The sequence below is a fragment of the Oncorhynchus tshawytscha genome, linkage group LG10, assembly GCF_018296145.1.
Source record: "Oncorhynchus tshawytscha isolate Ot180627B linkage group LG10, Otsh_v2.0, whole genome shotgun sequence".
NCBI lineage: Eukaryota > Metazoa > Chordata > Actinopteri > Salmoniformes > Salmonidae > Oncorhynchus > Oncorhynchus tshawytscha.
Window position 1 is genome coordinate 76039641 of NC_056438.1, and position 64042 is coordinate 76103682.

Sequence of the window (64042 nt, forward strand, 5' to 3'; positions counted from 1 at the left end):
AGGGAATCTCGTATTTTTTTCACCCAACTTTTAACCTAACTCCAATGACAGGATGAACATTATGGTTGATTTCACGTTGAATTCACGTTAGTTGACAACTCAACCAAATGTAAATCAAAACTAAACGTTAATCTGATGTCTGTGCACAGTGGGAAGTCAGTCAGTAGGCTATCCCAACCTGGTCTCATAGATTAGACGTAACATAGTAAACATTGATCCGGGATATTCAAATTTGTATGATATAATACATTTGGTATGATTATATAAAACAGATGGTTACTTAAGGCAAAAACAAAAGTAGGGTGGTTGGTCGGGGTGGATGGTTGAGCATATAACGTGAATGTCTAGTTAACTGGTTGGTCGGGGTGGATGGTTGGGCATATAACGTGAATGTCTAGTTAACTGGTTGGTTGGGGTGGATGGTTGGGCATATAACGTGAATGTCTAGTTAACTGGTTGGTTGGGGTGGATGAGTGGGCGTATAATGCGAAAGTCTGCAACCGAAAGTTTACGAGTACAACTCATGGACAACTTTAGCATTTTAGCTCTTTAGAAACTTTTCAGCTACTTACTACATTTTAGCTACTCTGTAACTGCTTAGCATGTTAGCTAATCCTTCCCCCAAACCTAACTCTAACTTAAACCCTTTAACCCTTCAACCCTTCCCCATCCACTAACTCCTAAACTTCACCCTAACCTTAAACCTAACCCCTAACCCCTAGCCTAGCTAACGTTAGCCAGCTAGCTAAAGTTAGCCACCTATCTAGAATTCATAAAATATCATACATTTTGCAAATTCATAACTTAAAGTATGTTTAGCAAATGTATAACATTTTGTACAGTTTGCAAATTTGTAACATATAGTACAAATTGTAATTTGTAACATATCATACAAAATGGGTGAGGAACATCCACAAATTAATACATAACATACGAAACATAACATATTGTATCATACTAAATTGAGATTCCGGTTTCACATACAGAATAGTATGAAATGCTCTGAGACCAGGTTGGCTACTCTGTATCCACCATGAGATATAACAATTGCACTCAACAAGCCTACTGTCCCTATGCATAAAGAGATACTATTTGGTAAACTATATAATAAACACATGTGGAATGCTGTAAATTGTTCCAAATAAATTCAATGACATTCAATATCAATTTCTCTGATTGGCTACAACATCTTATACCTTTTCTTCAGAGGATCCATCTTCCTTTTTAACAATTTGTTAAGCCTAATCACAGAATGACAAACTTCTCAATGAATCTGTCTGTCATTGTGAACGACATTGGTAGGCTACTACATCTCTAAATGCTGACATGACATCTCTAAATTTGACCATCTCTCAACCCTCTGTCTGTACACTTGAATAAACATCTCTATTTCAGAGCATGGCCATGGGGTGGCAGTGTGCATCTGTGTTTGAGACACCTGTCAGGCTGTCATGGTTAATATTGACGTATAATCAAATCAAATCAAATTCTATTGGCCGTATACAGGTGTATAGCAGATGTTGTTGCGGGTATAGCAAAATGCTTGTGTTTCTAGCTCCGACGGTGAAGTAATATCTAACAAGTAATATCTAACAATTTCACAACATATACCCAATACACACAAATCTAAAGTAAAGGAATATAATTAAGTATATATAAATATATGGACGAGCAATGTCAGAACAGCATAGACTAAGATACAATAGAATATAATAGAATACAGTCTATACATATGAGATGAGTAATGCAAAATATGTAACCACTATTAAAGTGACAAGTGTTCCATTTATTCAAGTGGCCAGTGATTTCAAGTCTATGTATATAGGGCAGCAGCCTCTAATGTGCTAGTGATGACTATTTAACAGTCTGGTGGACTTGAGATAGAAGTGTTCAGTCTCTCTGTCCCAGCTTTGATGCACCTGTACTGGCCGAGCCTTCTGGACGATAGCGGGGTGAATAGGCCGTTGTTGTCCTTGATGATCTTTTTGGCCTTCCTGTGACATTGGGTGCTGTAGGTGTCCTGTAAGTGTCCAAATCAAATCAATGAAGTATTTATTGTTCATTCTGATTGACACATAGCCTATATATTCACAATAGTAGTACACTTGGGGTGTGTGGACACATTTTAATGGGAACAATATTTTTGATATGGTACCTCAGATATACAGTATCACTCATATGACATTTGGTTATTGGCCATCTGGCAACTTGGCGAGACCAGAAGAAGGCTGTGCGAAAACCGTGTGTAAATTGTATTTTGTAGGGTAGCCTACTGGCCAGTATAGTGTGCTTTCTGTCAAAATGAACTGGCATATAACAACAATGCGAAAAAAAACACTCAGCAGTAAGAACGTTTGTTGTTGGTTCAAACAATTGACTGGAACATACTGTATATGGGTCACAAGGAGAGAGAAGTGCTGGCAAGTGTGTCTAGCGGATAGTTGGGACTTAATAAATGTAGCCACGCTCCAAATAGGGCAAAAGCTCAACGTCTGTGTCTCTGTCTGGTGGCTATGATTAGTCAGGAACCCGATACCTGGTGGGACGTTCTAGAATAGAGCTAGGGAACGCCCCGCTCACCGAGCCAGTATAAGACCGGCGGCGCCTTGCAACGGGTTTGGCACAGATTTCCCCTCTCGAGCAGGACAGATACAAAGTATAGACAGTAAGTATATATGCTATATTGAGTCTTTACTTGTGTGTCTGAAGTGAAAAAAACTAGTGAACAAAAAAAAGTATTAAACAAAAGAAAGTAAACAAATCACAACAAACTGTTGCCACAAAGGTTGAACAATAGCCTATCTGTTTTAAATTAAATAGTGTTTTTTTTTTTAATAAAAGGATTTTAAATATTTTTTGTTGTTGTTGCTCTTCGGGTTGCTTTCATATTAAAACACCTGTTAGTTAGACTTCCCCTTGTGATGCTGGCCGAATAAAAACTAATTGTTGTACGCTTTGAATATATCTGATTCCATAAATCTAGGTATCCCAGGGCTCCTCAGAATCTTTGATTCTTGTGCGATTAAACGAAGATGAAGGTCTATAATGGTTATACCACAAGAAACCCACGAAGGAATACACCTGTTTTCCTTCCCGTTACTGTGACACCAGAAGCCATATCATGCGGAGTATACATCTAATTGATAAACCCGGAGGGTATGACGGGGTCACCATAACATTACTACAGATCACATCACGGGGAGACAAACTTCAAGGTGAGACAAAACAACAAAAGACCGATATATTCCTTGAGAAAGATCGTATACTGTAGCCTACAAACGTCATGTTTTCGGTCAATGCTCCACGGTCTGTTATTGCTTGTACGGTCACTCAGTGCCAAGTTCTGCCTTAGAGTGTTTTTCCATTTTGTCATGAACTGAAGCACGCCCATATTCATGTTGTAGTGGTCTATGTAGGCTAATGAAGAGGTGTCTGCAGGTGAACTTATATTCTTCAGGTTCCAAAGTGAAAGAACGACATTTGAGGAATAGGCTATATGTAATATGCTAGCCGTTGTCTATTCACCTAAAAATGTTTACTTGTAACCCTCGGATGGCTTCTCTTAAGTGAATGACCAGACGCACATGTTTAACGTTTTTTATTCAGGCCAAAAAAATATCTATTTTGATTTTGAGAAAAATATATATGCTAATACTACCACTGCCCCTATCTAAAATTGACTTTGCAAGTGGACAGTTTTCAGCTCACACTGATGGCATTTGAAAGCCAACACTAACGTTGACAGCGACATGACAGGTTTTCAGTAAGACATGTAAGGCCTATCACTTCTATATTAGGCTACATACCAAGGTCAGTGGGACGATTTGGATTCATTTGGTTTCACGGTTTCATCTGGCAATAGGGTGTACCTTTAATTGACTCAGAACGTGACCAGACCAGTGGAGGCTGCTGAGGGGACAACGGCTCATAATAATGGCTGGAATGGTATCAAACAACCTTGTCATTCCACAAATTTCGCTCCAGCCATTACCACGAGCCCTTCCTCCCCAATTAAGGCGCCAGCAACCTCGCGTGGACCAGACGTCATAAAATGATATTCCAGGCAATGAACTTTACCTCTAGTTGTAACTAATATGTTGCTTTGTCAGGGGGGGGCGTTTTATGATGGCGTGTCCTTGCTTTGATAACCTACATGTGGGAACTAATCCTCGTGATACTCTGTTGTGACACAGATAGTGTGATGGCTATTATTATTCATATAAACACTTAGGCCTATGTATCACCTTTTAAGTCTAACATTAATTATTAACGTTTATGTATAGTTTTTACAGTTATTAATAACACATTCATATATAGTTAATAATGGATCTATTGAAATGGCCTTTCAAGCACTGTAGTAGGCCTGTGTAACAGTATAACTGTCGTCCGTTCCCTCACCCCCTGCACACACAGACAACTGACACCCACGAAGCATCGGTACCCATCGCTCAGCGGCCCTGGCAGAGCAAAGGTGGAACAACTACTTCAAGGTCTCAGAGCGAGTGACATCACCGATCGAAACGCTATTAGCGCGCACCACCGCTAACTAGCTAGCCGTTTCACATCGGTTACACCTGACTGTAGTTGTTCGGTAGCCATGCACATTTCTATGTTTCTTTAATCATACCATAATACAGCACCAATAATACGATGACAAGTGCCAAGACTATTGCTGTATTACATACAGGTTGTTTTATTGCTTTGGTGAAAATTTCACAGGTATGTGGTACATTTTCACAACTTAGTACAAAACTCAAAACAGATCATCAAAAGGACAGTTGTTTGAAAACTCTTAAGCACATTTTCAATTGACTAATTACAACATACAAAATCACACAAGTCACTTTTTCACCAAACGGGGAAAACAACAGTCCACACATTTTTGGTATGTGACCTCAGCGGGAATTGAACCCACAACTCTAGTGTTGCTAGTGCCATGCTCTAATGAACTGGGCCACGTACAGGACCACTACAATACTACACTGTAAAATACAATACACAATGACTGTACAGGTGGAAGATGTTCTGATTGCCATCCCCATGGGTGTACCAACCTCCCTCAGGGCACGGATGAGGCATGCAATGAATTCAATCCAGACCTATGTCAGGCTGGAATACGACACATTCCAAAAGGTTTTTCCCAGGTGCATGACCAGTTGGTATATTTACTGTGATTTCGATGAGAACCTATGGCCAAATGCTCAAGACAGGCTTGATGTAAACTAATGCCAGATAAAAAAATGTGTTGCTTTCTTCGCTTTCATTTGATTGCATTGTGAAAGATGTCTTCAGTGATCACACCTTTGATAGAAATGTTGGACATGATGGACATTTGATGTTCAGTCAATTTTAATGGGTTGCGCAAGTGTATTGCCTAATGTGAAAACAGTTTAATGTACTGTAGTTTACACTACTGCCGCATACTACATTCAAAGGGTAATTTTGAAACATGCATCTTAAATGTTTTGCTATTGGATAAACGGGTTGTTAAATTAACTAAATTGAGGAGATATCATTATGTTGTGTTAAGGTGATTAAACCAATGTGCTCATTATATTTCACAGTAAACGTATATTTTGGATCAATGGTTGTGTGGTGAGAGATGTCTACAAACAAAATCAATGCACAATGAAAGGTTTTGAATGTTAGACTGGCTGCATAATTACAAATGTTACCAGTTTGGAGTTTTGTACTAAGAGTTTTGAAAATACTACCAAAGTGATTTAAACAACAACAAAAAAAACAGTATTTATCATCCTACACAAGTCTAGGAAAGTGTTTGGGAAATTTAGGAAGTAAAATATCTCTCTCTCTCTCTCTCTGTAACGGTTTTCTTTAGGTGAAGTAGAGGCGGACCAAAATGCAGCGTGGTTGTTATTCTTTGTACTTTAATAAAGAAACTGTACACAAATAAACTAACAAAACAACAAACGTGCGAAAACCTAAAACTGTCCTATCTGGTGCAAAACACAGAGACAGGAACAATCACCCACAAACACACAGTGAAACCCAGGCTACCTAAATATGGTTCTCAGAGACAATGACTAACACCTGCCTCTGATTGAGAACCATATCAGGCCAGACATAGAAATAGACAAACAAGACATCCAACATAGAATGCCCACTCAGATCACACCCTGACCAACCAAAACATAGAAACATACAAAGCAAACTATGGTCAGGGTGTGACACTCTCTCTCTCTATAGATATATATATATATATAAAAACTACAGACGATGTCCGCGCCCCCGTGGAAATCTACTTAGCATAATACAAATAAGCTAGAGTGGTGTTTGTCAGACCAAAATTGCCTATAGAGTCTGAACGGTTTGGCCTACAAACTATTATAACCCCTCTATGGAAAGATGAGACTCATGAACAGGATGGTGGTTTCCGTTTTGCTCTACGCCCCCCTGTAGCGTCCGAACATTTACACACTGATATGACCTCTCTGTGTAAAGGTGAGATTCTCACAAACTCGTACGTGTCATTTTTGCTCTCGGATGCCCACAGGCCTCACAAGACTCGTATTAAGGTCTCCCGGTGCCACTTTAAAAAATGACAGGAAGTACAGTATATATGGAGAGTGTTTGGTGGCAAAAACTAGGGGTTAAATACATGTACAGATTTTCTTATATATCTCAGATATAGGACAGACACTTCAGAACAAATTTACTTTCGATTTTTTTGGGGGGGGCTGTCTTTTGTTCCATGTAGTGAATCTGTTGTTCAATGCGTTTGCATGGGCTAATAGCAGAAAGGCCAAACATATTTTTTAAATAAAATTATTTGTAAAAAAAAAAAAAAGTGATACTTCAAGGGGTCTTGGAATTCAAAATCAAATAGCTAAATGGTCCTTGGTATGACTTTCTTAAAACAATTCCATAGAGCTTATTAGAATGTGTGTGTGTGTGTGTGTGTGTGTGTGTGTGTGTGTGTGTGTGTGTGAGAACAGGTTGCACAGCGACTTACTCCTTTTACCTTAGTGAAGTTGATCCCGTTGGATGCCATCAATTTAACTGTCAAAAAGTGTGCCAAATATCCCCCGTGCATTGCTCAAGATCAGGTTCTATGGAAAGGGCCAACTCATAACTAATGTCCTTTGCCCTTTCCAGCCTTGATTATCTAACAGCACAGTGGTAAATTAAACAGAACTGGTTATGTCCTAAATCAGGGGTCTCCAACTTTTTCTACCATAAGACCTACTTTTTAATTATGAAACATTTTGAGCTACTGCAAATTTTTCCTATCTTGGTTTTATTCGGTTCTGGTGTGGGATTTAAAAAAAAAAGTTTTTCACTCTTAAAATTACAAGTATTCATAAAGAAACAATTAAATTGGATGCTATAAGTCAGTGTCAATGCTTAAATCACATCAGAATAAAAAACAATTAGGGTAAAAAAAAATCAATGTGGATTTTTTGGGGTTAGTAGCTCAGAGCTTGAGGTGTCTGATACTTGTGAGATTAGTTCATGACAGTTTTGGGAGGTACACATAAAAAATACATTTACCTTCATAAATGTTTGGCGAGCTCCTGAGAGCTACTGGTAGTTGGCCTGCGAGCTACTGGTAGTTGGCCTGAGAGCTACTGGTAGTTGGCCTGAGAGCTACTGGTAGTTGGCCTGAGAGCTACTGGTAGTTGGCCTGAGAGCTACTGGTAGTTGGCCTGCTACTGGTAGTTGGCCTAGAGCTACTGGTAGTTGGCCTGAGCTACTGGTAGTTGGAGAGCTACTGGTAGTTGGCCTGAGAGCTACTGGTAGTTGGCCTGAGAGCTACTGGAGAGCTACTGGTAGTTGGCCTGAGAGCTACTGGTAGTTGGCCTGTGAGCTACTGGTAGTTGGCCTGAGAGCTACTGGTAGTTGGCCTGAGCTACTGGTAGTTGGCCTGGCCTGGTAGTTGGCCTGAGAGCTACTGGTAGTTGGCCTGAGCTACTGCTAGTTGGCCTGGTAGTTGGCCTGAGAGCTACTGGTAGTTGGCCTGAGAGCTACTGGTAGTTGGCCTGTGAGCTACTGGTAGTTGGAGAGCTACTGGTAGTTGGCCTGAGCTACTGGTAGCTACTGGTAGTTGGCCTACTGGTAGTTGGCCTGAGAGCTACTGGTAGTTGGCCTTGAGCTACTAGTTGGCCTGTGAGCTACTGGTAGTTGGCTGTGAGCTACTGGTAGTTGGCCTGGCCTGTGAGCTACTGGTAGTTGGCCTGTGAGCTACTGGTAGTTGGCCTGGCTACTGGTAGTTGGCCTGTGAGCTACTGGTAGTTGGCCTGTGAGCTACTGGTAGTGGCCTGGCCTGTGAGCTACTGGTAGTTGGCCTGTGAGCTACTGGTAGTTGGCCTGTGAGCTACTGGTAGTTGGCCTGAGAGCTACTGGTAGTTGGCTACTGGTAGTTGGCCTGCGAGCTACTGGTAGTTGGCCTGTGAGCTACTGGTAGTTGGCCTGCAAGCTACTGGTAGTTGGCCTGCAAGCTACTGGCTTGCGAGCTACTGGTAGTTGGCCTGAGAGCTACTGGTAGTTGGCCTGAGAGCTACTGGTAGTTGGCCTGAGAGCTACTGGTAGTTGGCCTGAGAGCTACTGGTAGTTGGCCTGTGAGCTACTGGTAGTTGGCCTGCGAGCTACTGGTAGTTGGCCTGCGAGCTACTGGTAGTTGGCCTGTGGAGCTACTGGTAGTTGGCCTGCAAGCTACTGGTAGTTGGCCTGCAAGCTACTGGTAGTTGGCTGGTAGTTGGCGAGCTACTGGTAGTTGGCCTGCTACTGGTAGCTAGCTACTGGTAGTTGGCCTGCAAGCTAGCTACTGGTAGTTGGCCTGAGAGCTACTGGTAGTTGGCCTGAGAGCTACTGGTACTGGTAGTTGCCCTGTGAGCTACTGGTAGTTGGCATGTGAGCTACTGGTAGTTGGCCTGAGAGCTACTGGTAGTTGGCCTGAGAGCTACTGGTAGTTGGCCTGTGAGCTACTGGTAGTTGGCCTGTGAGCTACTGGTAGCTAGCTATTGGAGACCCCTGGCCTAAGGTCACACAATGTTGCCTCAATTTTGGGATATCTAACTTTGTTACTAGGCAACTGTGCATCGGAGGTAGTGTCTGGTGAATGACATTTGGGTTCATCAGGTTATGCTTGTCAAAAGTATTCCATGTATTTAAATTCAATCAAAGTGTTGTATTGTATTTATGAAGCCCTTTTTACATCAGCAGTTGTCACAAATTGCTTTAAAGTAACCCAGCCTACACACAAAACAGCAGTAGCATCATCAAAAATGCTCACATGTCTTTGGAGTTGGTAATTGGGTTGTTGGGTAGTTAGGTACTAGGGTAGTGGGTGGTAGGGAAGCAGGGTAGTAGAGTAGTTGGGAAGTAGGGCAGTTGGGTAGGACGGTAGTAGGGTAGTTGGGTAGGAGGGTAGCTGGGTAGGAGGGTAGTTGAGTAGGAGGGTAGTAGAGTAGTTGGGAAGTAGGGTAGTTGGGTAGTTAGGTAGTAGGGTAGTTGGGTAGGAGGGCAGTTGGGTAGGAGTGTAGTACGGTAGTTGGGTAGGAGGGTAGCTGGGTAGCAGGGCAGTTGGGTAGTTAGGTAGTAGGGTAGTTAGGTAGTAGGGTAGTTGGGTAGGAGGGTAGCTGAGTAGCAGGGTAGTTGGGTAGCAGGGTAGTTGGGTAGCTGGTTAGCAGGGTAGTTGAGTAGCTGGGTAGCAGGGTAGTTGGGTACAGGGTAGTAGGGTAACAGGGTAGTTGGGTAGCTGGGTAGCAGGGTAGAAGGGTAGCAGGGTAGTCGGGTAACAGGGTAGCTGGGTAGGAGGGTAGCTGGGTAGTTGAGTATCTGGGTAGCAGGGTAGTAGGGTAGCAGGGTAGTTGGGTAGCTGGGTAGCAGGGTAGCTGGGTAGGAGGGTAGCTAGGTAGCAGGGTAGCTGGGTAGCAGGGTAGTTGGGTAGCTGGGTAGCAGGCTAGCTGGGTAGGAGGGTAGCTGGGTGGTTGAGTAGCATGGTAGCAGGGTAGTAGGGTAGCAGGGTAGTTGGGTGGTAGTCTAGTAGGGTCGTAGCGTAGTTGGGTGGTAGTCTAGTAGGGTAGTAGGGTGGTAGTGTAGTAGGGAAGTTGGGTAGTAGGGTAGTAGGGTCATAGCGTAGTTGGGTAGTAGGGGACTGAGTCACTTGGGGGGGAAAGAGTGTGACAGCCTTACAGGCCGGCTCCCCTCCTTCCAACCCAAATATGGAAGAACAGGCTTTACTCTATGGTTATGTCCCGGTTACCATGGAGCCGCCGTGTGACGTGGGAGCACATGGATCGCATGCCTCTCTGGTTCTCACCTTTCCCCTGTTGCCTCCGCCTCCGTCCGCCTGGAGAGCCTGATTGGCTGGTGCAGGAGATAGGGCCGTGAGACAGGCAGGAGGGCACGTAGAGATCATAACCCCTCCCCCCGGAACCTCTCTGTACAAGGCCTAATAATACTCCCCTGACACCCAAGGCATCTGGCCTAAATATAACACACACACACACACACACACACACACACACACACACACACACCAGCAGGCTGCCACCAGCCACCCTCAGCTTGTCCTCGTCAGGCACCCAAAAAATTCCCAGTTATGTGTCACAAGACAAAAGGCCCAGCTCCCCGCACCCACTGGTCACCACCCCGCACCAGCTGGTCACCACCCCACACCAGCTGGTCACCACCCAGCACCAGCTGGTCACCACCCACACCTGCTGGTCACCACCCTCACCAGTTGGTCACCACCCACACCTGCTCTTCACCACCCACACCCGCTGGTCACCACCCACACCAGCTGGTCACCACCCACACCAGCTGGTCACCACCCACACCTGCGGGTCACCACCCACACCCGCTGGTCACCACCCACACCAGCTGGTCACCACCCACACCAGCTGGTCACCACCCACACCCGCTGGTCACCACCCACACCAGCGGGTCACCACCCACACCCGCTCGTTACCACCCACACCAGCTGGACACCACCCACACCCGCTTGTTACCACCAACACCAGCGGGTCACCACCCACACCCGCTGGGCACCACCCACACCCGCTGCCCACCACCCACACCCGCTGGTCACCACCCACACCAGCGGGTCACCACCCACACCCGCTCGTTACCACCCACACCAGCTGGTCACCACCCACACCCGCTCGTCACCACCCACACCAGCGGGTCACCACCCACACCCGCTGGTCACCACCCACACCCGCTGCCCACCACCCACACCTGCTGGTCACCACCCACACCCGCTGCCCACCACCCACACCCGCTGGTCACCACCCACACCCGCTGGTCACCACCCACACCCGCTGCCCACCACCCACACCCGCTGGTCACCACCCACACCCGCTGCCCACCACCCACACCCGCTGGTCACCACCCACACCCGCTGCCCACCACCCACACCCGCTGGTTCGCACCCACACCCGCTGCCCACCACCCACACCCACTGGTCACCACCCACACCCGCTGGTCACCACCCACACCCGCTGCCCACCACCCACACCCGCTGGTCACCACCCACACCCGCTGCTCACCACCCACACCCGCTGGTCACCACCCACACCCGCTGCCCACCACCCACACCCGCTGGTCACCACCCACAGACTGCTGGGTTGGCTGTTCACACCGTATTGTAGTTATTGAAATTCCAGGTCATGGTTGACAAGCTATAAGGATGAAATTACACTGTCATTACCAGTATCATGGATAAAAACATAACCCCACTGTCTTGGTAGTTGATGTCATATTGTAAATAGATTAGAGATCATTGACCAGCCGATGTCCGTCAGACAATAATTTATCTGATGCTTTTTATCCCAAGCGACTTGCACTTAAAAACATATTCAGTACGATTCAAACCCAGAACCCTGGGTACAAGAACTGCAACCAAATGAGCTAACAGAACCACCGACATGGCTGTTTGGTGCGTTGCAACACGCAAGGGCCTTTATGAGGGAATGAACTGTAGATGACAGATGTGATGGGCTTTGAATGAGGAAATACAAATACAACCAATGGTTTGTTTTGACTGCCTCCCCTCATTAATGGGATGGAGCACTGTTGTTAAATGTTAAACACAATCAAATATGCATTGCACAAAAGAATAACCTTTTAAAAATGTCTTGGAGGGAACAATTTACGGTGGCTTCAATTTAACTTCAAAAGAGCTGTTAACTATTTCCATGGAATGGAAAACCTCATAATCATCGAGAAGCCTTTTCCACTGATAAATATGTCCCAGATATCTCTGCATTGATATGGCCGTTTACGTAGGTCGGCACAGTGTCAGTATGAAGTAGTTACTACTACATCACAGTAGGGCTAGTTTTGTTGTTGATTTTGTTGTTGTTGTTTATGTTTGTGGAGAGTTTTTGGTTCAATGTTCAAAATTCATCAGGAATAAATTCTGTTCTGGTTTCTTTCCCTTTTCCTGAATGCTAAAGCTTCGACAGTTCAGGGTGGTATCAGACGACAGTTCAGGGTGGTATCAGACGACAGTTCAGGGTGGTATCAGACAACAGTTCAGGGTGGTATCAGACGACAGTTCAGGGTGGTATCAGACGACAGTTCAGGGTGGTATCAGACGACAGTTCAGGGTGGTATCAGACGACAGTTCAGGGTGGTATCAGACGACAGTTCAGGGTGGTATCAGAGCAGCTGATGTAAAATGATGTAAAAACAAAACAAAAAAACAGAGACTAAGCATTTGTGTTGATCTTGAATCTGTCTTCAGTGTACAAAATGATATGAGGATGTAACAGCTGTATATGTTTCTGTGGGTATTAATGTAATACTTTTCTAAATGCTCTCACTGTAATATAGCTGCGTCTACTGGATACTAGTCTTGTGTTGCCACATTTCCTCGTTTAGAAGGCTGTATATTGAAAGTTCATTGGATTGGGAATAACCACAGAACACAGTAGATGGATTCATAGGTCTCTTTATGTTGTAGACACAATCTTTCCTCTCAGTGTGGTAAGATATTTTTTTAACCATGAAAACACAGGAAGCACATAGACCTGTTCTTCATGTGTTTCAACACTGGGCAGTCCAGTTGGTAAATCATCTTAGAAAAGGTTACATTTGATTATACAAAATACAATGCTTCTGCCGTTCAGTTTTTTTTTAAATAAGTTAGGCCTTAAACTATTTACATATCCATATTAATTTCAGGCAGTAGTATGGTACTGATGTTGCACTTCCCCCAACATGATTATTTACAGGTTTATACACAAGTCTTTGGACTTCCTGCTGTGGAAGAGAGAGATGTAACAATTATTAACAAGCAATACATTAATGCCGATTTATATGTGTAGACGTAAGTGATCCAATATATGTATTTGTTTACCTATAAGTTGTTGAGCAGGGTGTTTTGTATGTTTTCATACACTTGGTTGTAGATCTCCTCTTTAGGTTTCAAGCCATCAAGGTACTCTGAGGGGTGAAAATGCCTCAAATTTAGTCATTATAAACCATAGTAAAAATAGTGGAAAAGTTAAATACACACATATATTATAATAATTGATCATAATAAACATGATATGAACTCTGCAGTAGTGTCCAGTACATACCTATACCATGGTAGTTTTCTTCCATCTCTTTCCTGTGTTTCAGGTACATGGGCCAGACATGGCCTTCAAACAGACCAGGGGGGTCAGGGACTGTGTAGTTCCTTGTACTTCTCCTCCTCTTGCACTCCTCTTTTGGAATGGCAATGTAGTAGCTTTTGTCATAGACATCAACAATAGGCCTGCAGGAAACAAAACAAACGGTGGTCAGAACAAGGTGTGAGTGTTGAAAACTCAACTTTCATCGATAAAGTCAATAGTAGTGTATAGTAAGATAGGTTTGAATGTTATTGTCCTCGAAGGGAAGACAGAGAGAGAGAGTCTAACTACAGACTAACTTCAGGCAAAATGTTGTTGTCTTTAACATGTCAATGTAAATGTTGTAGGAAAACAACATACTTGTAGTTATAGAGCAGAAACCCTTCCACGATGAGGATGTGGATACCGTTGTCAGGGTCTGAGTCCTCTGCTTCAGGTGTGACGCAGATGCCGTGGGAGCGGGCGAACTTGACTGGGTTCTCTTGCCATCCCTCCACAGTGTTAACCATGGCCTCCATATCCAGGGATGTGATCACTAGAGAACAGGGAATAGACAGAACAATACGCTTCACCACCAGGGAACTAAACAGCACAGCAGCCAATGTGCTTCAAAACACAACAGTCAGCTCTAGTAACTGGCGTAGCATTCACAGAATTTTTGTAAAAATTGAATTTAAAATTGCAGGTAAATTGTTGTCTATTACAAAAGTATCAGAGGAACTTTTGAAGATGTCAATTAAAGGGAAAGAGTACATTACTCGTAGTGTTTGTTTTCATTCCTACAGCGAATCCAACTCTTACCATCCCACTGCCTAAAGCCGTCCTCCCCGACTTCTATCTGATCGGGTTTCTGAAATAACAGTCACCAAGAAAACATTGCTGCAACCTCAAGGTGATGATGACAGAGTAGTAACCAGTCAGTGCTGATCACACCTGGATATGAGCTAAGTTAACGACGCCAGCGTCTCCACTAAGGCTAACAGCTAAAGGCTAACCTGCACCCTCAGTGCACCGTAAATAATGCCTTGTAAGGGCCAGGGATGGGATCAGGAAGTAAATTCCATTTCCAATTCTAAATTCCAATTCTAAATTCCAATTCTAAATTCCAATTCTAAATTCCGAAATCCAACTCCAATTCCTGAATTGACTGAATTGAAATGGAATTGACCCCAACCATGCTGCTGGCACATGGCCTAACTGCTCAACATGTGGGCAGGGCACTGTAGTCGTACTGGAGAGGGTACACGGTGTCAGCCGTTGACAGCCAGCGATATTCATCCACTGACATTTAAATAAAAATAAACCCTTTTTTTAAAAATGATCCTTAATTTGCAATAAGTTGTTGGCATTGACAACACAGAGTATACAGATCATTATGGGGTGAATGAAAATGTTCAAAGTCCAATGAACATTAATAACTGTCATGCAGTAAAACAATTGTTGCATTACATGAAAAGTGAATGCAATGTTTGAACTTCAAATGATGTAAACATTTCAACATTTTCATTGGTTCTTCAGGAGACAATGTTAAGCACATTATATCAGGTGGAATATGGTAGCTCTGTCTGGTCATCCTTTACTGACTTGCCACCAGTAGGTGGAGATATTAAGTGTTCAAGGCCAATTTTTATTTTATTTGTAACTCCAATTAAATAGGCTACTGTAGGCTATACAATCTGTTCGTTTTCGATCCTTAAAAACGGATGGTAAAACAAGTGAACACGATGTTATGACTTTAAAATAATGATATGAATCAAATGAAAGTGGTTACTCAAACAGCAAGCTTTCTGGGCTGAGAGACATAAACGTGATGAAGCATCTTACCTTAAAAAAGTCATCCTGATGTATCACACAACAGTTGGGCAACGCCTGGATCAATTTATTGGTTAGCGTGGTTTTCCCACCGTTGGTCACGCTAGACAGAATAATTAAAAAACACAATGAACATCATTTTCTATAAATTATCTCCGGTCCACTTGATCTTGTGTGGACCATTAATTTCGGCTACAGAAATACGTTTGGTATTATCAGTATTAGAAACGTTGAATTATGTTCTTACCGTCATAACAAATAGTAAAATAGTAAACTTGTTTTTAATATGAATATTCATTAGATATGACTTACCCGCCAATTCCTATAATGAATTTCATGATGATATCTTGATCTTGGTCCGTAGCAGTAACTACTCTACGTCGGTGTTAGACGAAGGAAAGGAACCCCTATAGAAACATTAACTTTCAAAAGAAAAGTCCTTTAAACTTAATTTTTTTCTCTTATTGCTAGAATGTCCCCTCCCTTTACTACTTCATTGATAGAGCATCTCTGCCTAGCATATAAAGGATTCACCACAGCGTCACTATTCATGTCACACCTCGTGGCTCAACTCAGTCCAATCAGTCCGTTTTACTGTAGCCAATTAGCTTCTACTGTACTCCGGAACTATGTCCAATTGGAGTGCGGTGCTACTGTGCTAGATTTGTATAGCTCCGATTTTTCCACCTGTTACTTGAACTCAGTCAGCATAGCGGTCACACACACATGCGCGCGCACACACACACACCACGTCTGAAAACCTAGACCACCCCTTCCATAGCATGTCAAACCTTTGCCAGCCGATACTGGAGCTATGTCAGGCATCATTGGCTTCCTAGAAGACAACAGAATAAATAGCTTGACTCTAAGCTGTGAAACACAATGATAATTCTCTCCAGGCAAATCACCATGCTTTAACTGATGATAGGGACAAGAACGAGATTATGGAGATTAGATATACATACATCATATAAACTCAGCAAAAAAAGAAACGTCCTCTCACTGTCAACTGCATTTACTTTAAGCAAACTTAACATTTGTAAATATTTGTATGAAGATAACAAGATTCAACAACTGAGACATAAACTGAACAAGTTCCACAGACATGTGACAAACAGAAATAGAATAATGTGTCCATGAACAAAGGGGGGGTCGAAATCAAAAGTAACAGTAAGTATCTGGTGTGGCCACCAGCTGCATTGCAGTGCGTCTCTTCCTCATGTACTGCACCAGATTTGCCAGTTCTTGCTGTGAGATGTTGCCTCACTCTTCCACCAAGGCACCTGCAAGTTTCTGGACATTTCTGGGGGGAATGGCCCTAGCCCTCACCCTCCGATCCAACAGGTACCAGACGTGCTCAATGGGATTGAGATCCGGGCTCGTCGCTGGCCATGGCAGAACACTGACATTCCTGTCTTGCAGGAAATCATGCACAGAACGAGCAGTATGGCTGGTGGCATTGTCATGCTGGAGGGTCATGTCAGGATGAGCCTGCAGGAAGGGTACCACATGAGGGAGGAGGATGTCTTCCCTGTAATGCACAGCGTTGAGATTGCCTGCATTGACAACAAGCTCAGTCCGATGATACTGTGACACACCGCCCCAGACCATGACGGACCCTCCACCTCCAAATCGATCCCGCTCCAGAGTACAGGCCTCGGTGTAACGCTCATTCCTTCGACGATAAATGCGAATCCGACCATCACCCCTGGTGAGACAAAACCATGACTCGTCAGTGAAGAGCACTTTTTGCCAGTCCTGTCTGGTGCAGCGACGGTGGGTTTGTGCCCATATGCAACATTGTTGCCGGTGATGTCTGGTGAGGACCTGCCTTACAACAGGCCTACCAGCCCTCAGTCCAGCCTCTCTCAGCCTATTGCGGACAGTCTGAGCACTGATGGAGGGATTGTGCGTTCCTGGTGTAACTCTGGCAGTTGTTGTTGCCATCCTGTACCTGTCCCGCAGGTGTGATGTTCAGATGTACCGATCTGTGCAGGTGTTGTTACACGTGGTCTGCCACTGCGAGGACGATCAGCTGTCCGTCCTGTCTCCCTGTAGCGCTGTCAAGGCATCTCACAGTACGGACATTGCAATTTACTGCAGTCCTCATGCCTCCTTGCAGCATGTCTAAGGCACGTTTACGCAGATGAGTAGGGACCCTGGGCATTTTTTTTTGTGTTTTTCAGAGTCAGTAGAAAGGCCTCTTTGGTGTCCTAAGTTTTCATAACTGTGACCTTAATTGCCTACCGTCTGTACGTTTATAGTGTCTTAACGACCGTTCCAAAGGTGCTTGTTCATTAATTGTTTATGGTTCTTTGAACAAGCATGGGAAACAGTGTTTAAACCCTTTACAATGAAGATCTGTGAAGTTATTTGGATTTTTATGAATTATCTTTGAAAGACAGGGTCCTGAAAAAGGGACGTTTCTTTTTTTGCTGAGTTTGGATAATATGCAAGATAACAATATTGTAGTCATGATCAGATTTGCTATTGCTCAAGCTGATCATAATATTATGGGAAATGTGACTGTGACTTACAGTCTCATTAAGTAGGTTTTATTGAAAAGAAAGTTATTACATTCTCCTATCCTGGGATTCGTGGCTAGGTCTGTTATTGTTGTCATGAATATGTTATTCTATGTTCTTAAATGACAGGATACACAGCCCCATGCAAGTGATAAAGCCCAATGTTGGTTTTTGCTGTGTCCACTAGCCTTGACCTCCGCTCTAGCTAGCCGTGACCTCCAGTCTTTCCTTGCCTTGACCTCCAGTCACTATACAAAGAGCAGGAAATGTGCAGAAAAGGGTGTGGCTCAATGGCTAATCATTTACAGGAACAGAGATGGTTAGGTTACGGTTAGAGACCAGTATGGATGATTTACTCTCCTTCTCCAGGCTTGTATATAATGGTCTGTAGTGCATCAGCGCAGTGTGTTTAATGAATCCATTTGGTTCACTAGACCTGGGTCTATGTGAGGCCATTTGTTTTTTTTCAGATACTTTATGGTGAACTTAATTTAGCTTTCCCAGCACAATGGCATATCTGATATGCAAGGCAAACTAAATCAACCCCACTTAAAGTAATGAAGTAAACCAAATGAAAAACAATCATATTTTGACCACCCTGGCCTGTAGGCTGGCAGGAGTAGTTGAGAGGGTAAATATGCCCACGGTTCGACAGCTTGGTGGTGGGGAAAACCAGTGGGACTATATTTAGGAGTAACATTAGGCCGGTATGGGCTGGTGGGTTCGGCAGGATCAGGCTCGGCTGTTGGCACTGAGTAACACATACTTCTGATGCAACCAAGGCTTGGTTGGAAGACGGTATAGTGGCATGGCCCTTGTCCATGTGACCACGTGGTCTCATGCCTCTTTGCTGCCGGTGTGTGTGTGTGCCTGCCTGCCTGCCTGCCTGCCTGCCTGCCTGCCTGCCTGCCCGCCCGCCCGCCCGCCCGCCCGCCCGCCCCACTAGATAGGATGTCTTGTCTAACAAACTACATCTCTGTTTCTGAACTGTAAAACCCTTTGAACTTCAAAGCTTCTCAGTCATCTTGTTGTAGTAATATTATTACTAGGCCTGGGTCACTAGTTAACCATTTAAACGGTTCATGAATTGTACATGTATGGCACTTCGCCCGGTCGGAGTGGTGTAGCTTGTGCTTAATTTCCTTGGACAGGAGAGGGTGACATGGATCAGAGGCTAAACCTTTTACTACGACCCTCATCCCTGTGATTATTACTGTTAGGCCTTAGAGAGCCTTTGGATTGGAGCTATCGGATAACATGGGCATGTCATGTTTAATGTGTGATAACATGGAGGTCTCATGTTTAAGGTGTGATAACATGGAGGTCTCATGTTTAAGGTGTGATAACATGGAGGTCTCATGTTTAATGTGTGATAACTTGGAGGTCTCATGTTTAAGGTGTGATAACATGGAGGTCTCATGTTTAAGGAGTGATAACATGGACATGTCATGTTTAAGGTGTGATAACATGGACGTCTCATGTTTAAGGTGTGATAACATGGACATGTCATGTTTAAGGTGTGATAACATGGAGGTCTCATGTTTAAGGTGTGATAACATGGAGGTCTCATGTTTAAGGTGTGATAACATGGACATGTCATGTTTAAGGTGTGATAACATGGACATCTCATGTTTAAGGTGTGATAACATGGAGGTCTCATGTTTAAGGTGTGATAACATGGACATCTCATGTTTAAGGTGTGATAACATGGAGGTCTCATGTTTAAGGTGTGATAACATGGAGGTCTCATGTTTAAGGTGTGATAACATGGACATGTCATGTTTAAGGTGTGATAACATGGAGGTCTCATGTTTAAGGTGTGATAACATGGACATCTCATGTTTAAGGTGTGATAACATGGAGGTCTCATGTTTAAGGTGTGATAACATGGAGGTCTCATGTTTAAGGTGTGATAACATGGACATGTCATGTTTAAGGTGTGATAACATGGACATCTCATGTTTAAGGTGTGATAACATGGAGGTCTCATGTTTAAGGTGTGATAACATGGACATCTCATGTTTAAGGTGTGATAACATGGAGGTCTCATGTTTAAGGTGTGATAACATGGACATCTCATGTTTAACATGAGTCTTCAATATTCCCAGGTAAGAAGTTTTAGATTGTAGTTATTACAGGAATTATAGGACTATTTCTCTCTATACCATTGGTATTTCATATACCTTTGACTATTGGATGTTCTTATAGGCACTTTAGTATTGCCACCCTAATCTCGGGAGCTGATAGGCTTGAAGTCAAACAGTACAATGCTTGAAGCACAGCGAAGAGCTGCTGGCAAATGCAGGAAAGTGCTGTTTGAATGAATGCTTACGAGCATTGATGTTCATGGTTAGGTACACATTGGTGCAACGGCAATGCTTTTTTCGCGAATGCGCTTGTTAAATCATCACCCGTTTGGCGAAGTAGGCTGTGATTCGATGATAAATTAACAAGCACCGCATCGATTATATGCAAGGCAGGACAAGCTAGATAAACTAGTAATATCATCAACCATGTGTAGTTAACTAGTGATTATGTTAAGATTGATTGTTTTTTATAAGATAAGTTTAATGCTACCAACTTACCTTGGCTCCTTGCTGCACTGGCGTAACAGGTAGTCAGCGCAGTCTCCTCGTGGACACATAATTGGTTTCCAAAAATGCAGATTACCGATTGTTATGAAAACTTGAAATCGGCCTTAATTCATCAGCCATTCCGATGAATCGGTCGACCTCTAGTAACAACTCATCTGCCATGCTGATCCTCAACACAAGGGCCCATTAGGGGTGTGTGCTCAGCCCCCTCCTGTACTCCCTGTTTGCTCATGACTGCACAGCCAGGCACGACTCAAACACCATCATTAAGTTTACCGATGACACCACAGAGAGGTTGAAGTTCCTTGGTGTCCACATCACCAACAAACTAACATGGTCCAAGCACACCAAGACAGTCGTGAAGAGGGCACGACAAAACCTATTCCCCCTCAGGAGACTGAAAATATTTGGCATGGGTCCTCAGATCCTCAAAATGTTATACAGCTGCACCATTGAGAGCACCATAACTGGTTGCATCACCGCCTGGTATGGCAACTGCTCTGCCTCTGACCGCAAGGCACTACAGAGGGTAGTGCGAATGGCCCAGTACATAACTGTGGCCAAGCTTCCTGCCATCCAGGACCTCTATACCAGGCAGTGTCAGAGGAAGTCCCTAAAAATTGTTAAAGACTCCAGCCACCCTAGTCATAGACTGTTCTCTCTGCTACCGCACAGCAAGTGGTGCCGGAGCGCCAAGTCTAGGTCCAAGAGGCTTCTAAACAGCTTCTACCCCCAAGCCATAAGACTCCTGAACACCTAATCAAATAGCTACCCAGACTATTTGTATTGCCCCCCTTTTACACCGCTGCTACTCTCTGTTGTTATCATCTATGCATAGTCACTTTAATAAGTCTACCTACAAGTACATATTACCTCAACTAACCAGTGACCCCGCACATTGAATCTGTACCGGTACCCCCCTGTATAAAGTCTAGCTATTGTTATTTTACTGCTGCTCTGTAATTACTTGTTACTTTTATTTCTTATTCTTATCCGTATTTTTTTAAACTGGGTTGTTGGTTTGGGGCTTGTAGCATGTGACTAATACAATTTGATTTGATTTGATTTGATTTAAGGATGTGATAACATGGAGGTCTCATGTTTAAGGGTGTGATAACATGGAGGTCTGATGTTTAACCTTTCTGGTTTAGGGGGCAGCATTTTCACTTTTGGATGAATAGCGTGCCCAGAGTTGACTGCCTCCTACTCTGTCCCAGATGCTAATATATGCATATTATTATTAGTATTGGATAGAAAACACTCTGAAGTTTCTAAAACTGTTTGAATGATGTCTGTGAGTATAACAGAACTCATATGGCAGGCGAAAACCTGAGAAAAATCCAACCAGGAAGTGGGACATCTGAGGTTTGTAGTTTTTCAAAGCTTGGCCAACCGAATACACATTGAGATATGGATAAAGTTGCACTTCCTACGGCTTCCACAAGATGTCAACCGTCTTTAAAAACTTGAATGAGGATTCCACTATAAAGGAGGGGCTCATGAGACCACTTTGAGTCAGTGGCCTGGCATAGTGCCTTGGTCTCATGACGCGCGTTCCCGACAGAGTTATCTCTCGTTCCAGTGCTTTTCTGAAGACAAAGGAATTCTCCGGTTGGAATATTATTGATGTTTTATGTTAAAAACATCCTAAAAATTGATTCCATACATCATTTGACATGTTTCTAAAGGACTGTAATGGAACTTTTCAAGTTTTTGTCTGGATGAAGTGCCTGCGCCTCATGAAGATGGATTACTGGGCTGAACATGCTAACAACAAGTGGCTATTTGGACATAAATGATGGAACTTTCTGTAACAAATCAGTCATTTATTGTTGACTGGGATTCCTGGGAGTGCCTTCTGATGAAGATCATAAAAGGTAAGTGAATATTTATGGTGTTGTTTCTAACTTTGTTGATTCCAAAATGGTGGATATTCCTCTGGCTGTTTTGGGTTCTGAGAACGGCGCTCAGAACCCAAAACAGCCAGAGGAATATCCACCATTTTGGAATCAACAAGAAATCCTGGTATGCTTTTTCTGTAAAGTTTTTTAAAAAGCTGACAGAGCGGTTGCATTAAGGAGAAGTCTATCTTTAATTCTGTGGATAACACTTGCATCTTTTATCAATGTTCATTTTGAGTATTTCTGCAAAATCACCGGATGTTTTGGAATCAAAACATTACTGCACGTAAGGCGCCAATGTAAACTGAGATTTTTGGATATAAATATGCACATTATCGAACAAAACATACATGTATTGTGTAACATGAAGTCCTATGAGTGTCATCTGATGAAGATCATCAAAGGTTAGTGATTAATTTGATCTATATTTCTCATTTTTGTGACTCCTATCTTTGGCTGGAAAAATGGCTGTGTTTTGTGTTTTTTCGACTTGGCTATGACCTAACATAATCATATGTTGTGCTTTAGCTGTAAAGCAATTTTGAAATCGGACACGATGGGTAGATTAACAATATGTTTGTCTTTCATTTGCTGTATTGGACTTGTTAATGTGTGAAAGTTACATATTTCAAAAAAATATTTTTGAATTTCGCGCACTGCCTTTTCAGCGGAATGTTGTCGAGGGGTTCCAAAGGTTAAGGGTGTGATAACATGGAGGTCTGATGTTTAAGGGTGTGATAACATGGAGGTCTCATGTTTAAAGGTGTGATAACATGGAGATCTGATGTTTAAGGGTGTGATAACATGGAGGTCTCATGTTCAAGCGTGTGATAACATGGAGGTCTCATGTTTAAGGGTGTGATAGCAGGGAGGAGAGGACAGAACAGGACATAGACTGACGGGAAAGGACAGGACTGGATAGGGGGACAGGAGAGGACAGAACAGGACAGAACAAGTGAGGACAATATTTTCACCTGTATCTATAAATATTTTTTTTATTGGACATGAATTATGTAAGGACTCACAGAATGACTGATATTTTTATAGGCTTTGCTTTTGTCAAGTGGGCCAGGAGTTGACCCATACAGAGCCTAATTTAATGCTCAAACCTAACCAGGAACAACTCTTGGCTCTATATAGGCTTGGAGTTAATCTAAAAGGATATATGAAAATGTGGCAGTCTCTTCAGTTTTATTACCGGGAAATGGCTTTGATACCATTGTGCTTACAGCCTCATCAGCAACAGCAGGCTTATGTGTGGGTGTGGGTGTGTGCGCGCGTGTGTGTGTATAAGAGATAATGTACTCATAAATTGTCACATCTGCTCCTGCTACTCCCTCTGGTGTTCATCCGGTGTCTTCTTGACCTGCAGTTACTCCCCCTGTACTCTCTCTCTCCCTCTCCCTCTCTGTGTGATTGTGTGGTTGGAGAAAGGTGTGCTGGAGTCAGAGCAGATACCTACCAGCTGCAACTCGTTCCATAATCAAGACCTCAACAAATACTCAGTCCTGCCACTTCCATTCTGCCAGATCGTAATCTCTGCTCATTACCGCTCTGTCTCTGGCTCCTGTCTCCTGTTCCACATCTCACCACCCAACTACATTGCTCTGGATTTTACTCACCACCACTACTTCACCTCTGGATGCCAACACTCAATGGAAAACTACTCTTCTGTGTTTTGGAGAGAACTGTTCCTGTTATCCTTTCTCTCTGGAAATCACCAGGAAAAGATCAGTTTCCACATCATCGACTGTTCTCACTCACCTTTGGTTCTGGGTCATCCATGGTTAAAGCTACACAACCCACAGATTGACCGGTCAACCGGAAGGGTAACTACTTGGAGTACATTTGAGTCATTCTAATTGTCTACATTCTGCCCTTCCTCCTGCCTTGTATGCACCCCAGTCCATTCCAGAACCCCCAGACCTGTCTTCCGTTCCTCCAGAATATCACGGTCTAGCTCCTGTATTCAGTAAGCACCACACTCCATCTCTGCCGCCCCATCGGCCGTACGACAGTGCTATCGAGCTTCAGCCTGGAGCTCCTCTCCCTAGTAACAGGTTGTATAACCTCTCTCGCCCGAGCAAGGGGTTATGGAAGAATACATACAGGATTCGGACATGTCAGGCTTTCTTCCTCTCCGGTGGGAGCTGGGTTTTTCTTTGTCAAGAAGAAGGATGGGTCACTGAGGCCATGCATAGACATCCGTGGATTGAATAGGATCACTGTCAGGAACAAGTATCCTTTGCCACTTATCAGTGCTACTTTGACCCCCCCTCCATGGTTCCACAGTGTTTACTAAACTTGAACTCCGGAATGCCTACAACCTTGTCCGCATCAGAAGGGGACGAGTTAAAAACGGCGTTCAACACACCACTTGGACATTTTGAGTATTTGGTTATGTCTTTTGGTCTCACTGACGCCCCTGCTGTTTTTAAAGAGCCTGGTTAATCATGTCCTGAGGGGTGTCATTGGGCGTTTTTGTTTTTGTCTATGTGGATGACATTCTTATTTTTTCGAAGGACCTTGAGGCTCACTAGCAACACGTTCTCCAAAGTCTATTGGAGAATAAGGTGTTTGTTAAGGCTGAGAAATGTGAGTTTCATGTTTCCTCTGTGACCTTATTGGATTACATTATTGCTCAAGGACAGCTACGAATGGACCCTGCCAAGGTTAGGGCAGTCACAGAGTGGCCTGTGCCCGCAAATCTGAAGCAGTTACAGCGTTTCCTGGGGTTTGGCAATTTTTATAGACGATTCATCCGTGACTACAGTCATTTGGCAGCGCTTCTCACCACTCACCACTCACCTCCACTCCATTCCACTGGTCCCCTGAGGCAGAAGCAGTGTTCTGGGAACTCAAGCATCGCTTCACTTCTGCTCCTATCCTTTCCCAGCCAGGCGCAAAACTCCAGTTTGTCCTCGAGGTGGACGCTTCCGACATCGGGGTAGGTGAAGTCCTGTCTCAACATTCTCCCTCGGATCAGAAGCTCCATCCTTGTCCCTTCTTGTCCCGAAAGAAGAAATGTTGACATAGGTAACCGGGAACTCCTGGCTGTTAAGCTGGCTCTTGAGGAGTGGTGTCCCTGGTTAGAGGGTTCGGTCCTTCCCTTCATTGTGTGGACGGATCACAAAAATCTAGCCTACATCCAGACCACCAAACATCTGAACTCTCGGCAGGCCAGGTGGGCATTGTTTTCAGGAAGATTCAACCTCACACTCACTTATCACCCCGGATCTAAGAATACCAAGCCTTACGCCCTTTCCCGTCAGTTGACCACAGACAACACAAGTTCCGGGCTAGAAACCATTATGCCATCCTCCTGTATCGTTGCTGCTGTCTCCTGGGAGATTGAGTCCCATGTTCGTCAGGCTCAGCTGAACCAGCCTGATCCTAGAAACAGTCCTTGTAAGGCTCTGTTTGTGCCAGATTTAGTTTGTTCTGATGATCTTCAATGGGTCCATTCTACACACCTCACCTGTCACCCTGGCATGAACCGGACTGTCGCCTTCCTGCGTCAGTGATTTTTTTTTTTTTTTTTTTTTTTTTATTTTTTTTTTTTTTTGGCCGACCATGGAGAAAGACGCTCGGGAATTCATCTCAGCCTGCTCTGTCTGGGCTTGGAACAAAACCTCCACCAAAGCTACATCTGGTCTGCTTCATCCTCTTCCCATACATAGTCGGCCCTGGTCACACATAGCTTTGGACTTCGTCACTGGGCTTCCCCCATTGAATGGTAACTCAGTCATCCTCACTATTATTGACTGATTTTCCAAAGAGGCTCACTTCATTCCCCTCCAATCTGCCGTCCTCCTGGGAGACTGCGGACCTGCTGGTATCCCATGTTTTGCGGCTGCATGGCATCCCTAGTAACATTGTTTCTGACAGAGGACCCCAGTTTACATCCCAGGTATGGACAGCCTTCTGCACAGCTCTGGGTATTAATGTCAGCCGTTCGTCTAGATATCACCCCCAGACCAATGACCAGACCAAGTGGGCCAACCAGGAGTTGGAAACTGCAATATGCTGTGTGACTTCGGCTAACTCTTCCTCCTGGAGTGCCCAGCTAACCTGGGTGGAATATGCCCGCAACACCCTAATCAACGCCTCATCAGGTGTCACACTCTATGAGTGTGCTCTGGGTTACCAACCTCCCTGGTTCTCTGCCCAAGAGGTCGAAGTAGCGGTGCCCTCAGTCCAGGACCACATGCATCGTTGTCGGCGCACCTGGAGGAGGGCCCGGGCTGCCCTTCTTCATGCCTCCACCAGGACTTAATCCCAAGCTAACCGTCTCCATGCTTCAGCCCCAGTCTACACTCCAGACCAAAAGGTATGGCTTTCATCTAAGGACTTGCCCCTGAAAGTGGTTTCCAAAAAAACACCTCCCTGATTCATTGGCCCCTTTGAGATTGATTGTGTCATAAACCCCTCTGCTGTTCATCTGAAATTCCCAGACTCTCTCAAAACTCACCCCACCTTCCATGTATCCTTAATTAAACCAGTCTGCTCCTGTCCCCACCTGCAGCTGCTCCTCCACCCCTCGGCTCATTGACGACCATCCTGCATATACCGTCCGGCGGCTTTTGGATGTGCGCCATCGGGGCCAAGGTTGGCAGTATCTGATGGACTGGGAAGGATACGGGCCTGAGGAGCGCTGCTGGGTGCCCCGTCGTCACATTCTGGATCCCTCCCTCTTACAGGATTTTCATACCTCACACCCAGACAAGACGGGTCGTGCGCCAGGTGGCGTCCGTAGAGGGGGGCGTACTGTCACATCTGCTTCTGCTACGCCCTCTGGTGTTCATCCGGTGTCTTCTTGACCTGCAGTTAATCCCCCTGTACACTCTCTCTCTCTCCCTCTCCCTTTTTGTGTGATTGTGTGGTTGGAGAAAGGTGTGCTGGAGTCAGAGCAGATCCCTACCAGCTGCAACTCGTTCCATAATGAAGACCTCAACAAATACTCAGACCTGCCACTTGCACCCTGCCAGATCGTAATCTCTGCTCATTACTGCTCTGCCTCTGGCTCCTGTCTCCTGTTCCACATCTCACCACCCAACTACATTGCTCTGGATTTTACTCACCACCACTATCTTTGATTCCCCTCAGGACCTGTTTACCCTGTTCTACTCAGCTAACTCCAACCTCAGTCTCCACATCTGTTTTTTCTGCAACTCATCCAAGCTTCCCCGGATCTGCACTCCATATCTCTCTGTGTAACTATAAGTATTTTGTTTCCTCATCTGAGTCTGCTCTTGGGTTCCCCTGTGTCGCTCCGCCTATAACATAAATAACAGCAATAAAAGCTCTCTGTTTTTAGCTGCCAGTCAATTAAACTACTAATTAAAAACATTCCACTCACGATAACAATCACACTTTAATAGGGCAAATAATATGGAGAGGCTGTTCGATAGCAAGAACTGGAGTATCTTCATTGGATTTTTCCAACTAAATTGTATTACAAACAATGAACAGCACACACAATTTAAACAGTTAATTAGGTTATTTAAATGCATTGCATCATAGGTGTAACAATAGATCAATGTAAAGTAAGATCTCAACATGGAAATGGAGGAATTGAGACAGATCATCAATAAACCAGGAAACTAAGATCATCAGTAATGTTTTGATCTGTCCTGTGTACCAGTCTGTACTATCATTCCATTCCTTGCCACTCCAAACATGGCATGGCAAGAAGTGGCGAGGGGTGAAATGATAACAGAAAAGTCTTTTACCGAGGCTAGTTTTTTTTTAAATATCCAAGGAAGAAAATTTTAACCAGCATGCCATCTGTCTAGTAACCTTCAGAAAACACAACAACACACAAAGGAGCAATAAAGAAAACTAAAACATATTTCATTCGTTACAGTAGTAAAAACCTCTGACTTAATTTGGTCAGTTCAGAAGAGGAACTGCTTATATTGCACATTATTTAAAAACAATAGCATTTATACATTGAAGAAAAAAAAGATAACCAAAACACTTATATCAAACATTATTGCTTGTTGTACACATATACCTTCATACTTGTATTACAGCAATGTTAATACATTACATTATTACAATGTTATTACAACTATGTACATCTGGCTTGTACCAACCAAAGCCTGTTCTTGTCCCTTCGAAGGAAATAAACACATTTAACAGAGTTCATCCAGCCATCTTGCATCAGCCCAATGCATGTTCATCATGCAGCAGGCTAGATCACAGCTGATTTATTCATGCAAGGAGAAATGGTAAGTGGAAGTGAGGCTATCTACCGGGGTAGATTTATTCCATGGGACAGAGGTCAGGCTATGTGCCAGGGTAGGTTTATTCCATGGGACAGAGGTCAGGCTATGTGCCAGGGTAGGTTTATTCCATGGGACAGAGGTCAGGCTATGTGCCAGGGTAGGTTTATTCCATGGGACAGAGGTCAGGCTATGTGCCAGGGTAGGTTTATTCCATGGGACAGAGGTCAGGCTATGTGCCAGGGTAGGTTTATTCCATGGGACAGAGTTTATTCCATGGGACAGAGGTCAGGGTATGTGCCAGGGTAGGTTTATTCCAATTGGAAAGAGGTCAGGGTATGTGCCAGGGGAGGTTTATTCCAATCGGAAAGAGGTCAGGCTATGTGCCAGGGTAGGTTTATTCCAATTGGAAAGAGGTCAGGGTATGTGCCAGGGTAGGTTTATTCCAATCGGAAAGAGGTCAGGCTATGTGCCAGGGTAGGTTTATTCCATGGGACAGACAGACCAGGGTATCTGCCTTGTGGAAAGTAAGACAAGGTAGGATGATGTTGATGTAATGTCAGGAGCCCTCTTCACCCACACACCAGTCGTAATCATTTCTCCATCAGTCCTTTATCTTCAGCCAAGAAGTCTTTTACCCTATATTGATAGACAGTATCCTCATGAATCCTCAGCAGGGTTGTGGATTCTTGTTTTACCTGGAATGGTTTTAGATAGAGACACATTTAAATCATCATCATTATTATCACCGCCATCATCATCATCCTCACCACCATCCTCATTGTTGTCGTCATCACCATCATCATCAATATCATCATCACTACCACCACAACCACCACCACCAACAACTTCATATAAAGAACAATAGCTGAGCCCAGTAGCTGAATTCTCATCATCAATATCATCGTCACTACCACCATCAACAACAACTTCATATAAAGAACAATAGCTGAGCCCAGTAGCTGAATTCTCATCATCAATATCATCATCACTCCCACTACAACCACCATCACCACCACCATCATCATCATCACTACCACCATCACCACCACCAACAACAACAACAACTTCATATAAAGAACAATAGCTGAGCCCAGTAGCTGAATTCTCATCATTGATATCATCATCACTACCACCACAACCACCATCACCACCAACAACAACTTCATATAAAGAACAATAGCTGAGCCCAGTAGCTGAATTCTCATCATCAATATCATCATCACTACCACCACAACCACCATCACCACCAACAACAACTTCATATAAAGAACAATAGCTGAGCCCAGTAGCTGAATTCTCATCATCAATATCATCATCACTACCACCACAACCACCATCACCACCAACAACAACTTCATATAAAGAACAATAGCTGAGCCCAGTAGCTGAATTCTCATCATCAATATCATCATCACTACCACCACAACCACCATCACCACCAACAACAACTTCATATAAAGAACAATAGCTGAGCCCAGTAGCTGAATTCTCATCATTGATATCATTCCACTGAGGAACACCTTGAGTTACACCGCCTCAGTTTAATTATTTATATTGTCCTCTACTTCCTGTACAGAACAGATCGTGTTCCTTCCTCTATTCCAGCCCACATCCCTGGTGTATGTCCCTGCCTAAATGGCAGCTTCCATTAACCTTACTCCTACAGTACAGTGTAACATCAAAGAACACCGCCGCTTGCGAGCAGAGCTTTGGTCTCTAGTGTAACCGGGGCGTTCTTGAAAGTTAACCACCTTCATGAGCAGGGGAATCATGCATACATTATTTTAGAGGGGGCACTAAGTACGTGAGGTTGGCCCCCCCTCTGGAATTTAGAGAATTTTGCATTTTAAAACAATCTGAAACCAAATTTTCCTGCAATCTAGAGCCATAATCATTATGCCTAATTATATGTAAAAATATATATATATGTATACTACTGTTAAGGGAATTTTTATCAATGATGACTAATTATGTATACATTTCAATCAGGACTGACTAGTCCAAATGCTATTATGTACTGTACATATATGAATTTTCTTTCTTGCTCCCATTCCCAATTGTATATAATATAGTCAGGAGTTTAGTAACAATGACGGTCTGTTCCTTTGTACAAATGAATGAACTATCTCCAGACTGTCTAGAATGCTGATTTACAATGACTGACCTTGGCTTCAGGCGAGGAGGGAAGACTCGAGAACTATAGGGCCTCTCTACTAGTGTCATGAAGAGATAGAACATTTAGAAAACGCTGACGTCATTTTCAGTTTATAACCTGTGGAAAAATGTGTATGTACCAGTACTCTCTTGAATTAAACGCTGTTACCTGACTTTTAAGACCGGGGCTCTGTCCATTTCTTATAAAAATATAGGGTCTTTACAAGCCCTTCGAATGCATTGACAGAGTGATGAATTCTGATTGGGAAATAATACAGAGGAATTTAGAATTCCTTCAACAACTACCGTTCAAAAGTTTGGGGTCACTTAGAAATGTCCTTGTTTTTGAAAGAAAAACACATTTCTTGTCCATTAAAATAACATCAAATTGATCAGAAATACAGGGTAGACATTGTTAATGTTGTAAACGGCTGATTTTTAATGGAATATCTACATAGGTGAACAGAGGCCCATTATCAGCAACCATCACTCCTGTGTTCCAATGGCACGTCATGTTAGCTAATCCAAGTTTATCATTTTAAAAAGGTTAATGGATCATTTGAAAACCCTTTTGCAATTATGTTAGCACAGCTGAAAACTGTTGTTCTGATTAAAGAACCAATAAAACTGGCCTTCTTTAGACTAGTTGAGTATCTGGAGCATCAGCATTTGTGGGTTCGATTACAGGCTCAAAATGGCCAGAAACAAAGAATCTTCTTCTGAAATTCGTCAGTCTATTCTTGTTCTGAGAAATGAAGGCTGTTCCATGTGAGAAATTGCCAAGAAACTGAAGATCTCGTACAATGTTGTGTACTGCTCCCTTCACAGAACAGCGCAATCTGTCTCTAACCAGAATCAAAAGAGGAGTGGGAGGCCCTGGTGCACAACTGAGCAAGAGGACAAGTACATTAGAGTGTCTAGTTTGAGAAACAGACACCTCACAAGTCCTCAACTGGCAGCTTCATTAAATAGTACCCGCAAAACACCAGTCTCAATGCCAACAGTGAAGAGGCGACTCCACAATGCTGACTTTCTATGCGTTCCTCTGTTCAGTGTTCCTCTGTCCAGTGTTCCTCTGTCCAGTGTCTGTGTTATTTTGTCCTTCTTAATCTTTCATTTTTATTGGCCAGTCTGAGATATGGCATTTCCTTTGCAACTCTGCCTAGAAGGCCAGCATCCCGGAGTCGCCACTTCACTGTTGACGTTGAGACTGGTGTTTTGCGGGTACTATTTAATGAAGCTGCCAGTTGATAACTTGTGAGGCATCTGTTTCTCAAACTAGACACTCTAATGCACCGGGGCCTCCCACTCCTCTTTCGAAGTGTCAAAGTCTTTTATTGACAAATACATGAAGTTGATGCAAAGAGTCAATATTTGCAATGTTGAACCTTCTTTTTCAAGACCTCTGCAATTCACCTTGGCATGCTATCAATTAACTTCTGGGCCACATCCTGACTGATGGCAGTCCATTCTTGCATAATCAATGCTTGGAGTTTGTCAGAATTTGTGGGTTTTTGTTTGTCCACCCGCCTCTTGAGGATTGACCACAAGTTCTCAATGGGATTAAGGTCTGGGGAGTTTCCTGGCCATGGACCCAAAATATCTATCTTTTGTTCCCCGAGCCACTTAGTTATCACTTTTGTCTTATGGCAAGGTGCTCCATCATGCTGGGAAAGGCATTGTTCGTCACCAAACTGTTCCTGGATGGTTGGGAGTAGTTGCTCTTGGAGGATGTGTTTGTACCATTATTTATTCATGGCTGTGTTCTTAGGCAAAATTGTGAGTGAGTCCACTCCCTTGGCTGAGAAGCAACCCCACACATGAATGGTCTCAGGATGCTTTACTGTTGGCATGACACACGACTGATGGTAGCGCTCACCTTGTCTTCTCCGGACAAGCTTTTTTCCGGATGCCCCAAACAATCGGAAAGGGGATTCGTCAGAGAAAATTACTTTACCCCAGTCTCAGCAGTCCAATCCCTGTACCTTTAGCAGAATATCAGTCTGTCCCTGATGTTTTTCCTGAAGAGAAGTGGCTTCTTTGCTGCCCTTCTTGACACCAGGCCATCCTCCAAACGTCTTTGTCTCACTGTGCATGCAGATGCACTCACACCTGCCTGCTGCCATTCCTGAGCAAGCTCTGTACTGGTGGTGCCCCGATCCCTCAGCTGAATCAACTTTAGGAGACGGTCTTGGCACTTGCTGGACTTTCTTCGGTGCCATGAAGCCTTCTGCAGAAATGCAGTGGAAATGTTTTGGGGGGATTCAGTTCATTTGCATGGCAAAGAGGGACTTTGCAATTAATTGCAATTCATCTGATCACTCTTCATAACATTCTGGAGTATATGCAAATTGCCATCATACAAACTGAGGCAGCAGACTTTGTGAAAATAAATATTTGTGTAATTCTCAAAACTTTTGGCCACACCTGTACAACTCAACACCGCACATTGAGTATACAGTACAGCCCACAGTCTACTATATAAATATAACTCAATACCCCACAGTGAGTATACAGTACAGCCCACAGTCTACTATATAAATATAACTCAACACCCCACAGTGAGTATACAGTACAGCCCCCAGTCTACTATATAAATATAACTCAATACCCCACAGTGAGTATACAGTACAGCCCACAGTCTACTATATAAATATAACTCAATACCCCACAGTGAGTATACAGTACAGCCCACAGTCTACTATATAAATATAACTCAATACCCCACAGTGAGTATACAGTACAGCCCACAGTCTACTATATAAATATAACTCAACACCCCACAGTGAGTATACAGTACAGCCCACAGTCTACTATATAAATATAACTCAATACCCCACAGTGAGTATACAGTACAGCCCACAGTCTACTATATAAATATAACTCAATACCCCACAGTGAGTATACAGTACAGCCCACAGTCTACTATATAAATATAACTCAATACCCCACAGTGAGTATACAGTACAGCCCACAGTCTACTATATAAATATAACTCAATACCCCACAGTGAGTATACAGTACAGCCCACAGTCTACTATATAAATATAACTCAATACCCCACAGTGAGTATACAGTACAGCCCACAGTCTACTATATAAATATAACTCAATACCCCACAGTGAGTATACAGTACAGCCCACAGTCTACTATATAAATATAACTCAATACCCCACAGTGAGTATACAGTACAGCCCCCAGTCTACTATATAAATATAACTCAATACCCCACAGTGGGCATACAGTGCCGCCCACAGTCTACTATATAAATACAACTCAACATGCTGCAGTGGCTAATTCCTCATTAATATCATTCCACTGAGGTAAGCTACTCCTTGTGTTATATTTCAGTTTATTTATTGATCCTCTCCCCCCTGTACACAAGCGACAGTGTCCCTCCCTCCCTCTCCGTCCCCCTGCCATCCCAGGGATATCAACCAAGGCCCTTGGTGTATCAGCCTAACTCAATGGCAGCTGTGGTAAGGGTTATGGCTTGTGATATATAGACCACTAGGACACATAGCACAGTCTGCGACAGACAGCTACACTGGTGGTGTAATGCTGCTGGGGTTTTGGGGAGGTGGGGAGCTGAGACATTGAGGTGGTGGGGTGAGCGCAGTGGTTTGCTGATGAGGAAGAGAGGGCATTGTAAAATAAACACCTGCCGGGGTGCTTGAACACTGGGGTGGTGAACACTAGGGTGGTGTGACACCAGGGTGATGAGACACTAGAGTGGTGAGACACTAGGGTGATGAGACACTAGGGTGATGAGGCACTAGGGTGATGAGGCACTAGGGTGGTGTGGCACTAGGGTGGTGAAACACTAGGGTGATGAGACACTAGGGTGAGGAAGCACTAGGGTGGTGGAGGGCTAAGATACTAGGGTGAGGAGACACTGGGGGTGGTGAGAAACTGGGTCACTAGGGTGGGGAGACACTGGGGAGGTGAGACACTAGGGTGGTTACACTAGGGTGTTGAGACACTAGGGTGAGGAAACACTAGGGTGGTGGAGGGCTAAGATACTAGGGTGAGGAAACAGAAGGGTTGTTGAGGGCTGTGGCACTAGGGTGATGAGACACTAGGGTGATGAGACTAGGTGGAGGATACTTTCAGACACAAGGGCAGTGAGACACGAGGGTGGTGGAACACTAGGGTGATGAGACTCTAGGGGGAGGGTACTTCCCTCGTCTCAACCGTGTTGTTTTTCAACCGGCTGCAACTCTGTTCTAGTTATGTCCTAGTAATGTTTCCTAGTATAAATAGCCCTGAACTTTGGCGGGGATAGAGAGATACAATGTGCTAAGGAGAGGAGCAGATGAGCTTTATGTAACAGACTTTAAATTAATGTGAAGAGAGAGAAGGGGGGGAGGTACCCAGGTACGTAAATTTAAATGGAGAGTCCTAATGTCCTAATGTGAACAGGCTGACACAGTTAAAAACCTAAGAAGAGGTTGTCCTGTAGATACATATCCTCATGACATCCTCTTAATAGATCACAAAAGTTCAGTGAAATTGACTGACATGAAAACCTTGTGATCAGTTAAAACAGAGTGCAGTTGTTAGAACTGATAGGGAGAGATGTTACCTCAAAGGTTGTGACCTGTGTCCTCTAACATTGACCTCGGCCTGTAAACACTTCTCAGCGGAAGCGTCATACCTACAGCTCCTACTGTTTGTGTTGTAGCCTGCTGTCGCCACAATTCAATACGAACTTGTGACGGTGACGAAAAGCAGTGGGTCGCATAGCTCTGGTCCAGGGCGTTATGTGCATTTATGCAGAAATGACTCATTCTGTTTTACCTCAGCAAAGCCTCTTCCTAGCCGACAAAAGCTGGTCAAAATGATCTAACTACGATCAGTTTACAACCTGAACAGATTGTTATCTGATTGAGATGGCGTCAGTTCAAACAATTTTGCCCTCTAGGTTGACTGTGGAAAAGTCTCAGGCAATGTAAAGAAGGAATCAATTGATTTGTGAAACTCTTTGTACTGTACAGAAGCTGTATTGTCTGCACAGTGAAATAGGCTCACCTTTCCGTGGGGGGTGCAGACTTGGTATGCTCCATCTCCTGCCTATGGACTCCATAAGAGATATTTATTATGGGCCGGACATTATAAAGGATAGGACATATGTACACTACAAAAGTATGTGGACACCCCTTCAAATGAGTGGATTCGGCTATTTCAGCCACAACCGCTGCTCTGACAGGTGTATAAAATTGAGCACACAGCCAAGCATTCTCCATAGACAAACATTGGCAGCAGAAAGACCCGTACTGAAGAGCTCAGTGACTTTCAACGTGGCTTCCTCCGGCCAACTGTAAGTGCTGTGATTGTGAAGTGGAAACGTCTAGGAGCAACAACGGCTCAGCAGCGAAGTGGCAGGCAGAAGGGACCACCGAGCACTGAAGCGCGTAGCTCGTTAAAAAAAAGTATGTCCTCGGTTGCAACACTCACTACCGAGTTCCAAACTGCCTCTGGAAGCAACGTCAGCACAAGAACTGTTCTGTCGGGAGCTTCATGAAATGGGTTTCCATAGCTGAGTAGCCGCAAACAAGCCTAAGATCACCATGCGCAATGCCAAGCATCGGCTGGCGTGGTGGAAAGCTCGCCACCATTGGACTCTGGAGCAGTGGAAACGCGTTCTCTGGAGTGCTGAATCACGCTTCACCATCTGGCAGTATGACAGACAGATCTGGTTTGGAGGATGCCAGCAGAACACTACCTGCCACAATGCATAGCACCAACTTTAAAGTTTGATGGAGGAGGAAAAACGATATGGGGCTGTTTTTCATGGTTTGGGCTAGTCCCCTTAGTTCCAGTGAAGGGAAATCTTAACGCTACAGCATACAATGACATTCTATGCATTCTATACTTCCAACTTTGTGGCAACAGTTTGGGGAAGGCCCTTTCCTGTTTCAGCATGACAATGACCCCGTGCACAAAGCAAGGTCCATACAGAAATGGTTTGTAAAGATCGGTGTGGAAGAACTTGACTGGCCTGCACACAGCCCTGACCCCAACTCTATTGAACACATTTGGGATGAATTGGAACGCCGACTGCGAGTCAGGCCTAATCGTCCAACATCAGTGCACGACCTCAATAATGCTCTTGTGGGTAAATGGAAGCAAGTCCCCGCAGCAATGTTCCAACATCTAGTAGAAAGCCTTCCCAGAAGAGTGGAGGCTGTTATAACAGCAAAGTGAGGACCAACTCCATATTAGTGCCCATGATTTCAGAATGAGATGTTTGACGAGCAGGTGTCCACATACTTTTTGATCATGTCGTGTATTTACGCTTACCACATAAAACATGTCTCTGTTACCTTTCTTTTTGTGCTATCATCTTCTGGTCATCATATCTGGAAATAAATACAACTAGTGTGAGTGTAATGTTGTTGTTTTTTTTTTTTTAACCTCAGAAACAACTAGTTTAGTTTAATTTTATATTCCCGGCAGCTAACCATCTTTGCAACCTGATTATGAGAGGGATCACTGATTTAGACCCTTATATTCAAAGCTCTCTTATGTTGCTTTTACTCAGGCAGCCCAATTCTGATCTTTTGCCCAATTACTGGCAAAAGATACTGATCTGATTAGTGGAAAAAGATCAGAATAAGACTGCCTGTGTAAACACAGCCATATAGACCCACATACAGTCATTCTGTACATATACATAACAGGAGGCTGCTGATTGGAGGATCGCTCATAATAACGTCTGCAACGACGCAGCTGGAATTGATGCATTTGATATCATTCCACTGTTTCCGCTCCAGCCATTACCACGAGCCCGTCCTCACAAATTAAGGTGCCACCAACTTCCTGTGATATACATAGCACACACTCCATAGCTTAGCTGCGTCTCCTGTAAAGTGGGCAGGCTGAACAAGGTGCCTCATCGGTGACCCCTGGTGGCAATGGGGACTTACTGCAGGACACATTCTGGGATCTGTATGTGGTCCATAGGAATCAGCTTGCTCAACTCATCCAATGTGTGAACATAGCGGATCTTATCCAGGAACTTCACACTGCAGCAGAGAGAGACACATGGATGGAGAGAGGAAGAGAGATTTTTATAGTCTGAATCACATTCATCTCGGAAGCCTAGAACTAAAATCTTGCATAATTGGGTCAAATGCGATACCAGTTATGTCAAATTAGAACCACTTTAACATTGTTTTCTCTAATGGTTCTTTAGGTTCCTGAGGCTGCTCCTCCTTCTGAGTCCTGAGGCTGCTCCTCCCTGAGTCCTGAGCCCTGAGTGAAACTGCACCTCCCTCCTCCCTGCTCCCATGCCCTCCCTCTGAGTCTCGAGGTTGCTCCTCCCTCTGAGTCCTGAGGCTGCTCCTCCTTCTGAGTCCTGAGGCTCCTCCTCCTTCTGAGTCCTGAGGCTGCTCCTCCTTCTGAGTCCTGAGGCTGCTCCTCCTTCTGAGTCCTAAGGCTGCTCCTCCTTCTGAGTCCTGAGGCTGTTCCTCCCTCTGAGTCCTGAGGCTGCTCCTCTCTCTGAGTCCTGAGGCTGCTCCTTCTGAGTCCTGAGGCTGAGTCCTAAGGCCTCCTTCTGAGTCCTGAGGCTGCTCCTCCTTCTGAGTCCTGAGGCTGCTCCTCCTTCTGAGTCCTGAGGCTGCTCCTCCTTCTGAGTCCTGAGGCTGTTCCTCCTTCTGAGTCCCGAGGCTGCTCCTCCCAGCTCCCATGCCCTCCCCAGGTGCAGTGATGATGATGATGATGAGGGGTCTTACCTGATGAAGGGTCTGGAGATGGCCAGGATTGTACGGATGAACCAGGATGGGTGAGCAATGACCAGCCACTTCAGATTCTTCTTCAACCTGCAGAGGACATTAAAATACCATTTACATTAACTGTATGTTCATACAGGATAGGTTACACATCTATAAGCACATTATAAATCAGGACATTACACATCTATAAGCATATTATAAATCAGGACATTACACATCTATAAGCATATTATAAATCAGGACATTACACATCTATAAGCATATTATAAATCAGGACATTACACATCTATAAGCATATTATAAATCAGGACATTACACATCTATAAGCATATTATAAATCAGGACATTACACATCTATAAGCATATTATAAATCAGGACATTACACATCTATAAGCATATTATAAATCAGGACATTACACATCTATAAGCACATTATGATCATGACATTACACATCTATAAACACACCATAAACACAATTAACCTAACACAACATTTAAAGGTCCATTCCGTAAATTATAATTTACCTCCTGTTGATGGTGTGGTAGCACCTCTTTAGCCAGCTGATACCAGGCATCCTCCTGCGAGGCGTAGCTCCGTTCAGATAGATAATCATGTAGTCCTCAGCCACTAACAACTCCAGGCTACTGATCACATAGCTGACGAGAAAACAAACACACAAGTCATATTAAATACACATTACTGAAGGAAAACTGACAGAATAATTTGTATGTTTTGTATTTGTATGTTTTGTATGTAATGACTGAAGTATTCCACCCTGAAACCATATAATTATTAAATGTGCATTCTTGGGGGAAAACACATACACAACTCATATTAAATACACATTCCTGAGAGAAAACGTACACACAACTTATATTAAATACACATTCCTGAGGGAAAACAGACACACAACTCATATTAAATACACATTACTGAGGGAAAACTGATAGAATAATTTGTATGTTTAAGATAATGACTAAAGTATTCCACCCTGAAACCATATAATTGTATGAAATGTGTTATGGTCATAATTCAATAATGTGTGTGACTAGGCCATTGTGTTACTATTTTGCAATATGAGCTGGGTATAGTTAAGGCAGTCAAGGCCAACTGAACTGTCAACTTGTGAGAACTCTGAAACCAATAACAGGAAACAGGCCTCCCCAACCTAGGTATTGGAGTAACTGTTAAAAATGGCTAGGCTTGCAAAAGATCATGAGAAACTATGTGTTAGTATTGTGGAAAAAATATAGCCCACCGAAAGAGAGGTGGAGTTTCTACTGATGTGAGTTAATTTGTGTGTGTGTGTATGTTATAAAAGCATTGTGTTCTCATTTTGAAGTCAGAGCGCTCTCTGAATAAAGTATTGATCTATTGCAGAATCTGAGACTTTGTCTAATTCTTTATTAACCAGAGCCTTACAACCTCTGGGGAAATAGACAAAGCTTGAGTGATAGTTGAGTTTAACCATTGGGATAAAAATTATCACACAACTCATATTAAATACACATTCCTGAGGGAAAATATACACACAACTCATATTAAATACACATTCCTGAGGGAAAATATACACACAACTCATATTAAATACACATTCCTGAGGGAAAATATACACACAACTTATATTAAATACACATTCCTGAGGGAAAATATACACACAACTCATATTAAATATACATTCCTGAGGGAAAATATACACACAACTCATATTAAATACACATTCCCGAGGGAAAACACACACATCACAACGTGGTGTGGGTTCTTACAGGAAGAGGTTCTCCATGATGAAAGTGTAGTCCTCACAGCTGCTCTCTGGCAGGTAACACGCCGCAAACACTATGATGGCATTCAGACCCTCACCGTAGTAACCTGAGAGAGAGAGAGAGAGAGAGAGAGAGAGAGAGAGAGAGGCGGAATCATTTACTCGATTCGGAACACACACACACACACATATTGTCATCGTCACCCCCCCCAACCTAAATCCCCTGACACCAACCTCCATGTGTGACCACCCTCAGGTATGGTCTGATGACAGCCATGTCTATCCTCTGTTCCTGGTCTCCTATGATCACTGTCCTCCACAGTCTGCCTGCCTCCTCCTCCTCCTCTGTCTGGCCTCCAGGCAGACCCTTGGAACTCACTATAGGAGTGTCGTCTGAAAACCACGAGGTGTGGATGCTGGTCATCCTCTCACTATACTTGCATCTTAGTTTCATCAGAGAACATGAAATTGATCTCAAAATGATGTGCTAATTGTGTATATTGTATATTGTAGTTATACTTCACGTCTTGTTCCCTTCCCCCACAGACCATGTGACCCCTGTCTGACCTTCCCACTCCAGGTCGTTGCCGTTGGTGATAAACTCCAAGGAGTCGTTGTCGTCGGGCGTGTCCATGTCGTCCACGTTGACATCCAGGTCGTCAGGGTTACCTAAGAAGTCATCTGACAGGACGGAACCCTCGCTCTGGTCCAATGACATGTTCATGTCCGGAGCTACCAGCGTACGGCGCTTACGCAGGGCCGACGACTCACCCCAAACTCCAACGTTCAGGGTGTTAGGGGGAGCTAGTAGAGGAGACAGAAGGGGAGGTGAGGGTGAAGAAAGGAGGCGAGGGGGAGGAGAGGAGAGGAGAAGAGAGGAGGGAGGAGAGGTGAAGAGAGGAGGGGAGGAGTGGGGGGAGAGGAGACGAGGAGATGAGACAAGAGGAGATACGAGGAGAGGAGAAGAGAGGGGGGGAAGAAAAGATGAGGGGATAGAAGAGGAGAGGAGAGGAAATGAAAGGACAGGAGAGGAGAGGAGCGGAGAGGAGAGGAAACAAGAGGTGAGGAAAGGAAACAAGAGGAAAGGTTAGGAAAGGAGAGGAGAGGACAGTTTATCACTATGCACATTTTACTGGCAGAAATGTTTGAATTGTTGGACTGGAGAAAATAAACTTTTGCTCTACTTACTTGTCGTGTTGTCAGTGAGCCCCCTGTCCTCCATGTCTCCATCTTCTGGTAGAGGCCTGGTAGGGATCACAGAGACAGAGAGGTTTGCCAAGACGTTATAATAATTGTTATAGAAAATGATTGTCACTGGCAATAATACACTCCTGAGTTCAGAGCCTCGGTATTGTGGAGATAGACTATTGTTCTCTGTAGATAGAAACAGTGGGATGTCTTGAGTCAGAGAACTCAACCACAGTTATTGTGTACCATGTCTCCCCCTGACATTATAACAAGAGAATCTGACTGTTAACACAGGAAGAAATAAGAGGGTGGACGGCAGTGGAGGCTGCTGAGGGGAGGACGGCTCATAATTATACCTGGAACGGAGCCAAAGGAATAGCATCTATTTGATACCATTCCTCTCCAGCCGTTACCACGAGCCTGTCCTCCCCAATTAAGGTGCCACCAACCTCCTGTGGTGGATGGCTAGATTTCAGTTTCTCCACTCCCTCCCCCCTTTCCGAATCCCCAACCCTTAACTCTACACCCTAACCCCTCTACAGTCTCTGGTTACCATAAAGATGACTTATTTGGGTGTGGTAATGCTACTGAATTACCAACGAGAGAGATGAGGAGATAGGAGAAAATAATAGTGTACATTGGGTTTAGCTGTATGATACTAGTGTACATTGGGATTAGATGCCCCATACTAGTGTACATTGGGTTTAGTTGTATCATACTAGTGTACATTGGATTTAGCTGCCCCATACTAGTGTACATTGGGCTTAGCTGCCCATACTAGTGTACACTGGGCTTAGCTGCCCCATACTAGTGTACATTGGGCTTAGCTGCCCATACTAGTGTACATTGGGTTTAGCTGCCCCATACTAGTGTACATTGGGATTAGATGCCCCATACTAGTGTACATTGGGATTAGATGCCCCATACTAGTGTACATTGGGATTAGATGCCCCATACTAGTGTACATTGGGTTTAGCTGCCCCATACTAGTGTACATTGGGCTTAGCTGTATCATAATAGCGTACATTGGGTTTAGATGCCCCATACTAGTGTACACTGGGATTAGCTGCCCCATAACAGTGTACACTGGGCTTAGCTGCCCCATAACAGTGTACATTGGGCTTAGCTGCCCCATAACAGTGTACACTGGGCTTAGCTGCCCCATAACAGTGTAGGTGTGTATTGGGGTGTGTGCAGGTGTGCCCCATACTAGTGTAAATGTCAGGGAAAACACAAAACCAAAGTGATTTCTGGGTCCCAGAGCAATCAGGCATGTCAGGCCTGCCTCATTACACTCTGAACATTATAATCATCAGGGCCGATTTCTGGTACTCTGAACATTATAATCATTACCTCTCTACCCATCCCAGAGCTTCCTCTCACTACTTCTCTATCCATCCCAGAGCCTCCTTTCACTACTCCTCCACCCATCCCAGAGCTTCCTTTCACTACTCCTCCAATAGCTTCCTCTCACTACTCCTCCAATAGCTTCCTCTCACTACTCCTCCAATAGCTTCCTCTCACTACGCCACCCATCCCAGAGCCTCCTCTCACTACTTCTCCACCTATCCCAGAGCTTCCTCTCACTACTCCACCCATCCCAGAGCTTCCTCTCACTACTTCTCTACCCATCCAATAGCTTCCTCTCACTACTTCTCCACCCATCCAATAGCTTCCTCTCACTACTGCACCCATCCGAGCCTCCTTTCACTACTTCTCCACCCATCCCAGAGCCTCCTTTCACTACTTCTCCACCCATTCCAGAGCCTCCTTTCACTACTTCTCCACCCATCCCAGAGCCTCCTTTCACTACTTCTCCACCCATCCCAGAGCCTCCTTTCACTAGCCTCCTTTCCACCCACCCCAGAGCCTCCTTTCACTACTTCACCACCCATCCCAGAGCCTCCTTTCACTACTTCTCCACCCATCCCAGAGCCTCCTTTCACTACTTCTCCACCCATCCCAGAGCCTCCTTTCACTACTCCTCTACCCATCCCAGAGCCTCCTTTCACTACTTCTCCACCCATCCCAGAGCCTCCTCTCACTACTCCTCTACCCATCCCAGAGCTTCCTTTCACTACTTCTCTACCCATCCCAGAGCTTCCTTTCACTACTTCTCTACCCATCCCAGACTTAGTTAAGTTTTCAGTGAGAACAGTGTATAATGTAATGTGATATTGTTTGTTGCAGATATAACCTGAGATATTACCCCAATCAATTCAAATATGTGATTCATGAGCTTGTCTTGAGTTTAAACTGCGCCCATATTCCAAGCCTTATTGAACACAAACCTACATCCTGCATCCTGTTACGGCTCTCTTCTATCTCCTCCTCTGACGAAGAGGTAGAACAAGGATCGGACCAAAATGCAGCGTGATGATGATTCATGATATATTTTAATGAAGGAAAACCTATACGTACAGAAACTACAAAACTAACGAAATAATGAAAACCGAAACAGCCCTATCTGGTGAAAACACAAAGACAGGAACAATCACCCACGAAAACACTCACAGAATATGGCTGCCTAAATATGGCTCCCAATCAGAGACAACGATAATCACCTGACTCTGATTGAGAACCGCCTCAGGCAGCCATAGACTACGTAGACACCCCACAAAACCCCTAAGACAAAAACACACCACAATAACCCATGTCACACCCTGGCCTTTCCAAATAATTAAAGAAAACATAAAATACTAAGACCAAGGCGTGACACATCCAAGATAATTAGTGTTTCAAAATGGTTCCTATGTTTCATGTCTAGTACACACAACCCTCAAGATTCAAGGGTGTATGGTTTTTATTAGTCACGTTTCAAAAAAACATTTGTTTCCCCAGCGTAACCCTGAGGTGAATAACTGATGATGTAATCCGATGATGTAATGAGTGACCTGAAGGACTATAGAAGCACCTGCTACCCATTGTTTTCCCCCTGGTTCAAGACATGTGCCAGAACACCTGACCCATGTCTACTGTACATACTGATGGGTCATTATATACCGTTGTAACACAGGTCTGTTTTTATGATAAATCAGTTTCAAATTATGAGAATCCGAGCTGAATGTGTAGCCTCCATGTATACTGCTTCAGAACGTATTCACCTATTCCACAGTTTGTTGTGTTACAGGGTGAATTCAAAATGGATTCCAAAATATTTTTAAAAAATCACCCATCTACACACAATATGGTCTTTGTGGTTGAATCTGTGTTTGAAATGCATTGCTTGAATGAGGGACCTTACAGATATTTGTAAGTGTGGGGTACAGATATGAGGCACCTTACAGATATTTGTAAGTGTGGGGTACAGAGATGAGGGACCTTACAGATATTTGTAAGTGTGGGGTACAGAGATGAGGGACCTTACAGATATTTGTAAGTGTGGGGTACAGAGATGAGGGACCTTACAGATAATTGTAAGTGTGGGGTACAGAGATGAGGCACCTTACAGATATTTGTAAGTGTGGGGTACAGAGATGAGGGACCTTACAGATATTTGTAAGTGTGGGGTACAGAGATGACGGACCTTATAGATATTTGTAAGTGTGGGGTACAGAGATGAGGGACCTTACAGATATTTGTAAGTGTGGGGTACAGAGATGACGGACCTTATAGATATTTGTAAGTGTGGGGTACAGAGATGAGGGACCTTACAGATATTTGTAAGTGTGGGGTACAGAGATGAGGGACCTTACAGATAATTGTAAGTGTGGGGTACAGAGATGAGGGACCTTACAGATATTTGTAAGTGTGGGGTACAGAGATGAGGGACCTTACAGATAATTGTAAGTGTGGGGTACAGAGATGAGGGACCTTACAGATATTTGTAAGTGTGGGGTACAGAGATGAGGGACCTTACAGATATTTGTAAGTGTGGGGTACAGAGATGAGGGACCTTACAGATATTTGTAAGTGTGGGGTACAGAGATGACGGACCTTACAGATAATTGTAAGTGTGGGGTACAGAGATGAGGGACCTTACAGATAATTGTAAGTGTGGGGTACAGAGATGACGGACCTTACAGATATTTGTAAGTGTGGGGTACAGAGATGAGGGACCTTACAGATATTTGTAAGTGTGGGGTACAGAGATGACGGACCTTACAGATATTTGTAAGTGTGGGGTACAGAGATGAGGGACCTTACAGATATTTGTAAGTGTGGGGTACAGAGATGAGTTAGCCATTCCAAAATCATGTTAAACTATATTATTGCCCAAGGAGTAAGTCCATGCAACTTATTATGTGACTTGTTAAGCACATATTTACACCCAAACTTATTTAAGCTTGCCGTAACAAAGGGGTGTGAATACTTATTGACTCAAGACATTTCAGCTTTTTATTTGTTATTAATTTGTAAACAATTTTTAAAAAAACAACATAATTACACTTTTGACATTATGGGGTATTTTGTGTAGGCAGTGAAAAATCTCAGTTCAATCCATGTTAAATTCAGACTGTAACACAACACAATGTGGACAAAGTTAAGGGGTGTGAATACTTTCTGAAGGCTCTGTATGTCAATGTAGTACTACCCAACATCTCTGTTCATGCTAATCACTAACATTCATTGTAATAACTGTGTATTTACAGTACTGTTTTATAATTTATCAATTTGAGGTTGAGAGGTTGAACCCAATGACATGAAGTCAAACATTATAAATCGTCTCAATAGAACTAAACAGAAAACAAACTCAGTATTTGGGGCGGCAGGGTAGCCTAGTGGTTAGAGCATTGGAGTAGTAACTGGAAGGTTGCAAGTTCAAATCCCCGAGCTGACAAGGTACAAATCTGTCGTTCTGCCCCTGAACAGGCAGTTAACCCACTGTTCCTAGGCCATCATTGAAAATAAGAATTTGTTCTTAACTGACTTGCCTAGTTAAATAAAGGTAAAATGACTAATGAACTGCCTCCTCCTTGTTATGATCTTTTATTAAATGTTTTAGTATTCAAACAGAATGTGAAAATACTGAGGTGTGCCAATATAGCCACACTGTATGTAGGTTAGTTGCCTCTGCCAAGAGACCCAGCCTTTTATGGAGCAGGTTGTAGTGCACTCGCTCAATAAACACACGGTTACTGGTTCAAACCCTGCTCTGATCGTTTCCTCATAAATCGCTATGCTCCTCTACCTGGGGAAGTCTTCGTCCTGCCACTCATCCTTGACCTCCATGCTGTCCATGCGTGCCGTGACCTCTGACATGACCTCTGCCGTTCCCATCCTCCAATCAGGGAGCAGGACCAGCCTGGGCCCTAGAGTCACTTTCAGAGAGAGATTATAAACAACATGGTCACTCAAACATTCTTCGAGTCACTGTCAGAGAGACAGAGAGACACAATGGCTCCTAACCAAGGTGCTAACTGAGTAACTGTCAGTCAGACACACAGAGATAGAAATTATAACCAACGTGTTAACTCAGGGCTGGAGTCACTGTCTGAGAGACAGAGAGACACAATGGCTCCTAACCAAGGTGCTAACTGAGTAACTGTCAGTCAGACACACAGAGAAAGAAATTATAACCAACGTGTTAACTCGGGGCTGGAGTCACTGTCTGAGAGAAGCTCTGACGAAGGCTGTGAGGCCGACGCGTAAGCTTAATAAATACAAGTGATATTGGCAAGGCTGGTAACTTAATAAACACAAGTGATATTGGCAAGGCTGGTAAACTTAATAAACACAAGTGATATTGGCATGGCTGGTAACTTAATAAACACAAGTGATATTGGCATGGCTGGTAACTTAATAAACACAAGTGATATTGGCATGGCTGGTAACTTAATAAACACAAGTGATATTGGCAAGGCTGGTAACTTAATAAACACAAGTGATATTGGTAACTTAATAAACACAAGTGATATTGGCATGGCTGGTAACTTAATAAACACAAGTGATATTGGCATGGCTGGTAACTTAATAAACACAAGTGATATTGGCAAGGCTGGTAACTTAATAAACACAAGTGATATTGGCATGGCTGGTAACTTAATAAACACAAGTGATATTGGCAAGGCTGGTAACTTAATAAACACAAGTGATATTGGCATGGCTGGTAACTTAATAAACACAAGTGATATTGGCAAGGCTGGTAACTTAATAAACACAAGTGATATTGGCATGGCTGGTAACTTAATAAACACAAGTGATATTGGCAAGGCTGGTAAACTTAATAAACACAAGTGATATTGGCATGGCTGGTAACTTAATAAACACAAGTGATATTGGCATGGCTGGTAACTTAATAAACACAAGTGATATTGGCATGGCTGGTAACTTAATAAACACAAGTGATATTGGCATGGCTGGTAACTTAATAAACACAAGTGATATTGGCATGGCTGGTAACTTAATAAACACAAGTGATAATAAACACAAGTGGCATGGCTGGTAACTTAATAAACACAAGTGATATTGGCATGGCTGGTAACTTAATAAACACAAGTGATATTGGCATGGCTGGTAACTTAATAAACACAAGTGATATTGGCATGGCTGGTAACTTAATAAACACAAGTGATATTGGCAAGGCTGGTAACTTAATAAACACAAGTGATATTGGCAAGGCTGGTAACTTAATAAACACAAGTGATATTGGCAAGGCTGGTAACTTAATAAACACAAGTGATATTGGCAAGGCTGGTAACTTAATAAACACAAGTGATATTGGCAAGGCTGGTAACTTAATAAACACAAGTGATATTGGCATGGCTGGTAACTTAATAAACACAAGTGATATTGGCAAGGCTGGTAACTTAATAAACACAAGTGATATTGGCATGGCTGGTAAGCACAGTATGGAAGTTTTTACTTTTTTCCCAAGACACACAGAGAGAGAGAGAAATAATAAACAATGTGGTGGCAATGGGTTCAAAGCGAAACTAAAACAAGTAATTTCCTAACTCTGGTCTAGGGAGTTAGTGCACATCTCTCCACTAAGTAGGACTGTACAGGAAGGCCCGGGACGAGAGCTAGTCATTTCCATACCCTGCGGGAAGATGACAAACACATATATAACATCTAAGGATGATATAAAATATGATAAAAATAATCAGAGACTAAAAAACAGAATCAACTCATGATGTGACCCTTCACATTGTGCTTATTACAATGATAATGTCCTCTTCGAATGGAACAACTCACAGGTCCTTCTGGACAAAACAAACTGTCCTTGTCATTGAACAGAGTTCGGTACCAGAGACACTACATAGTGCACTACATTTGACCAGAGCTCTATGGGCCCTGGTAAAAACAAGTGCACTGGGAAGGGAACCACATCATTTGGGTTGTGTAAGAGGGGTTACCCTCTGAGCTTCAGTCTACCTTTATTTAATAGATCATGTAATCAAATCACAATAAGCTGTGGTTCAATCTTCATTCAGTACAGTACAACATAGTCTATGTACTGACAGGGTGCACAGTGATGTAATGTTGGTGAATCGTGCCCTGTGCTCAGCTGAGGGTAGTCATGTGTGGACAGAACATCAGCTCTGTGACATGTTTCAGGGAGGAGACCCCATATAAATACATTTAGAACAGTATTATACTGTCACTGTTTATCGTGAGGAGCCAAGGAGGAGACCAGAACCAGAGCCGGTGTTGGAGGTGAGCGAAACAGAGACTGTGAAGGAGTTAATGGGGAAATTGGAGGAGAGAGAAATGAGGGAGTTGCTGTGTTGGTGCTTTTTGCATGGAATTCGCCCGACGGAACGTGTCGGGGATTTGATGGCACCTGGGTTAGCGCTCCATACCCGTCCTGAGGTGCGTGTTAGTCGGCTGGTGAAGTTGGTGCCAGCCTCACGCACCAGGCCTCCTGTGCACATCCCTAGCCTTGCACGTCCTGTGCCAGCACTGCCTTCAAGATCTCCAGCACGCCTTCACGGTCTAGCCCAGCCTGTGCCACCTCCACACTCCAGCCCTCCGGTAGCAGCTCCCCGCACCAGGCTTCCTGTGCGTGTTCTCGGTTCAGTACCACCAGTACCAGCACCACGCATCAGGCCTACAGTGCGCCTCGCCTCTCCAGCGCTGCCGGAGCCTTTCTCGTCTCCTGCGCTGCCGGAGTCTCCCGTCTGTTCAGCGCTGCCGGAGCCTTTTTCCTCTACAGCGCTGCTGGAGTCTCCCGCCTGTTCAGCGCAGCCAGAGCCTTTCTCCTCTACAGCGCTGCCGGAGTCTCCCGCCTGTTCAGCGCAGCCAGAGCTGCCAGCCTGCATGGAGCAGCCAGAGCTGCCAGCCTGCATGGAGAAGCCAGAGCTGCCAGCCGGCATGGAGCAGCCAGAGCTGTCAGTCTGCATAGAGCAGCCAGAGCTGCCAGTCTGCATGGAGCAGCCAGAGCTGCCAGCCTGCATGGATCCGCCAGTCAGCCAGACTCTTCCAGATCCGCCAGTCAGCCAGACTCTTCCAGATCCGCCAGTCAGCCAGACTCTTCCAGATCCGCCAGTCAGCCAGCCTTTTCCAGATCTGCCAGTCAGCCAGACTCTTCCAGATCTGCCAGTCAACCAGACTCTTCCAGATCCGCCAGTCAACCAGACTCTTCCAGATCCGCCAGTCAACCAGACTCTTCCAGATCTGCCAGTCAACCAGACTCTTCCAGATCTGCCAGTCAACCATACTCTTCCAGATCCGCCAGTCAGCCGGGATCTGCCAGAACTGCCAGTCGGCCGGGATCTGCCAGTCGGCCGGGATCTGCCAGTCGGCCAGGATCTGCCAGTCGGCCAGGATCCGCCAATCGGCCAGGATCCGCCAGATCCGCCAGTCAGCCAGGATCTGCCAGTCAGCCAGGATCTGCCAGTCAGCCAGGATCTGCTGAAACCACCAGCCAGCCAGGATCTGGTAGATCTATCTACCTGCCTGAGCTTCCTCTCACTCCTGAGCTTTCTCTCACTCCTGAGCTTTCTCTCACTCCCGAGCTTTCTCTCACTCCCGAGCTTTCTCTCACTCCCGAGCTTTCTCTCACTCCCGAGCTTTCTCTCACTCCCGAGCTTTCTCTCACTCCCGAGCTTCCCCTCAGTCCCGAGCTGCCTCAGTCCCGAGCTGTCCTTCAGTCCCGATCTGCTCCTCAGTCCAGTGGGTTTCTGGGTGAGGACTACTAGGTCATGGTCGGCGGCGAGGGTGGACTATACAGGGACGCGAGGAGAGGGGACTAAGACATTGACTGAGTGGGTTCCACGTCCCGCCCAGGAGCCGCCACCATGGACAGACGCCCACCCGGACCCTCCCTATTGTTTTGAGGTGCGTTCGGAAGTCCGCACCTTAGGGGGGTTCTGTCACGCCCTGGTCTAAGTATTTTGTGTTTTTCTTCATGTATTGGGTCAGGCCAGGGTGTGGCATGGGGTTTTTGTATTGTGGTGTGTTTTGTCTTGGGGTTTTGGTGTGTATGTATTGGGATTGTAGCTAGTGGGGTTATCTAGCAAAGTCTATGGCTGTCTGGAGTGGTTCTCAATCAGAGGCAGGTGTTTATAGTTGTCTCTGATTGGGAACCATATTTAGGCAGCCATATTCTTTGAGTTTGTCGTGGGTGATTGTCCTTAGTGTCGTTGTTCCTATCTCTTTATTTACACAAGTATAGGCTGTTTCGGTTTTCGTTACGTTCTTTGTTTTGTAGTGTTTTGTGTTTATTCGTGTTTCACGTTGTTCATTAAACATGGATCGCAATCTACACGCTGCATTTTGGTCCGACTATCCTTCACACCTAGAAAACCGTAACATATACTGTACATATTAACTATGGAATCAATCTATACTGTGCATATTGCCAATGGAATCAATCTATACTGTACATATTGCCAATGGAATCAATCTATATTGTACATATTGCCTATGGAATCAATCTATATTGTACATATTGCCAATGGAATCAATCTATACTGTACATATTGCCTATGGACTCAATCTATACTGTACATATTGCCAATGGAATCAATCTATATTGTACATATTGCCAATGGAATCAATCTATACTGTACATATTGCCTATGGAATCAATCTATACTGTACATATTGCCAATGGAATCAATCTATATTGTACATATTGCCAATGGAATCAATCTATACTGTACATATTGCCTATGGACTCAATCTATACTGTACATATTGCCAATGGAATCAATCTATATTGTACATATTGCCAATGGAATCAATCTATACTGTACATATTGCCAATGGAATCAATCTATATTGTACATATTGCCAATGGAATCAATCTATACTGTACATATTGCCTATGGAATCAATCTATACTGTACATATTGCCAATGGAATCAATCTATATTGTACATATTGCCAATGGAATCAATCTATACTGTACATATTGCCAATGGAATCAATCTATATTGTACATATTGCCAATGGAATCAATCTATACTGTACATATTGCCTATGGAATCAATCTATACTGTACATATTGCCAGGTTTGGAATCAATCTATACTGTAAATATTGCCTATGGAATAAATCTATATTTGAAACATATTGCCTATGGATCAATAAATATGGGCCCTGTGTCATATTGCCGTAAGAACTGGAATCAATCTATACTGTACATATTGCCTATGGAATCAATCTATACTGTACATATTGCAATGGAATCAAATCTATACTGTAAAAACATATTGCCATGGAATCAATCTATACTGTACATATTGCCTATGGAATCAATCTATACTGTACATATTGCCTATGGAATCAATCTATACTGTACAGTTTGAGATGCAGCTCCATAATGTCTCAGTGCAAAATTTTTCAACAGACATGGGTTTGTCCCAAACGCCAACCTAAAAATATAAATCAGTTTACTACTTTTTGACCAGAGTCTCTAAGGCTTTAAAATGGTCTGAGTCTGGTAATTCTGTCCATATATATCCAAAATATAAATTTATTTGGCGCGATTGATCCAGAAAAACACCGGTTCCAACTTGCGCAACTTGACTTCAAAATATCTCAAAAGTTACCTGTAAACTTTGCCAAAACATTTCAAACTACTTTTGTAATACAACTTTAGGTATTTTTTAAAGTAAATAATCGATAAAATTGAAGACGGGAGGATCTGTGTTCAATACAGGAAGAAAACAAACTGAAGCATACTTTCTGGTCATGCGCCTCTAACAAACAGTACACATGAAGTGACCCTCATTCAAGATGGCCGTACTTCTTCATTACACAAAGGAATAACCTCAACCAATTTCTAACGACTGGTGACATGTAGTGGAAGCGGTAGGAACTGCAAGCAAGTCCCTTAGAAATCTGGATTCCCAATGAAACCCCATTGAAAAGAGAGTGACCTCAAAAAAACACATCTGAATGGTTTGTTCTTGGGGTTTCGCCTGCTTACATAAGTTCTGTTATACTCACAGACATGATTCAAACTGTTTTAGAAACGTCAGAGTGTTTTCTATCCAAAACTACTAATACTATGCATATCTTATCTTCTGGGGATGAGTAGCAGGCAGTTGAATTTGGGCATGCTTTTCATCCAAAATTCCAAATGCTGCCCCCTATCCTAGAGAAGCTTAGAGTTCCACATCTTTATTATCAAGTGAAACTTCAGCAAAACAAAACAATAAACGAACAACGAAACGTGACTATGTGGTGCACATGCACAAACACAAAATAATATCCCACAAACACAGGTGGGAAAAATAGCTACTTAAATATGATCCCCAATTAGAGGCAACGATTACCAGCTGCCTCTAATTGGGAACCAAACCAGAACACCAACATAGAAATGTTAAATGAGAACACCCCCTCGTCACACCCTGACCAACTACACCATAGAGAAACAAGAGCTCTCTATGGTCAGGGCGTGACAGTACCCCCACCCCAAAGGTGCGGACTCCGGCCGCAAAACCTGAAACGAAATGGGAGGGTTAGGGGGGGGGTGGCTAGTGTCGGTGGCAGCTCCAGTGCGGGTCGCATCCCCCCCCAGACCTCGGATCCGACCATGGTGCCGGGCTGAACGACGTACCTGGACTGGGCATCGGTGCCGAGGAAGGCTCCTGCCCTGGAGTGGGACTGGACGCCGTGTCTGGACTGGGCAAAGGCGCAGAGGAGGGCTCCTGCCCTGGAGCAGGACTGGACACTGTGCCTGGACTGGATATCGGCGCAGAGGAAGGCTCCGGCCTTGGAGCAGGACTGGACACTGTGCCTGGACTGGATATCGGTGCAGAGGAAGGCTCCGGCCTTGGAGCAGGACTGGACACCGTGCCTGGACTGGATATCGGTGCAGAGGAAGGCTCCGGCCTTGGAGCTGGACTGGACTCCGTGCCTGGAAGCTCCGGACCGTTGACCGTCGCTGGAGGTTCCGGACCGTTGACCGTCGCTGGAGGTTCTGGACCGTTGACCGTCACAGGAGGTTCCGGACCGTGGACCGTCACTGGAGGTTCCGGACCGTTGACCGTCGCAGTAGGTTCCAGACCGTTGGCTGTCGCAGGAGGTTCCGGACTGTGGACCGTCGCAGGAGGTTCCGGAACGTAGACCGTCGCAGGAGGTTCTGGACTGTAGACCGTTGTTGGAGGTTCCGGACTGTGAAACATCGCCGGAAGCTCTGGACTGGGAAATGTCGCCGGAAGCTCTGGACTGGGAAACGTCGCCGGAAGCTCTGGACTGGGAAACGTCGCCGGAAGCTCTGGACTGGGAATGTGCACTGGAGGCCTAGTGCGTGGAGCCGGTACAGGTGGCACCGGACTGGTGACACACACCTCAGGACGAGTGGGAGGAGCAGGCACAGGACTTACCGGACTGGGGACACACACACAAGCATTGCGAGGAGCAGGCACATTAACATCTGACTGGGGAGGCGCACTGGAGGCCTGATGCGTGACAAATAAAGGTGGCATTTGATTTGATTTGATTTGAGTGCGAGGAGCAGGCACAGGACGTATCGGACTGGGGAGGCACACTGGAGGCCAGATGTGCGGAGCCAACACAGGTTTCACCAGACTGCTAACAGGATCTTCTGGTCGAATGTTTGAGCAGAACACACTTGCACAACATCTCTCTCATCTCTCTCTCTCTCCCAACTTCTCCATTGCCTCCCTGACAGTCTCTGGCTCTTCCCATGGCTCAGCCACCAGCTCCATGTGCCCCCCCAAAAGATCTTGGGGTTTCTGTGGCCGTTGTCTGATGATACGCTCCTCCAGAGATTGCCATTCGGGCTCTGGCACTCTCCTCGGCTCGACCGGCCACCCCTTGTGCCTCCCCCCCCAAAGAAATTGTGGGTTTGTCCTTGGGCTTTCTGTGGCCGCAAACCCCGGCGTCGTCGCTGTCCTCCATCATTACCTTCCTTTTGCCGCCAAGGAAGGGTCTCGGATCCACCCATCACTTCTTCCCATGTCCAAAACTCCTTCACCTGGTGAACATGCTGCTTGGTCCTGGTTTGGTGGGATATTCTGTCACGGTGTATTGGAGGCGAAGTCAGGTGCAGGAGAGCAGAGTATAATGAACAGGCGCATTTTTATTATAGTTCCAAAAATGAGAGCACTACATGAAACAAACACGCTCAAAAAACGGAAACATAAAAGTAAAGCGCGTAAACGAACACCACATGACATGAAAACAAAATAATATCCCACAAACACAGGTGGAAAAAATAGCTATTTAAATATGATCCCCAATTAGAGGCAGCGATTACCAGCTGCCTCTAATTGAGAACCAAACCAAAACACCAATATAGACATTTTAAACTAGAACACACCCTTGTCACACCCTGACCTACTACACCATAGAGAAACAAGAGCTCTCTATGGTCAGGCCGTGACGCCCTGGTCAAAAGTGGGGCACTACATCATACATCTGAGTCATTTAGCAGACGCTCTTATCCAGAGCGACTTACAGCAGTGAGTATATACATTTTTGTATTTGTTTGCACTGGTCACCCATGGGAATCAAACACACAACACTGGGGCTGTAAGTGCCATGCCCTACCAACACTGCCATTTGGGACACAGACAAGGCACTGATATGTTGTAGCCCTGATAGACTAGAGACAAGACACTGATATGTTGTAGCCCTGATATAGAATAGAGACAAGACACTGATATGCTGTAGCTCTGCTTGACTAGAGACAAGGCACTGATATGCTGTAGCCCTGATATAGAATAGAGACAAGGCACTGATATGCTGTAGCCCTGTTACAGAGTAGAGACAAGGCACTGATATGTTGTAGCCCTGATATAGAGTAGAGGGAACCCATGTGTGAAATCAGCAAATGGGGTTCATCCGTAACCCTAATGGGGACTAAAATGACCAGTCTGCCTCCGGGCCACAAGGCCAGCACTGGACTGGAACTATGATGTCATCACAATCAATTAACGGATTAAATGTTTACACTTTGCAAGTTGTAGCCATCGTTGTATAACTGGATCTTTATGCACAATAATAAAATCTATGTGTTGTGTCGTATGTCTGTCTGCATTCAACACAATGCTGGGAGTCCTTATTGTTGTTTCGTATGTCGGTCTGCATTCAACATAATGCTGGGAGTCCTTATTGTTGTGTCGTATGTCTGTCTGCATTCAACACAATGCTGGGAGTCCTTATTGTTGTGTCGTATGTCTGTCTGCATTCAACACAATGCTGGGAGTCCTTATTGTTGTGTCGTATGTCTGTCTGCATTCAACATAATGCTGGGAGTCCTTATTGTTGTGTCGTATGTCTGTCTGCATTCAACATAATGCTGGGAGTCCTTATTGTTGTGTCGTATGTCTGTCTGCATTCAACACAATGCTGGGAGTCCTTATTGTTGTGTCGTATGTCTGTCTGCATTCAACACAATGCTGGGAGTCCTTATTGTTGTGTCGTATGTCTGTCTGCATTCAACACAATGCTGGGAGTCCTTATTGTTGTGTCGTATGTCTGTCTGCATTCAACACAATGCTGGGAGTCCTTATTGTCCTCTGTTGATTTGAATGTTACGTTGTCAAAGTAATAGGACGTCACCTCTAATATAGTAGAATAAAAAACATGAGCTGGCGACACGCCTAGAAAAATCATTTTGTGTGGAGTTGCTGACTAACGGCGAATAAACTATAAAACTATAAAAAATAAAGAGAGTCGCAGACACTCCACCTCCAATATAAACAATTGTTTCCCCAATAATCCTGTAGCAGCATAGAGGGGGTTGGTGGCAATGCGGTGCACTTCTGAACATATCAGTTGAAACTCTACAGCAGGAGATTACTGTGTGTGCACTCTGTGCTCTCTGTTCTGTCTGTTCTATCGGTTCTGTCCGTCTGTTCTGTTCTGTCTGCAGTGATGTCATTGGCTCAGCGGCCCAACAGTAGCAGCAGTTCATATGGCCTGCAGACATTGACACTACATGTCAACTGCTAGAGGATTTACATCTAGTCAATGTCCCAGACGGCACCCTATACCCTAGTTAGTGCACTTCTTTTGACCAGGGCCCATTGGAGACGCACACTTAGTTCCAGATTGTTCAGAATAATTCTACAGCTCTCTCACACTCCACCTCTCACATGTCACTTATCCTACTGTCTGATTAGATACAGTCACCCATCACACAGCTTTTTGTATGGGCATGGGACCATGTGCCTGCCCCATAGCTAAAGAGGAAAAAAAGTCAGAACATTTAAATGATGCATTGCATACACTCTCAATAGAGGCATTGATAATATGCTCAGACTGTACTGAACAACCAGACTCTAGGGGTGTATGTTGCTACATCTTCATGCCATTCTGATGACGCAGACACTCAATAGGTACATTGATGATAGCATTAGAATGTGCAATCAACAGGGTATGTAGGGAATAGGGAATAGGGAATAGGGAATAGGGTGCCATTTGAGATGCTGACTCTGCGTCATACTCCATGTCAGCGATCCTAACTCTGGTTGATGAATAGAAAAAGACATTGTCTCTGCAATTTGAACCAGATTAGCTGCATGTAACGATGCATGAAAGGTCAGCTGATTGATATAGAATGGGCTCAGGACTAGAACCATTGGTCCAGAGTACGTCATCATCATCATTATATCATCGTCGTCATCCTTATCCTCATCAGCCTCATCCTCATCATCCTCATCATCATCATCCTCATCACACAGAACAGTCCTAGAACTGAACATTCTGAACACTCTAAGGAAGGACGTCACTAACTGAGGTAAAAGAAAGGCAGTAATGACAGTATACTGTCATTGGCCTCATATACAGTAGTCAAAACATAGTCAAAACATATTTGAAACATAGCCTGTGCTCTTGCCAACTCCATTGCTGTCATTGTCAAATCAAACCTGGACATGACAATGAGTGGCGGGGAGTTAGCATGATAATACAAACAGATTGGCACTCAGGCTAGCAGGACACAGTAGAGCATAGAACACTCACATTCAACAGGAAGTTCTCTGTCTCCTGTAGCTGACTCTGAATGTCTCTGTTGTTCTTCTTCTGTAAGGCAGTGACTTCCTCTTCCTCCTCCCTGTAGTCAGGGAAGCCCAGGACAATCCACAGGTAATGCTAGGCAATGAGACCAGGTGAGGTCAGGTGTAGCATGCAATGTGTGCCAACCAGAGAATCTGGTCCAGACTCCAGCCCTGGGTGACACCGCTCCAACCCTGTTCACCTCAGCTCCAGTTTGGGACTGCTGCAGGCAGAGAATGGCCTGCTGTGGACCAGATGTGGTGCTCCCTGGTGAGAGTGGGTGGGTAAGAACTACAGTATATGGTAGAAATATACACCTCTGTTCTATTCTGTTCATCAGAGCTCCCTACTCCTAAAACAACAGTTTCTCATCTTGTCCAGTTGTGGTGGGAATAAACATTACTCTCCATGTAACCCAGGTTGTGTTGTGATGATCCATCCGTGGCCCTTCATTCATAGCTGGATCTCCTCTCCATCTTCTTCAGAGTTCACATACGCTAGAACACACACACACACACACACACCGTCCTCAGCTGTAACGCCCAGGCAGGCTGTCTAATCTCGCTGTGATGACATCATGGCTGTGGATGCTGTGTGAAAATGTAATCTCACCTGCCTGATTCCCACATATTCTTCTTCTCTCTCTCTCTCTTCTTCGTCTTTTGTCTGTGTGAATCTGATCGACTGGAGTTATAATCCACAGCCTGTGGTAGTATGATCTGGTTGGTTTTGTCTTCTATGTGCATTTATTCGTGCCTACGTCCCTAGGTTTTCATATACGTTTATCCCTCACAAGCTGTTAAAGATGGATGATTCTTTATCCACACTCTTCCGTGGCAACAGCATCTCTCTCTCTCTCTCTGCCCTCCTCTTTCAGCTGCTCTCTCTCACTTTTTAATAAAGTCCTCCTCCACATAATTCCTCTCCCTGCTCTCTCTCATTCTGCCTGTGCCACTGATGCTAGCATTTGTTCTCAACTCTCCCTCCTCCCCTCTACTCTCCCTACTCTCCCTCCTCCCCCTCTACTCTCCCTCCTCCCTCTCTTCCCCTCTACTCCCCCTCTACTCTCCCTCCTCCCCCTCTACTCTCCCTCCTCCCTCTCTTCCCCTCTACTCTCCCCCTCTACTCTCCCTCCTCCCCCTCTTGTCTTCCTCCTCCCCCTCTACTCTCCCTCCTCCCCTCTACTCTCCCTCCTCCCTCTCTTCCCCTCTACTCTCCCTCCTCCCCTCTTGTCTCCCTCCTCCCCCTCCTCTCTTCCCCTCTACTCTCCCCCTCCCCCTCTACTCTCCCTCCTCCCCCTCTACTCTCCCTCCTCCCCCTCTACTCTTCCTCCTCCCCCTCCACCCTCTCTCCTCCCCTCCTCTTTCTCTCAGTACAGTTGCATGGCGCTCTGGGCAGTGTCAGAGAACAGAGAGTAGCATCTCTCCCTCTAGCGCTGTAATGCCCGCTTCCCAAGCGGCGCAGCCACTGGTTTTCTGACCGTGCCATTGGCTGAGAGGGTGAGGTGAAATGCATTTTGGGGTATGTTTACACATTTTATTATCCACATGAGTTCTAATCGCAGGCTGATTCCCAGCATGCTGCATTTTCATCAGGAGACCTTAAAAGCTTTCAAATATACTGCGCATTAGACCTCACAATTTATACCAATACTATATTACTGACATACATTTGACCTACATGTTCAAAGTATATATACAATATGTGTGATAATAAAACAGTCCTATTGTATTGTCTTCTATTGTACACATTAAGATACTTTTACTTTTGGCACAAGGTTGACACAATGAGCTCACCAGAAGCAGCTTGAGTTAATTTCATAAAAGGGCAAATTGAACAGAGACATGATCACTTGAGTCTTAGTATCTCAGAGTAGAAACACACAGTGCTTCGGGTTAGCTTGGTTTCAGAAAGGTGTTTTTTTCTAGTTATAAGTTCTTTGTGTATTGAGTCCTATTCATATCCAGTCATGCGGAATAATGGCCAGTTGCTTTCTTTATGTCTTGCATGTAGACCGCTTTGTCCAGAGGACACACTCTTATATCGCATCGAGACGGCTAGCTTAGACTCCCAGGGTAGATTCCGTGTCAGCTAGTCTACATACATCATGGTTATATCATCTGTAACCATGTATTCACACTATGTGTGTTATAGTAAGGTCTACTGGCAACTCTCTCTTGGAAGTCTTGTGTTCCACATAGGTATGAAGAGGATGAAGTAAAACAGGTCGACAGTACTCACCTCAGCTCTGTCTTCACGTGTCTGCCACAGGGTTGCGCCAGAGAGAACCATCTCACCTGATTGCTACTGCCTTGTTTCTCAGAGGAGACTTGAGCATTACGATGATCGATACCAGATGAGCCAACTTCTTGTGACTGCGCCCCAAACAGGAACGTATGGAGAACGTTCTCAGGTCAAAAGGTCAGACCTTTTTGTCGATACTAATAGGATGAAAAGAAAAGCAGCGCTGCTCTCGGATCAGCGTTCTCCATTCACATCATACCTTTTGCATTATAATTTTTTCACAATGCTGACAACGGATCGGCTCCTAGAGAGATACTACCAGCTACGGTGCTATTGGGCTTTTGATTGAACATGAACATTTATTTCAATATGAATAGAACAGGCCCATGTTTCTTTTAATGCGGTAATTTCACTTTTCATTTAAAAGAGTAATTGAATGCTTCACTTGTTTGTAACAATTGCAAATACTTTTGTCGACTTTCTATTTGTCGCCAACTTTGTTCTGAAGTTAAAGGCGGTCACAGTCAGAGAGATAGCCTCGACATCTTGATTCTACGTTTAGAGGAAATCTTCTGTGAATAAAGTGAGGCAGAAGAGCAAAAAAAAGCCTCCAACGATGTACTTTGGCTGTTCTACGACTGTTCTGGAATCTGGATCACTCGAAGAGTGGTCTGTATCACACGAAGGTGTGCAACGTTTTTTAGGAGCCACGTTACTAACGAAGGCTCTAGGAAACACTTCGGCTACCAAAGACACATCAAGGTTCTAACAACGATCTTAAGGCTACGAAGGCTCTGTGAAATGAAGCCTTATTCTCCCTGGAGGAGGTAGAAGAAGAAACCCTTCACTGGCATGGATCCCACTACAGTAGAGACAGAAAACCCTTCACTGGCATAGATCCCACTACAGTAGAGACAGAAAACCCTTCCCTGGCATGGATCCCACTACAGTAGAGACAGAAAACCCTTCCCTGGCATGGATCCCACTACAGTAGAGACAGAAAACCCTTCACTGGCATGGATCCCACTACAGTAGAGACAGAAAACCCTTCACTGGCATGGATCCCACTACAGTAGAGACAGAAAACCCTTCCCTGGCATGGATCCCACTACAGTAGAGACAGAAAACCCTTCACTGGCATGGATCCCACTACAGTAGAGACAGAAAACCCTTCCCTGGCATGGATCCCACTACAGTAGAGACAGAAAACCCTTCCCTGGCATGGATCCCACTACAGTAGAGACAGAAAACCCTTCCCTGGCATGGATCCCACTACAGTAGAGACAGAAAACCCTTCACTGGCATAGATCCCACTACAGTAGAGACAGAAAAACCTTCCCTGGCATGGATCCCACTACAGTAGGGACAGAAAACCCTTCCCTGGCATGGATCCCACTACAGTAGAGACAGAAAACCCTTCCCTGGCATGGATCCCACTACAGTAGAGACAGAAAACCCTTCACTGGCATGGATCCCACTACAGTAGAGACAGAAAACCCTTCCCTGGCATGGATCCCACTACAGTAGAGACAGAAAACCCTTCCCTGGCATGGATCCCACTACAGTAGAGACAGAAAACCCTTCCCTGGCATGGATCAGTAGAGACCATGGATCCCACTACAGTAGAGACAGAAAACCCTTCACTGGCATGGATCCCACTACAGTAGAGACAGAAAACCCTTCACTGGCATGGATCCCACTACAGTAGAGACAGAAAACCCTTCCCTGGCATGGATCCCACTACAGTAGAGACAGAAAACCCTTCCCTGGCATGGATCCCACTACAGACAGAAAACCCTTCCCTGGCAGACAGTAGAGACAGAAAACCCTTCCCTGGCATGGATCCCACTACAGTAGAGACAGAAAACCCTTCACTGGCATGGATCCCACTACAGTAGAGACAGAAAAAACCCTTCACTGGCATGGATCGCACTACAGTAGAGACAGAAAACCCTTCACTGGCATGGATCCCACTACAGTAGAGACAGAAAACCCTTCACTGGCATGGATCCCACTACAGTAGAGACAGAAAACCCTTCACTGGCATGGATCCCACTACAGTAGAGACAGAAAACCCTTCCCTGGCATGGATCCCACTACAGTAGAGACAGAAAACCCTTCCCTGGCATGGATCCCACTACAGTAGAGACAGAAAACCCTTCCCACTGGCATGGCAGATCCCACTACAGTAGAGACAGAAAACCCTTCCCTGGCATGGATCCCACTACAGTAGAGACAGAAAACCCTTCACTGGCATGGATCCCACTACAGTAGAGACAGAAAACCCTTCACTGGCATGGATCCCACTACAGTAGAGACAGAAAAAAACCCTTCACTGGCATGGATCCCACTACAGTAGAGACAGAAAACCCTTCACTGGCATAGATCCCACTACAGTAGAGACAGAAAACCCTTCACTGGCATGGATCCCACTACAGTAGAGACAGAAAACCCTTCACTGGCATGGATCCCACTACAGTAGAGACAGAAAAAAACCCTTCCCTGGCATGGATCCCACTACAGTAGAGACAGAAAACCCTTCCCTGGCATGGATCCAACTACAGTAGAGACAGAGACAGAAAACCCTTCCCTGGCATGGATCCCACTACAGTAGAGACAGAAAACCCTTCCCTGGCATGGATCCCACTACAGTAGAGACAGAAAACCCTTCCCTGGCATGGATCCCACTACAGTAGAGACAGAAAACCCTTCCCTGGCATGGATCCCACTACAGTAGAGACAGAAAACCCTTCCCTGGCATGGATCCCACTACAGTAGAGACAGAAAACCCTTCCCTGGCATGGATCCCACTACAGTAGAGACAGAAAACCCTTCCCTGGCATGGATCCCACTACAGTAGAGACAGAAAACCCTTCACTGGCATGGATCCCACTACAGTAGAGACAGAAAACCCTTCCCTGGCATGGATCCCACTACAGTAGAGACAGAAAACCCTTCACTGGCATGGATCCCACTACAGTAGAGACAGAAAACCCTTCCCTGGCATGGATCCCACTACAGTAGAGACAGAAAACCCTTCCCTGGCATGGATCCCACTACAGTAGAGACAGAAAACCCTTCACTGGCATGGATCCCACTACAGTAGAGACAGAAAACCCTTCACTGGCATGGATCCCACTACAGTAGAGACAGAAAACCCTTCACTGGCATAGATCCCACTACAGTAGAGACAGAAAACCCTTCCCTGGCATGGATCCCACTACAGTAGAGACAGAAAACCCTTCACTGGCATAGATCCCACTACAGTAGAGACAGAAAACCCTTCACTGGCATACATCCCACTACAGTAGAAACAGAAAACCCTTCCCTGGCATGGATCCCACTACAGTAGAGACAGAAAACCCTTCACTGGCATAGATCCCACTACAGTAGAGACAGAAAGCCCTTCACTGGCATAGATCCCACTACAGTAGAGACAGAAAACCCTTCCCTGGCATGGATCCAACTACAGGAGACAGAAAACCCTTCCCTGGCATGGATCCCACTACAGTAGAGACAGAAAACCCTTCCCTGGCATGGATCCCACTACAGTAGAGACAGAAAACCCTTCCCTGGCATGGATCCCACTACAGTAGAGACAGAAAACCCTTCCCTGGCATGGATCCCACTACAGTAGAGACAGAAAACCCTTCCCTGGCATGGATCCCACTACAGTAGAGACAGAAAACCCTTCCCTGGCATGGATCCCACTACAGTAGAGACAGAAAACCCTTCCCTTCACTGGCATGGATCCCACTACAGTAGAGACAGAAAACCCTTCCTGGCATGGATCCCACTACAGTAGAGACAGAAAACCCTTCCTGGCATGGATCCCACTACAGTAGAGACAGAAAACCCTTCCTGGCATGGATCCCACTACAGTAGAGACAGAAAACCCTTCCCTGGCATGGATCCCACTACAGTAGAGACAGAAAACCCTTCCTGGC

The 64042-nt window shown here is 44.6% G+C and overlaps 2 protein-coding genes and 1 long non-coding RNA gene across 8 annotated transcripts; 1 reads left to right on the plus strand and 2 right to left on the minus strand.

Moving 5' to 3' along the window:
• The first annotated feature begins 2510 nt into the window (after positions 1–2510).
• On the plus strand, positions 2511–38045 carry LOC112238495. Of its 2 annotated transcripts, none has more exons than XR_002951625.2 (3): positions 2511–2665; positions 2984–3215; positions 38001–38045. It is a non-coding gene; the product is annotated as an uncharacterized LOC112238495 (long non-coding RNA). The 2 variants fall into 2 exon arrangements; XR_006084390.1 differs by lacking the exon at positions 38001–38045 and adding an exon at positions 4414–5861.
• Positions 12904–15915, minus strand: LOC112238494 (nicotinamide riboside kinase 2). Of its 3 annotated transcripts, none has more exons than XM_024407071.2 (7): positions 15711–15915; positions 15411–15501; positions 14388–14436; positions 13947–14121; positions 13551–13729; positions 13328–13413; positions 12904–13227 (listed from the first exon to the last, which is right to left on the minus strand). In XM_024407071.2, exons 1-6 carry the CDS (start codon positions 15734–15736, stop codon positions 13328–13330), a joined length of 606 nt encoding a protein of 201 aa, XP_024262839.1. In that variant the 5' UTR covers positions 15737–15915; the 3' UTR covers positions 12904–13227. The 3 variants fall into 3 exon arrangements, with proteins under 3 accessions (XP_024262839.1, XP_024262838.1, XP_024262840.1); XM_024407070.2 differs by having other exon boundaries at positions 12904–13230; positions 15711–15912; XM_024407072.2 differs by lacking the exons at positions 14388–14436; positions 15711–15915 and having other exon boundaries at positions 12904–13230.
• On the minus strand, positions 29008–58812 carry LOC112238493 (caytaxin). Of its 3 annotated transcripts, XM_042329100.1 has the most exons (13): positions 58464–58811; positions 57819–58348; positions 46622–46751; positions 41491–41546; positions 40870–41106; positions 40537–40695; positions 40307–40409; positions 39065–39196; positions 38539–38625; positions 37732–37830; positions 37129–37164; positions 35834–35875; positions 29008–29343 (listed from the first exon to the last, which is right to left on the minus strand). In XM_042329100.1, the coding sequence occupies exons 3-13, from the start codon at positions 46708–46710 to the stop codon at positions 29340–29342; spliced, it is 1044 nt and encodes a 347-aa protein (XP_042185034.1). In that variant the 5' UTR covers positions 46711–46751; positions 57819–58348; positions 58464–58811; the 3' UTR covers positions 29008–29339. The 3 variants fall into 3 exon arrangements, with proteins under 3 accessions (XP_042185034.1, XP_042185035.1, XP_042185033.1); XM_042329101.1 differs by lacking the exon at positions 57819–58348 and having other exon boundaries at positions 58464–58812; XM_042329099.1 differs by having other exon boundaries at positions 57819–58811.
• Positions 58813–64042: the final 5230 nt, after the last annotated feature.

Coding starts and splice junctions, on each gene's coding strand:
- LOC112238494 (XM_024407071.2), bottom strand. CDS start 15,736: ATGAAATTCATTATAGGAATTGGCGG. Junction 13,730..13,946: donor TTTCTGCTCTATAACTACAA/GTATGTTGTTTT, acceptor TGTTTCCTGCAG/GCCTATTGTTGATGTCTATG. Junction 13,414..13,550: donor AGAAAACTACCATGGTATAG/GTATGTACTGGA, acceptor TTCACCCCTCAG/AGTACCTTGATGGCTTGAAA.
- LOC112238493 (XM_042329101.1), bottom strand. CDS start 46,710: ATGGGAACGGCAGAGGTCATGTCAGAGGTCACGGCACGCATGGACAGC. Junction 40,696..40,869: donor CAACGACCTGGAGTGGGAAG/GTCAGACAGGGG, acceptor CGTGGTTTTCAG/ACGACACTCCTATAGTGAGT. Junction 39,197..40,306: donor ATCATGGAGAACCTCTTCCT/GTAAGAACCCAC, acceptor TTTTCTCGTCAG/CTATGTGATCAGTAGCCTGG.